This window comes from Acipenser ruthenus, chromosome 30 (genome assembly GCF_902713425.1).
Source record: "Acipenser ruthenus chromosome 30, fAciRut3.2 maternal haplotype, whole genome shotgun sequence".
NCBI classification, from domain to species: Eukaryota; Metazoa; Chordata; class Actinopteri; order Acipenseriformes; family Acipenseridae; genus Acipenser; species Acipenser ruthenus.
Window position 1 is genome coordinate 14,202,978 of NC_081218.1, and position 72,089 is coordinate 14,275,066.

At 43.1% G+C, this 72,089-nt stretch overlaps 3 protein-coding genes across 5 annotated transcripts in view; 1 reads left to right on the forward strand and 2 right to left on the reverse strand.

Moving 5' to 3' along the window:
* Positions 1 to 23,524: 23,524 nt before the first annotated feature.
* Positions 23,525 to 44,953, reverse strand: LOC117427760 (potassium voltage-gated channel subfamily C member 1). 2 transcript variants are annotated; one of them, XR_009309510.1, is made up of 4 exons: positions 43,295 to 44,953; positions 29,098 to 30,007; positions 24,952 to 27,414; positions 23,525 to 24,746 (listed from the first exon to the last, which is right to left on the reverse strand). XR_009309510.1 is itself a non-coding variant. In XM_034046028.3 (3 exons), the coding sequence occupies exons 1-3, from the start codon at positions 43,898 to 43,900 to the stop codon at positions 27,179 to 27,181; spliced, it is 1,752 nt and encodes a 583-aa protein (XP_033901919.2). In that variant the 5' UTR covers positions 43,901 to 44,953; the 3' UTR covers positions 23,525 to 27,178. The 2 variants fall into 2 exon arrangements, 1 of the variants encoding a protein (XP_033901919.2); XM_034046028.3 differs by having other exon boundaries at positions 23,525 to 27,414.
* Positions 44,954 to 46,696: 1,743 nt separating this feature from the next.
* LOC117427751 (RNA-binding protein 15) lies at positions 46,697 to 51,028 on the forward strand. Its single transcript, XM_034046015.3, has one exon. It carries the CDS (start codon positions 46,949 to 46,951, stop codon positions 49,490 to 49,492), a length of 2,544 nt encoding a protein of 847 aa, XP_033901906.2. The 5' UTR covers positions 46,697 to 46,948; the 3' UTR covers positions 49,493 to 51,028.
* Positions 51,029 to 59,182: 8,154 nt separating this feature from the next.
* The window catches only part of LOC117431029 (monocarboxylate transporter 5), a 21,752-nt gene continuing 8,845 nt past the window's right edge, over positions 59,183 to 72,089 (reverse strand). For both annotated transcript variants that reach the window (XM_059004787.1, XM_034051609.3), the window contains 8 exons: positions 71,905 to 72,010; positions 70,578 to 70,710; positions 70,208 to 70,351; positions 69,713 to 69,874; positions 68,077 to 68,703; positions 65,813 to 66,024; positions 63,497 to 63,590; positions 59,183 to 61,660 (listed from right to left, as the gene is read on the reverse strand). In XM_059004787.1, coding sequence (XP_058860770.1) covers positions 61,449 to 61,660; positions 63,497 to 63,590; positions 65,813 to 66,024; positions 68,077 to 68,703; positions 69,713 to 69,874; positions 70,208 to 70,351; positions 70,578 to 70,710; positions 71,905 to 72,010 — 1,690 coding nt within the window. In that variant the 3' untranslated portion in view covers positions 59,183 to 61,448. The remainder of the gene's footprint in view (positions 61,661 to 63,496; positions 63,591 to 65,812; positions 66,025 to 68,076; positions 68,704 to 69,712; positions 69,875 to 70,207; positions 70,352 to 70,577; positions 70,711 to 71,904; positions 72,011 to 72,089) is intronic.

Genomic DNA, 72,089 nt, shown 5'->3' on the forward strand with positions numbered 1-72,089 from the left:
GCCTGGCGACTCGCAGGGTGAAGGAAAACTAACCGCAAATAGCGAATGCCAGCGACGTTCTGTTTAACGCCAGGATGAGCGGGCGATAGAGCTGAGAGAATGGCATTAACATTGAATTCTCCATTGAAGATACGAGGAAATGACGATTGCATGTTAAAAGAGAGTCCCATATGAGAGAGGTCTACACTGACAGACTGTTGTTTTAGTTTTACAGATCCGCACCGAGCTCAGAGAAGCTCGGATCACACTCCAACCCAGATAGTCCCCTTGTCTGGAACCCGAGAGGCAATCAATCTTATCTCTACGTGTTCTGTCTGCAGCGTCATTACCGGCCATGTTGAGCTATTTTTGTTCATACTTCTGAAGTAGCCTGTTTTCGGAAACCACTCATAAACGTAACAGCAAAGCATTATTTCTTCTTTCTTCTCGTTTTAAAAAAACAAACTTTGGCTGGAGTGGCTCATTCCCACAGATGCTGTGTTTACAAAAGAGGCCTAAGGGGTCTGGCAGAAACATTCTGTCCAGGAAGATGTTGGATTTCTTCCCTCTGCCCAGACAAACAAGGGAGGGGGTCTGGAACCTGAGTCCTTTTTCCTTTATCGGGAGCCAAGGTCCGGAGCCAGCAACTCCATTTCCACAGCTTTGTTTCCCCCTTCAATTTCTTCACACTAAATTTGTTAAGCGTGTTTCCTGGAGCTGTGGAGCATTGTTCTGACAACACCCCAATGCATTCACAATGTGTGCAGGGTTATCTGTAAGTGTGTGTGTGTGTGTGTGTGTGTGTGTGTTAAAAGTAAACTAGTTACATGGTTTCTATTAAAAAACATATGAGGGACCAATTCATTTTGCAATCCACTCTTTACCTTTTCTGGTAAGGGAAAGTGCTATTGCCAGAACCTCCTAAATCCCTGGAACACATTTGAAAATCTTAGTCACTGAAATAGGGCCTGTTTTACATTCAGATTTTGGTTTTCACAACCACAGCACGCAAAGGGCTCTATTGCCAACTGTTCAAATTACTTCGGAAAACTCCAGTCTACGTATGGCCTGTGGATTTTTTTGCCTTTAAGCACTGTGACCTTCAGAGACACTGGGCCATAAAACTAAGGGAACAGGGACATGCAAGAAGCAATGTTTCCCCGCACTTGACGGGTGGTCTCTGGGAATACCGAGCAGACATTCCCTTGACAATGTTTCAAGTCTACTGTGAGTGAGCCACATGGCAATAATCCACACTGTCCATCAAAGAACCAAATGCTCCCCTAGCAAGCACACTGCAATACTTAAAAACAATGCTGCATATTGGACACAGCATGCAGTAAAATTCAGTACTGTAGCATTTCAGGTTTTGCGTTTTTGCAGTGCTGAATTCTAGCTGTAACGTTTTCTATCAGTAATTTCATACTGAAGTTAAAAGCACCCCTGTGACCTCCATGAGCGCTCAGTGTCTCACCTCCATGTAGCACCTTGACTGTAATTTGCATGATCTTGCAACTCCAGGGCTGTGTAAAGTGTGTTCTGTCCTTGCAGAAGCCAATTAAAACCTGCACTTCAGCATCACACTCAAGATCCAGATATCATGAGGCTCAGACACTTTTATTTCATTAGTTTAAAGCAACTCACGTCCACCGCCGTGCGAACAGCAATTTATATTCAGGATGAAATACTGAGTTGGGTGAACTCCAGGACCAGGGGCTGTATTTATATACCATCTACAGCATTACAGATTCATTAAAAGTTGCCCTGCACAGTAACTCCATTGTTAATAATAATGCTGTATTTGATTCAGTGAGGGTGAAAATCTCATTGTATAGTGCTTCAAAAAAGGCTCTTTAGCAGTAAAATGGTATTTGACCTATTGTGCATTCTCAACAATACATTATTTAGGTATATGCATTCAAAAATCCCTACTCTAATGTATTATCCTGTCAGAGCCAATAGCAGATCACAGAGCAATGCAAACTAATCAATGGGACTGTGGGCTTCAAACACTGTTCACCACACCTGTTCTGCAAGCTGGTGGAGCCCATACAGGACAGTACAGAATCCACACTGTCACATGATTTCTTTTGAATCAGAAGGCACAGGCACAGAGACATCAACCAACAGGCTAGATTCTCAAAGCTATTTACCATAAAACATGAGCACAATTTTTGTCACAAATAATAACACCATTCATATTCAGGTAACACTTGCACACAATGCTGTCATGCATAGTTACAATGTACTTAACGTGCCACTCTGTATATGTCAGTACACCATTTTAGCAGCACTGGGTTAGGGTTAGAGTATTGTTCTTTTCTATGTTTTGATTAATGGTAAGTATTGCTCTTCTGCATTTGCCAACTCTGGGAATGAAAAGGAGTGTTTTGTTTTACAGTGAAGAATGCTTTCTGTCTTTACCCTCACCTGAACCTCGTGTTTGTCAGCCAGACAACCCCAGAAAGGATGAAGATGTTTTCAGTCCTAGTAAAGCAAATTTAAAGAGCCCCCCAGAAGAGGCAGTCAGTTAACTTCTCAGTAAAGTAAAGCTGTGTGCGTGCTGGCGGGATTGGGTTATCATTACCGGGGTGTGTCACTCAAGCACTCGGAACACAGCGTCCTATTGCAGTCCTCAGAGGTCATTACAGTGGCAGAAAAGGAGTCCCTCAGAACAAAGACAAACGTTTGGAAAAACTGGATTGATTTTTTTTTGTCCTTTCCCCGATTTTCTACAAGAGATAACATCTCCGTGTTCCCCTTTGAGAAAATCAATAGCCATGCATTTTGTATGATTCTGTTTCAGTCACTACTTGAAGCCACGTGACCCGTCTGTCTGTCTGAGATGTAGCTTTGAGAACCGCAACAGCTTCTGGTTATCCAAGCTTTACCAGAACCTTTCATTGCTTTGCTTCTTCTCTGTTAATGAGAACCGTCCTTCTGCCACACAATATGACATCCATTAGACAGCACTTAAAGTGTGCCTTCTCACTGTGACAAACTATTAACTAAGCACCCAAACCAACTTGAGTGTAAGTGCACACTTAAGTGTGCTTTCAACATCAGCAACCATTAACTTGGCACACTGAGCGCTAACGCTTGAGTGTCTGTGTCCCTGAACCTGTCCGTTAGGCACTTTTGAAGCTGTGCATGTTGTTTGTTTGCAACAAATAACATGATAAGTGGGTAAGTCAATTATTTCATTTTGCATTCCTTATTTAGTCTGCCTTTAGGGATAGGGTGCAAATTTACAGCCCAGCTGTCTCACCTGACAGCCTGAATGCCTGGGAGTGAAGTCACTCTGCAAGTAGAGATTTAGAGGAGCAGGCCTATCAGGTGGAGATGAAACAATCGAGCCTGCTTGATTTACAGGACCCAGGCAGATCTCAGGTTGTTTTAACCGCTTCTCTGGGTTTTTTTTTTTTTTTTTTTTTTTTTTTTAGATATTCAATCCAGTTTAGCTGGCATACTGTCCAGGCTTAATGCCAATGGACAGGGTTTCGCTGGATTTTAATGCTTATCATTTTATTTTCTTAGCTAGGTTCAAATAAGGGCATGGGAAAAAATATATATAAAAAACAGAACGGTTTAAAACGTCGAGATCCTGAGTTAATTTATCTTGCGATCTCTTGTTTTCTTTTTTCATTGACGTGTACATACACCAAAGTTATTGTTATTCCCATTGAGTGCCTTTGTATGAAAACACACACGCCATTTGGCATGCATGTTCTATCCTGTTTTGAGTTTATTTACAAACACAAGTATAAATAAACCACCGGCCCTTCCGTTTGGAGAAAGAGCGTGCGATTTGCGTTTTTGTTTGCAATTTTCCATTTTTGCTCACAGAGCTGCGTCATTCGTTTTCCCCTTGCATACAGCATGGACCTTCCTTTACCGCGTGCGTGCTTCCGTAAACACGGCTAATCAGTTTGTCCTTCCTGCTTCCAACCCTGAGACAGTTTCACACAGCCAGAGCACATGCTCGGTAATGGTATTACCACCCTCTCGCTCTAAGAAGACAATGTGGGTCTGACTTGCACATCTGCTCCCGATGTTTATCAGAACTCAGCCAGAAGCGACGGAGCTTCCCCGTTTCCCACCGCTGCCTGATTACTCCCCACCAATCTCTGTCAGGAAACGGGTTTGATAACCTGCAATTAAGCAGCTGAGGAGTCGTATGCTTTCATAATAATGTCCCTTAATACTGTGTGCACCGCTGTAGTTCCGCTGCTTTGCCGTTTACTCCAGTGATAAGCAAATCCTGGCTTTATCAGGAATTAATGACGAGGCATATTCCAATTTACCCTGCAAAGCGAACTTCTTTTTCTTTACCTCTACATCGCTGGATCCTTTGTGGGTGTGTCCTGGTTAAAACCTTCAAAAACCTGAATCATGCACGCCATCCTGAGCCACTGATGAAACCGGCTAATGCAATATACAATAAAACGCACCGTGACATTAAAGTCTGCCCAGCGTAACGAGATGGTTTTTCCAATATCAGGTCTCGGCTCCCTGTTTCTCCGTTTATTACTCCATTTACGCGCTCAGATGTCAGCACAGAGGCGATTAAAGGGGGTCTGATGAGGTTATTGCTGAAGGCTGAACTTTTGCTATTTTAAGTTTCTATTGCTTTCTCTTTTAAAAGCCCCGCTGCACACAATAAAATATATTGCTTATGTATGCTATAAGTATATTGCTTATTATTACAACAGTGAAATACAAAAATGTACGGTCCCTTTACTGTTACAGGAAAATATGTATATGTATACTATTTTTTCATAAATGGGAATTTTCGCTACATATTACACTGGGTACATTTAATGGAAATCGTGAAATCTGTGAGAACCGTGAAAGAATGACAGCCTTAGATCTACCTAGAGACAAGAACTGAACCAAAGGTGGTCTAGTTGCAGGCTTGACAACCGCACAGGGCTGATGTTGTTTGAGAATGACTGCGATGGTTTATGGAAAAAGGTGCCTGGCGACTCGCAGGGTGAAGGAAAACTAACCGCAAATAACAAATGCCAGCGACGTTCTGTTTAACGCCAGGATGAGCAGGCGATAGAGCTGAGAGAATGGCATTAACATTGAATCCTCCATTGAAGATACGAGGAAATGACGATTGCATGTTAAAAGAGAGTCCCATATGAGAGAGGTCTACACTGACAGACTGTTGTTTTAGTTTTACAGATCCGCACCGAGCTCAGAGAAGCTCGGATCACACTCCAACCCAGATAGTCCCCTTGTCTGGAACCCGAGAGGCAATCAATCTTATCTCTACGTGTTCTGTCTGCAGCGTCATTACCGGCCATGTTGAGCTATTTTTGTTCATACTTCTGAAGTAGCCTGTTTTCGGAAACCACTCATAAACGAAACAGCAAAGCATTATTTCTTCTTTCTTCTAGTTTTAAAAAAACAAACTTTGGCTGGAGTGGCTCATTCCCACAGATGCTGTGTTTACAAAAGAGGCCTAAGGGGTCTGGCAGAAACATTCTGTCCAGGAAGATGTTGGATTTCTTCCCTCTGCCCAGACAAACAAGGGAGGGGGTCTGGAACCTGAGTCCTTTTTCCTTTATCGGGAGCCAAGGTCCGGAGCCAGCAACTCCATTTCCACAGCTTTGTTTCCCCCTTCAATTTCTTCACACTAAATTTGTTAAGCGTGTTTCCTGGAGCTGTGGAGCATTGTTCTGACAACACCCCAATGCATTCACAATGTGTGCAGGGTTATCTGTAAGTGTGTGTGTGTGTGTTTGTGTGTGTGTTAAAAGTAAACTAGTTACATGGTTTCTATTAAAAAACATATGAGGGACCAATTCATTTTGCAATCCACTCTTTACCTTTTCTGGTAAGGGAAAGTGTTATTGCCAGAACCTCCTAAATCCCTGGAACACATTTGAAAATCTTAGTCACTGAAATAGGGCCTGTTTTACATTCAGATTTTGGTTTTCACAACCACAGCACGCAAAGAGCTCTATTGCCAACTGTTCAAATTACTTCGGAAAACTCCAGTCTACGTATGGCCTGTGGATTTTTTTGCCTTTAAGCTCTCTGACCTTCAGAGACACTGGGCCATAAAACTAAGGGAACAGGGACATGCAAGAAGCAATGTTTCCCCGCACTTGACGGGTGGTCTCTGGGAATACCGAGCAGACGTTCCCTTGACAATGTTTCAAGTCTATTGTGAGTGAGCCACATGGCAATAATCCACACTGTTCATCAAAGAACCAAATGCTCCCCTAGCAAGCACACTGCAATACTTAAAAACAATGCTGCACATTGGACACAGCATGCAGTAAAATTCAGTACTGTAGCATTTCAGGTTTTGCATTTTTGCAGTGCTGAATTCTAGCTGTAACGTTTTCTATCAGTAATTTCATACTGAAGTTAAAAGCACCCCTGTGACCTCCATGAGCGCTCAGTGTCTCACCTACATGTAGCACCGTGACTGTAATTTGCATGATCTTGCAACTCCAGGGCTGCTTAAAGTGTGTTCTGTCCTTGCAGAAGCCAATTAAAACCTGCACTTCAGCATCGCACTCGAGATCCAGATATCATGAGGCTCAGACACTTTTATTTCATTAGTTTAAAGCAACTCACGTCCACCGCCGTGCGAACAGCAATTTATATTCAGGATGAAATACTGAGTTGGGTGAACTCCAGGACCAGGGGCTGTATTTATATACCATCTACAGCATTACAGTTTCATTAAAAGTTGCCCTGCACAGTAACTCCATTGTTAACAATAATGCTGTATTTGATTCAGTGAGGGTGAAAATCTCATTGTATAGTGCTTCAAAAAAGGCTCTTTAGCAGAAAAATGGTATTTGACCTATTGTGCATTCTCAACAATACATTATTTAGGTATATGCATTCAAAAATCCCTACTCTAATGTATTATCCTGTCAGAGCCAATAGCAGATCACAGAGCAATGCAAACTAATCAATGGGACTGTGGGCTTCAAACACTGTTCACCACACCTGTTCTGCAAGCTGGTGGAGCCCATACAGGACAGTACAGAATCCACACTGTCACATGATTTCTTTTGAATCAGAAGGCACAGGCACAGAGACATCAACCAACAGGCTAGATTCTCAAAGCTATTTACCATAAAACATGAGGACAATTTTTGTCACAAATAATAACACCATTCATATTCAGGTAACACTTGCACACAATGCTGTCATGCATAGTTACAATGTACTTAACGTGCCACTCTGTATATGTCAGTACACCATTTTAGCAGCACTGGGTTAGGGTTAGAGTATTGTTCTTTTCTATGTTTTGATTAATGGTAAGTATTGCTCTTCTGCATTTGCCAACTCTGGGAATGAAAAGGAGTGTTTTTTTTTACAGTGAAGAATGCTTTCTGTCTTTACCCTCACCTGAACTTCGTGTTTGTCAGCCAGACAACCCCAGAAAGGATGAAGATGTTTTCAGTCCTAGTAAAGCAAATTTAAAGGGCCCCCCAGAAGAGGCAGTCAGTTAACTTCTCAGTAAAGTAAAGCTGTGTGCGTGCTGGCGGGATTGGGTTATCATTACCAGGGTGTGTCACTCAAGCACTCGGAACAGAGCGTCCTATTGCAGTCCTCAGAGGTCATTACAGTGGCAGAAAAGGAATCCCTCAGAACAAAGACAAACGTTTGGAAAAACTGGATTGATTTTTTTTTTGTCCTTTCCCCGATTTTCTACAAGAGATAACATCTCCGCGTTCCCCTTTGAGAAAATCAATAGCCATGCATTTTGTATGATTCTGTTTCAGTCACTACTTGAAGCCACGTGACCCGTCTGTCTCTCTGAGATGTAGCTTTGAGAACCGCAACAGCTTCTGGTTATCCAAGCTTTACCAGAACCTTTCATTGCTTTGCTTCTTCTCTGTTAATGAGAACCGTCCTTCTGCCACACAATATGACATCCATTAGACAGCACTTAAAGTGTGCCTTCTCACTGTGACAAACTATTAACTAAGCACCCAAACCAACTGCAGTGTAAGTGCACACTTAAGTGTGCTTTCAACATCAGCAACCATTAACTTGGCACACTGAGCGCTAACGCTTGAGTGTCTGTGTCCCTGAACCTGTCCGTTAGGCACTTTTGAAGCTGTGCATGTTGTTTGTTTGCTCTGCCTCAAAGCAACCAGACCGAGCAATTTGTTCAATTTTCACGCTAGCCGATTCCCTGGCTGGTGGTGGATTCAGGCTATGGTTAGCTGTCTCCATTAAAAAGCTATTTGCATTTTGATCAGGTTCCCTAATATGCATAGCATCAGGAGGCAGGCCTGTGTAAACATGGCATGTGTAAGGGCCTTCGGGATGTCGGGAGGTGTTTGCTGGAGTCTCTGTCCGGTAGGAGTATTTACACTATACTGCATTCATTTGCCAGCGTTATAAACACAGACTTTGCATCAAGTTTTGCATTGGCTTTTGTTCGCTTTCCTTTTTCGGTGATGCTTCATGTGAATTGGACTCTGTGGAGCATTCATAACACCTTCCTACATAACACAGCGTAGCTGTGCTGAATCCTTCATAATCGCTTTGAAAAGCAACAGTGTATGTCTGCGTCACATTGCCCTTACCACTAGAACTGTAATTCAGTCAGGAAACCCATGCGATAGATTATTTATTAACAGACTAGACGGCACCACTACAATACATATTTTACACTGCATTCTTTGGCATCTCCTTTCGAGGTACCCCTGCTCATGAATTAGCTTGCAGATAAGTGGAGAGGCTGATCATAGGGGAGCCATGAACAGGGGAGCAGGATAGCTGTCCTCCCCCAGTTAGACGAAGCCGAAAAAAGCAGACAGAGGCTGGGGAGGAGGAGGAGAACTCTGGGGTGAGGGAAGATATCAATCCTTTCCTTGCCGACCATTGGAAATATTGTTTATCAAGGGACGAATGAGAAACTATTTGATTTCGTCTGGTATTGGAAGCGCCTAAACCCAGAACCATCGATTCACTCACTTACTGAGATCTAAAGGGGTTCACATTTGGATAAACGGTTCTCTAGTGATTGGTAAAATGTAAAGGTGCATGGCTTCAGTATATGTACTGTGCAGAACACCCCACCCCAAGAGAGGAATACACATCCAACCTGGACTGTCACATTGTAACTCCCTTAATAAAAAATATATTTGATTTCTTAATACAGATAAGATCATAAAAAATACATGAAGTGGAACTAATCTTAATCACTTGCGCTAGTGGAGCATAAAAAACGAAATGGCCCATTTGTGCCAGAAATGTCGGGTAATTGGAGGAAATGGTCCGATCGATTTGAAGATCCAAGCATTCACATTCTTTGTTGGTTTAATTGCTCTTGTTCATTTTCTCACCCAGATATTGTAAGTAATGGAAAGCAGGGACTCCAGGGATATTATTAAAAGGCTTCTTCATGCATTGAAAGAATATCACTAAGCACTCTATGAAAAGACTGGAAAGTCAGAGGGAGAGTCAGGCAGACATACAAACAGGCATACAAACAGGTACCCCAGCGTCGGGGCCTGTGTTGTTATTAAATCTGCACTCCTGTGTGGTGTGTCAACACCCTCTTCTCTGTGTCTGATTCAGTATTATTCAGTGCTGACCCACGTATGTAACATCGCCCTGTTACAGTGGCGTAATTCTCCTTCTTCTGGCACTACTTATTGGCGCTGAAACACAGCTTCATCAGACAAGGAGTGCAGATAAGCTAGTGACTGAGATGGCGTCCTGTCCAGTCCTGTTCTGCTGAACGGTGCTTAGGCTGGTAATTGAAAGGGACGGGACTCTGACAGCCTGACAGAATCTGAAAGGAAAGTGTTTCTGGGAGTGAAAAGCAGGATACTGGATCCGTCGTCTCCTGTCAATCAGCTCCCTGGAACAGAGAGCGTCACTTGAGCACAAAATAATACAAGTAGAACCAAAAGGAACCCTGCCTTAGTTTGGAGGTTGATTCATTTTGCTGAACCTTTGCATGCTAATGCAGTTATAAAAATCACAGGGTGTTCTGTAATACTATAAGCAAGATTTCTAATCTAAGATATAAATGACTTTGGTGCGTCTCGGTTTATAACAGATCCCCCTTGAAACAAACCTTACATTTCTTTCAGGAGTCTTGGCACCTCAATGCAGCAATAGCTACCTGTGTTCACAATGCAGCCGCTGTCACCTTTGCCTCGTCTGGATTGCCCCCAGTGCTGGTGCCAGCAGATGCCCAGGCATTGCCAGGTGTTTCTGCAGCAGGTGTCCTGGCTGGCATTGCTGAAGGCAGCTGGCACGATCTAGCTTGAAAATCCTGCCTTGGCATCTGGGACCAGGCCAGCCAATCCCGGGCTTGGGAACGAGCGATGAGAAGTATTCTCAGGACCCCACTGAAATGCAATTTGGTGTCTCTGCTGGTGTGATTATGTTTCATTTATTTTATTTGTGAGCGCTGCAGCAAATTCTGATTTGAATTTACCTTTATCAGAGAGACACATAAACAGCAATATATGGCAGGAATCAAAGATAAACATCCACCTTAAAGGTGGTTTTAGCAATGTAAAATACCAAGGATGTTTCTGTGGGCGACTGTTTTTTTTTCTCAAGGATGACACTGAAATGTTAATTTAGCTGAGAGGCACATCATGGTTTTTAACGAGCTCAATTCCAGACCCCTGGAGCTGTGGAATTTCTGATTAAGCGCGGGCAATAACCCTGGAGTTGTTTAGCCAGTATCAACAAGTTGCTCTTGTTGTTTTGTATCATTCCAGGAAAAAAAAAACACAAGTTAAAAAGTGTTCTTTCCCCCTGATTAGAAACAATGTATCGTAATGGTAAGCAGGCCACTGTTAATTAGAACATATCTCATCAGTCCCACTGAGTTCAAGCCTGCTTCTTGGAATGTTGGAATGGAATGAAATGTTACCAGCCCTGGAGAGCTGGGGGGTGGGAGGGGGTCATACAGCACAGGAATATCACCCCAAATTTCTTGTTGTTTCTTACAAATAATGCACGAGACAGCAAATGGCGAAAGGAATGCATAAATATATAAAATAGGGAGGGGGGAAACAATGGAAGAATGACAAAAGCATGGAATGGTAAAAGCTTGATAATAATGATACCGTGTCAAGGCGGTGAAGTCCTGATGTGTTTTCACTTAAATTGCCCGACCTTGAGAATGCTCCATTGTCATCACTTCAACACCTGAGCCCCATCCACATCCACTAATGAGCAACACACTTCATGTGTAGTTTTTTTTTAAACTCAAAAGAGGAAGAAAAATCAAAGACAGGGCAATTAAATGTCAATGAAGAACAGATTACAGCTAATGGTTGCAGAGCCCATCTGGAATAAAAATGGGCTTCATAATTTATGCATTAACTGCTTAGCGTTCGTTCGGCAGGAAAAACAACACTGTTTCAACTTTGCAGACCCGTCTGTCTAGTAAACGGAGCAGCCACAACCCACCAGGACAGGGGTTCAGTAAAGATCTTTTTAAAAAGGTAAGGACACATTTGTATCAGTAAAAGGGTTAGGGTTAGAGTTCAGGCTTTAGCATGCGAAAAATGACACATTAAGTATGTAACTATGCATAATAACATTGTAATTGTGTGTAAATACACAGGTATTAAGTAACTACTATGTAAATACACAGGTATTAGAGACACTTTGTGGAAAAGGTTACCCAACTTTCTATTCACCCGTCTGCGTTTTCTTAATTTAAGGAGGGGTAACCAAAGCTTTCAAATCCATTCTTCCTTAGTCCTTATTAGCATTAGCAACCTTATAATGATAGGTAGGAAGAAAATGCATAGGAACTGTAACGTTTCCAAGTTAGAATAGACATTGTATATATGTGATCTGTGCCCTGCAAAGGGTTCATGTCTGATCTGTTTTTCATTTACTTTCTGTTTATTTTCTTGGCGAGTGTTTGACGGGCAATGTGATTCGAAGTGCAGTGAGCAAAGAAAGATTTGCTAGCAGCTGTGCAGTAGGAGTTGTTCCATTAGGATATTCATATAGCTGCCTCCATCTGTATTCTGAGGACTGAGTCATCTGACAGTAATACAAATACATACCGTATAAAACTGTGTATAAGTCGCACCGGTGTATAAGTTGCTCCCCCCTTTTTAGGACCCCCTAAAAATACCTTATACAAAGGTACACTTCAACACAGTAATTAGGGCTTCACCTGGCCTTACTGCCTGGTCAGTGGCCGTGTCAGGAGCAACTTGCATTGCTCTGATTGCATCTTTTACATTCTAATTCCTGTGTTCCAAGTTCTGAATTCTCTATTCCATATTGCATGTAATTAAGAGGTGTGACATTTAGTCTTAGTAAAATATTGAACTGGCTTGCTCAGCTTGTGAAATGGCAAAGATGGCACATGTCTTGCTTTAGAATTATATTTCAGTGGCACATGTGCCATATTGAGTAACCCATACGACATTTAATTTGAATATGTCTTAGTTATAACACAGCCAAATGCATCACGTCAAGTCAATTTCTGCTGTGCTTAAGATATTTTGTCAGCCTTTATTTTAATGACACAGCACCCAGTATCTGTCAAGGATAATATCCTTAGGCAGGCAGTAAAGATTCCTTTAATGATGCTGAGTTCAAACAGAGCTTCTGCACCACAATGTGCATTCACAAATAATCCTTTGTCTGAACGAAGCTGGAGACCAAACCTTGCAGAGCAGCATGCTCATGGTATGGGAATGCTATGGGAATGAGGTACACATGCAAAACACAGGAAGGTGTACTGTAAAAGGGCACAAAGAAACATCAGCTGCAAAACAAGACTGCTAGGACACCTGTGCAGGCAAGCCGTTTACCATTAACCCTCATTACTGCAGAACTAGAAAGACTAGAACCAGCTGCTGTATTTGATTTGATCTGCTTTGTTTCTGCCTTGTAAAGTCTCTCGCTGCTCGCCTACTGAAATAATGAGTCATCTTGTTTATACACGTGTGTCACCTCATGTTTTGCACTGGTAAATTGTATTCCTTTTCATCTTATAGAAAAAAGAATTGCAGTGAATAAGGCCCCCATGAAAGGGGTAGCTGATTATCATTTTCCCCAACTGCAGTGGCTGAATCACCCCCATGCACATATTTCTTCATCCCAAGATCTCCTGTTGCCTTTGCTCAGCTACCAGCGATAACTAAGGAAACATTAAAAGGAAAGCCGTCTGAAAAAGTCCATTTATTTAGCGCACAAGATGAAACAACTTCAGCCTAGTTATTTATCCGGGCCGGGGTGTGAAAAAACTGTGCTAATGATGATTTGGAGACAAATGCATCCTGTTATTTGAATAACAAGCAAGATCAGCAGGGTCTAATCACAGTCTGTTCAATGGTGGGGTGGAGGGGGGGGGTCATTATACAATACATACTTGGGTTTTCTGTTTTATATTCACCTTTCTTTCACCTTTCTTCCATGTCTTATTGGACCAAGGCAAGTTTCCATGGAAACCAGACTAGCCGGAGTGTTTTATTATTGCTCTCGATGCTGAAGAAAAGACAACAAAGGTGGAGGCCTTAATTAAGGTTCTAGATTTCCTTTCACGTCACCAGAATACGGCAGGATGGGACCCGAGAAATGGCTGTGTGTGTGTGTGTGTGTGTGAATGTGTACGAGTTTGTGTGTGTGTGTGTGTGTGTGTGTGTGTGAATGTGTACGAGCGTGTGTGTGTGTGTGTGTGTGTGTGTGAATGTGTACAAGCTTGTGTGTGTGTGTGTGTGTGTGTGAATGTGTACGAGTGTGTGTGTGTGTGTGTGTGTGAATGTGTACAAGCTTGTGTGTGTGTGTGTGTGTGTGTGTGTGTGTGTGAATGTGTACGAGCTTGTGTGTGTGTGTGTGTGTGTGTGTGTGAATGTGTACGAGTGTGTGTGTGTGGTGTGTGTAGGGTCCAGTCAGAGAGCACGCTCTCTCTCAAGGTTTATGGTACTTAGTGGACAGCAATCAATCGTGAACATACCACATATTAGCACAGTTATTGGCAGTATCTAATTGGGAGTGTCTCCTATGACTAGCATATGAAAAGGAGTAATGTAAATCATTGGAAACTACATGGGCGAAACTCCGCAAGGCTTTCTGAAATGATCTGAAATATTCTGACTCTGACACTTTGTAAACACTGCAGTCCATTTTGAAACTCCTCCCCTGGCCCTGCTGCTAGTCTATGAGACAAGGAATAACTGTCCTTGTAACTGCAGAGGATAACCTTTTGAACTGCTGCCAAACCAACACAATTCTCCCTGACTACTGCTTCCATTGCCCTCAGTGGGAATGCCATTTCCTAAAGCAGCCCTGAGAATCACACACACACACACACACACACACACACACACACACACACACACACACACACACTCACACACACACACACTCACACACTCACACACGCACTCACACACACACACACACACACACACTCACACACACACACACACACACACACACACACACACACACACTGACACACACACACTGGCTCTCACACACACACACACACACACACACACACACACACACACACACACACTGGCTCTCACACACACACACACACACACACACACACACACACACACACACTCACACACACACACACACTGGCTCTCACACACACACACACACACACTCACACACACACACACACACACACACACTGGCTCTCACACACACACACACACACACACACTCACACACTGGCTCTCTCACACACACACACACTCACACACACACACACACACACACACACACACTGGCTCTCTCTCACACACACACACACACACACACACTGGCTCTCACACACACACACACACACTGGCTCTCTCTCTCACACACACACACACACACACACACTCACACACTCGCACACACACACACACACACACACACACACACACACACACTGGCTCTCACACTCACACACACACACACACACACACACACACACACACTGGCTCTCACACACACACACACACACACACACACACACACACACACACTGGCTCTCACACACACACACACTGGCTCTCTCTCTCACACACACACACACACACTGGCTCTCACACACACACACACACACTGGCTCTCTCTCTCTCTCACACACACACACACACACACACACACACACACACACACACACACACACACACACACACAGGCTCTCTCTCTCTCACACACACACACACACACACACACTGGCTCTCTCTCTCTCTCACACACACACACACACTGGCTCTCTCTCTCTCACACACACACACACACACACACACACACAATGGCTTAGAGCTTTGTATGAGTTTGTGAAGCATGTCTGAATACACACTGAATCCTTTCCCAGTTGTCCCAGGGCCAACACCCATTATAAAGACGCCCCACAGTATACCGTGGCTTCAATAGGCTTTCAGATTTCCAAAGGCCTTGCTTTCAAAGTACAATGGCTCTGTAACCCTGGAAACCCTGGATGCACTCGCATCACCTCAAACTCAACCTCTCTAAATCTGACCTCCTTTTCTTTCCCTCCTCCTCCCCCTCCTCTGATCTCTCTATCTCTGTTCCTCTGGAATCTACCACACTCTCTCCCTCTTCCTCCGCTAAGAACCTTGGAGTCACCCTGGACCCCTGCCTTTCTTATTCCCAGCACATCTCCACTCTGGCACGCACTTGCCGATTCTTCCTGAGCAACATCCGAAGAATCCGACCCTTCCTCACCAACTACGCTACCCAGCTCCTGGTCCAGGCCCTGGTACTCTCCCGCCTAGACTACTGCAACTCCCTCCTGGCTGGCCTCCCTGCGTCCGCCACCCGTCCGCTCCAGCTCATCCAGAACTCTGCTGCCCGCCTGGTGTTCTCTCTGCCTCGCTTCGCCCACGCTACTCCACTACTCCGCTCGCTCCACTGGCTCCCGATCACCGCTCGCATCCAGTTCAAGACTCTTGTGCTAGCCTACAGATGCCTTGACCAGACTGCACCCAGCTACCTCCAGACCCTCATCTCTCCCTACACCCCCACTCGACCTCTCCGCTCCGCCTGCGCTAGAAGACTGGCTCTACCTCCGCTACGCTCCCCTGCCTCCCGAGCCCGCTCCTTCTCCACCCTTGCTCCGCAGTGGTGGAATGACCTCCCTACAGATGTCAGGACTGCCCAATCCCTGACCACCTTCCGACGCCTTCTTAAGACTCACCTCTTCAAACAGCACCTGTAGAACTTCTCTGTTGTATCCTGGGACACTATCACCCTTCATTTAAATATGCTTTATTTTGCTCTTATCTGCCCCCTATTTTACTACATTTAATCCTGTACTTCAGAATATTGTAATCTGCCAAGTGTTTAACCTGTAGTATTTTGCACTTAATCATATCCTGATGTAACTATCACTATCTAATCATATCCTGATGTAACTCTCACTATTACCTGCTGTATTATTGAATTGTGGTTTGTCACACTTGAAAAAAATTATTGTATTTCCTGCTCTTATTGTATAACTTGTATTGTAACACTTGAATGTATTTGTATTTGCTTGCGATTGTAAGTCGCCCTGGATAAGGGCGTCTGCTAAGAAATAAATAATAATAATAATAATAATAACACACTCTTCTGAAGATACATGGCAGCGACATGCAGTTCAAGTGGGCAGTACATTGGGCAAGGGCAATCTGCGGGTGCATTTCAGGGCTGTTAAGTATTTCGCTTTTCATTCTCCACTCAAGGTCGCTATGGAAGCAATGTCATGCCCCCTCCCCCTCTGGTTTAATTGTGATTGAGTGCTGTGTTTCTGAGGAGACTATTGATCCTGCCTCTGCTGTGGAGACTGGCAGGAGCAGCTTCTGAAGTGACGGTTCTGGTCTAGTTCTCTCACAGGACGTGTTTTAAAGGCGGGGGTCAAGAATATTGCAGTGGAACATTTTCTGCCATCAAAATATGACAGGGCTGTTGCCTTTGTTCTTCCTGAAATGTACCAAACAAACAACCCCTTAGTGAGGCACGTTTATGCCCATTACTGCAGTTCAGTACGATGCAAATTAATCATCATTACTGACCACCAGCAGTGGTGCTAATTATCCCTTCAACGCCATTACAGTAAAATGGGAACCACACTTAAAAAGGAAAGGAATTCCAGCCATTCTTGTATGTATTGCTACTATTGTTACAAACTGCAATCTATTGAATTGATCCAACGATGGCAGATTTAAATAGCGGAATAAAACCATCCCCACTGCGCTGCTAGATGCTTGGTAAACAAGTTTAATTATCTCAGCAGCGGTATTTAGATTTACAGTTAAGAGTAGGAGTCTAATATTAGCTCACAGCTGAGTAGATTACAGCAACACAAACCTCAGCTATGGTAAGCGACCACACTACTGTACATGTTCTTAAAATATATCACAAGTCAAAAGCAGCGCCTTCAATTCACCAAGGGAATCAGTGCCGTCCAAACTGCAACAACAACGACAGCATTCACTTGGACATAGCAGGTGTGAAAATGTTCATAAATGATTAGTGGACTGGAGAGGGTGCCAGCCAGCAACAGGATTAGCCTGCCGCTGTGCCAGCCTGACTTGAAAAGCTGCAAATCGGTTTGAAGGAAAGAGCCAGTCGCTCACACAAAGGCTACCAGAGGCGTGGCAGACAAATGAGCGAGAGAGCGCGTTCTGTCGGGTGTGAATAATGACCCAAAATGAGAAGCTGAAACACAGAAAGATTGCATTGGAGCCTGAGAGCGACCGGCACAGCTTCTATAGAGGAGCGAGAAGCAGCCAGGACTGGTAAGAACCCTTACCACAGGCTTGGACTACAAGCAAGGCAGATTATTAGGCAGTCACCCTGGTATGGTAGCACACCGGCACAGATATAGAGGATACACCAGGAACATTCATGTGTAGTTATTCCATGGATGAGGCTAGCCGGCTGGGTTGTCTACGGCTATCCTCATGAGGGCTATATACACGGGACTCCTTGAACGTTCATGGAGTATTGTGTTTATCTATCAAGTACAGTGTATGCAATGTATTTTGAAACATAAACAGCTGCATTCAGAGGATTACTTACCTTAGAACAAGTGTCATCTGGTAACACCTGAGGAACTATGATGCGTTCCTCCTGCGGGCATTGGCATAGACACCAACACCAACTAATTAGACCACAACATCAGGCCCCCATTTTACAAACAGGCCCTTTCCAAGGCTATTTTAGCACAGAGCTAAAAAAAAAAGAGGGAGTTAATAAAATCTATCTGTGTTTAATTCAATACAGTTTATTGAATAAATATCACATGGTGTTCTGGAAAGTGAGCAGCAGCAAACACTTTATCAAATCCAATGATTCAGTACATCATATTATGCTCAGATTACATATATATTTTTTTCCTGTGGTGAAATAACTGAAATATTAGCTGCTGTGCTTTCTTGTCACCTGTTTGGATGCGGTATGACAAGACATTCTGTCACCATGGAGCCACGTCTCCATGGCAACTCCTCCTGAGTTTTTTTCTCCTTTCATTTTTATTTCAGAGAAGCTGAATGGAAAAATTGTTGGACAGGAGAGAATCATGCTTGAATACAGATTCATTCTTTGATAGAGTGCTAATAGATTTTCAAAGAACACACAAACACACAGTGTCACTGCGGATACCAGTTTAAACACCTTGCAAACACAGGGGAAGAAAACAAACACAAGAAACAAATCAGTCAGGCCATTGTTTCAGGAAGCAGATTTAATCTTGGAGTCTCTCTCCATACACCTTTCCCCCTTTGAAGCAACAAGTGCCTGGAGATCACAGTTAATTGAGTCGCTCCCTGGGGTCTCTGAATCCTGGCTCCCCTCAGACCCGAGATGTTTAACTCCAGGCATCTAGTTTGTGTTCCTCTATCAGCCTGTCTGTTGCACTGCTCTGCCTATGATATGGGTTTCGTGTATCTAGCTTACCTGTCAGTTTATTGCTCCTGTACCTTTTCTGCTATTCTAGCGCCTCTGGTGGTCTCTGAATGTAATCACAGAGCGAGTCAATTAGCTCTTATTTGACTGTGTTTTTGCATTCCTGCCAAAACTTATCCCAAGCACGATTAATGTAAGAGCCATTACTGTCAATGTGCTCCGGCTGATGAAAAGGGATTTCCTATTGTCAGTTTGAAGCCTCGCTAGAGCTTGTGGATAACATCCTGATTAAGCTGTCGTTAGCTGGGGAAACAGGGATAAATCCATAACAAGCTGAAGCTCTGAAAGCCTCCCAGAGTACCTTCTCCACCTGGGAAAAGCTGTGTCCATGTATGAGGTGGAGCAATATGTTTTCAGATCTGCCTGCTTAAGGATTAAAACAGTGTCAGAATAATACAAGGGATGGCCCATCTGTTGTCCAGTCTATCATATTCAGACCCTTTGCTTACTATATACGGTACCCTGGTATCCACTAACATATAACCCTATAGATACATTATTAATCATCTGGGTAGCTCTTTGTTCCCCCAATAGATAAACAAGACCAGGACAACTTTGCGTCTGCTTTTAAAAGGCTTTTCTTGTCCTGCTGAACTTTGTTTCCACATTAAAAGTGATCTGCAGATAGAGGTGTGAGGGTTAGCTGTATTAGGAAGTGAGTAAGAGAATCAGACAAGGCTATGTGTGCCTGACACTTACCTGCCAAGAGCCAGGACCCTTGATCCTGCAAATTTCACAATAAACTGAAGACTTGCTGCAACTTCTGGTTGTCTGCTTCTTATGAGCCTGCATGCACCCTTCATGGATGCTTCACTTCATGGAGGGTAGCTTTATAATGTAAACCCCCTGCCCCCCACCCCCCCAAAAAAAAAACAGCAAGAATTGAGTTATTCAATCACAAATTCTCTTCACATATCAAGAGAATCTGTGCCTTTATTAGCTACTGTTTATCCAGGGAGAGGTTTTTTTTATATATTTGAATAATGAATATAGTGGGACATTAATGAGTAATAAACAGCTGCCCGCTCCCTTTGATCCTCTGGAAGCCTCTCAAAGCCTCCCACTGCTCTGCAATTACCAGTTAAATTGGTGCGAGTCCTCCGGCTGTGCTGGGAATTCATGATGTCGAGTCGATGGACGCCCTTGCTTAGTTGATCTTGCGGTGAGGAGGGGTTCAAGGGGACCTCGTGGCACGTGGCAAGTGGCACGCGTTTTTTCTTTTAACGCAAGCTAGCAATACTACCTGATGCAACGCGGTGCACGCTGACGTTAACATGTGCACAGTGCAAGTGATGTTCCTCAATCTAGAGGATTAGCATAACATGCCCACCCCCTTCCGGCAAGGACCCCCGCGGCAGGGTTAACTGAATCTACGAGCGGGTCTCATTTTTCAGGGCTGATGCCATGCCTAGCCAGTTTGACGTCTTCCTTCCTTTGGTACAGGAGAGCACGGCGACTAATTGGTAATCCTCAGCACACCTACTGTTAAGGATTTTTGAAGGTCAGCTTGGATCTGACTAGCGTGTTGGAAGCAGCACAGAATCAATGAAAGGGCACCAGGAAGCATAGCTTCACAACGCTCCATCAGAAATCTGAAGGCAAAACTACAAGAAACTAAAACAAACACACGCGACCCCGCACAGCGCAAGCGAGCGCCTTAACCGCTGTGCAAAAGTGACGGGCACGTCCGCGCACAAGGTTACAGTGCTTTTAACCTGATTGCATTTCACGGGACAGAGTCCGTAATGGCGGTTTTCAATTTGAGCCGTCTCTGTGAGGGACAGATCATTTGCACAAATATCATTTGCAGTTATTTCTTTATCCAACCCTTGTTTGTGGATAATGACAATGTTATTAAAATGAACGTTACCAAAACGATTAGCATAACATGCCTAACGCATGTAAAATGACACACCGCTGGGTTAAATAAAAAGAGGAACATTAAAAAGTTTTCACCAGTGTGTTTTCCTTGTGCAATGACACAATGCATTCATTATTCCTTCATTCACTGTGTAAAAATACCCAACAAACTAGTCCTGTTTTGGAGTCTGAGGTTGTCTGTTTTTTTTTTATTTAAGTGCGTTGCCATGGTGATATTGAACACAGTTTCCATGGAGAAATGTTCCTCAAGCTGAATCTCACAGCAGATTGGATTTAACACTTCTCATCCCAGGCCAATGAGATACCGGAGAGCTTGGGATAAACTGTAGGGGAAAATAAAAAAGACTTCAGACTGATTTGCTGCCCCCTTTTTCTCTTTATAAAGATACAGTGTGGCCTAGAAAACAGGGAATGGAAGAAACTGTCGAAATTGTTTAAACACGTCTAAAAAGGTTCATTCTGCTTAAACTAATTACATTTAAAAACTATAGGCTCAAAGAGTCATCACTCTTGAGATTTCCCCCAAACATTCTTAGATCGAAACACTCTGCTGTCTTGCCAGTCCTGACTGAAACCAGCTTGCCCTGCACAATTACACCCAGTGATAATGGATCAGCTCCTTTCTCTCCAGTTTAACCAGCTTCCCAGCATGACTGCAGAGCCTCTTACGAGACTAACGAAAGCTACTGACCTGCGTTTTGATTCCCTGATCATTGCATTCCTTGCTCTGATTTATTATTGATCGCGTTTCAGATGTGTATTTATTCTCCTCTTAGCGGAGGGTTGAGGATGGTACTTTGTGGTCCTTCAGATGGAGAAGGTTGTGATGTCACAAAGCTTCTCAATAAGAAGACCTCTTGCCACTGTTGCGGGACCCTGACCCACAGTAAGAGGCATTCTAGTGCTCTGAATAGCTGCCCCTCTTGTGTTAAGGTTGATGAGTAGTCCTGGAAACATAAGTGCTATAAAAGGCTTTGTATTATCATTTCTGACTCATTTGAAAGGACCGAATAGGAAAATTGAATAGAAAAATGTTGCATTGTTTTGCATTCAAAATCTATTTGAAGTTCTCTATCTGTACATCTATACATCACCAAAATGGACTACTAAAAATTGCCCTGCCGAGACTGAAAAACATATATGCATTATAAACATATATGCTTTATAAATGTCTGTCTATCTATCTATCTATCTATCTGTCTATCTATCCATCTATCTATCTATCATTACAATCGTATGGGTAACTCCACTTTTAATTGGAAATAAGTTGATCAAATCCAAGTTAAGGGTGCCTTGTCTCCAAGGACACCAGATGCACCCTGTTGAAGTCTCTCCCAGCTTTAGTGTGTGCAGCTCCCACAATCGCTCGCTTCAAATCAACTCTCAAGACCCACTTGCTTTTATGCTCTAAGCCTGATATCTGTTATCAGCTGTTGTCTAAATTGCTATTTCAGGTTTTTCACTCCATCTTATCTGTGTGATTCTGTATGACACACGCATCCACAATGTTTAGAATTCACATCCTAGCCCCGTATTTAATGTAGTATGCCTCTATTTAATGTAGTATGCCTGTATTTAATGTATTTGCATTGTGTTTTTTCACTGTTTGTATTTAATGTACTCTGCCCTGTGTTTCACTGTATATAATGTCTGATGTATTGTTCCTCACTATCTTGTAAGCGCTTTGTGACGGTGGTCCACTATGAAAGGCGCTATATAAAATACAGATTGATTGATTATGAAATTACATTTTCAGCCATTAGGCTCAGCAACGGGCTGTCGTTTGCTATGGGCCCATCGTGACGTTTGTTTATCTAAACTTTACTCTGCTGTGCCGCTGCAGCTTCTTCGGCTTCGGAATCCCACTGAAATTGAAAAACATAATACACTTCTCCCATAATACACTTCTTCCTTACGGGTAGCCCAGTGTTTCTTATCGCGTATGTGTTTTTGTCTCCGAAGAGAAGAGTTGAGTCGTTTGGCTCTCTCGCTGTCTCTCCAAATCCCTCGTCTCAAAGGTACCTGTCAAAAGAGCCTGTGAGCAGTTAATCTCCCATGGCAACGAGCCTGGCTAGGATTATCCTGCTCTCCTTACCTGTGTGATGATGCGTGCTGTCGAGGGGATGCGGTAATGAGCTCTACAGAAGCCTGTGCTTTCAACTCTCTGTGGGGCGACAGGATGAGCAATTGCGTAAAAAACAAACAGGTAACCGCCAGTGCAGCCTTCCGTCGGCTGGACGTGTTGTGCTGTTGTAGAAACGAGGGACCCACACACATAAAAACGCCATGTTTGTTACTGAAGTCTGGACCAGCATTCTTAGCATACGTTATTAGAAGGGTAATAACTGATTTCTGCGACGTACATTTGAATCCTCACACTCTCTGTTAAGCTTTGCCAGGATTCATCAGGAAAGTGCAGGAAGCGCTGCCTTCACGCTGCACAAGGCCTGTACTGTTAACATCAGGGCACAAGCGGGCGGAATAAGATAAGAAAAAGGAAGTCAGATACAAGGGAAAAGGGCAAATTAAAATTAATAAAACAGAAGATTGAAAACGCACACACCCTGGATCTCTCCTTTAATTACATTTGAACAAATTAATATTACAAAACAAACGTGCCGTTAGAAAGCCATAAAACGCCATTTGAAGTGCATGACGGTCGCTGTTTGGATTAGTTGCAATTAGTTGCAATTCATCAAAACGTGCTTTTGCTGGGAACGACGCTGAATAATTAAGAACCACCCATCAGATGCAATGACAATGTAAATATCTTTATTGGTTTTCCAGCAGAAAGACATGCCGACAGAACACACGGTATTAACTGTATTGCCGTAGACACACGTGAGATGTGACAGAGTCAGTACAATTCATCCAGAGCAGAGGCTACACATTTCAATAGGAGGACCGCTTCTACTGTAGCATCGCTATAGAATGCCTTCTCTTTGAAGACATTTCACAGCATGCTTGCAAAAAAACACACCAGTAAAAACTACTATGTAGTAAATGGAGGAGAGTTAATTGCGACAGGTCAGATGTGCATTGAGTGCATGATGATTTTTGATGTTGCTATATATTATATAGGAGACCGTCTCTCTTCCTATGTTTAACAGGAATCATTTTGAGCGGCTGTCCATCTGGATATTCCTGCTACATTGTGTTACTGTGACACAAACGAGGTAAAAACCAGCTGTGCGTGATCTAGACTTGGCTTTTAGAAAGCGAAATATCTGAAAAGGAACTGAACATAGAAAGGGAGCTTCTGTCTCGAGTCGGTGTCAGAACACCGTTCTGTACAATTAAGACTGACAAGGATCTGAGAGTCGGAGCCAAGCTGATTTGGAAAAACTGTACGGCAAATGAATTGCAGCTGGGCGGTTTTTAAATTTTTTTTAAAATTATTATTATTTTTACTGTTATGTTTTCATTCAAGCAAAGTCCCACATCTAAATGAAACGATCTCTTTCCTGCCAGAGAACTTGATAGAGAGGATCCAGCATCTGAGTCTAGTTTCACACTCACAAAATACACTGTAATATTTAGACACGTATTCCCTTGTAGTCTAGGAAATGTCTATCACATGTGCTTGTTGGATGATAGGCTGTCTTTCACTGACATAACATCTTCACAACATATTTGAAAAATAAAAATCAAGGATCACCGACTGGTCCATATTACATCGATGAGACAGTAACAAACACCAGATGTATAGTACAGTACAGTCTGTGTAGCAGTTGGGTGTAGTTTTTCTTAAGCCTATTGCTGAGTTACTTACAGTCATGAGAGAAGTTAACATAGTTACTTTATAATACACATAGTTAGAGGTTAGCTAAATATTAATTACACAGAAGACGTATGCTATTTTTCTTGGGCTCGTGATACATATTATACAGCATCGATCATGCAACTCGTGTATTATGGGTGAAGAGTGTATATTTGTACAGTACGAGTCCCTCTCATGCAAGCAAGCCAGCGTCGACCTCTGTGTATATTTAGAAGTGAGGGTGTCTTTGCAGTTTATCTGCATTTATAGGGTCGACAGGACAGTCCTTCAGAGTGAGAATTTGAATTCCCTCGGTTTGGAGAAAGGACCCCCTTCACGCCCTGCCCCTCCCCTCCTGCACTTCATTTCTGTGCCTGTAGGGGGGAGCCCCCAGTACCGCTCCCTCTCATGCAAGCGTCGACCTCTGTGTATATTTAGAAGTGAGGGTGTCTTTGCAGTTTATCTGCATTTAAAAAACAGAATCGTTAAGAAAAATAAAAATATGTTATGTTACAGCCCTTGCTATTATACATATGAGAAGAATACAAATAAACATTGATATATGCTGTATGTATATATTTATAAATCGTACAAATCAATTCTTAGCTGATCCATGTTCTTTCTCTGTACACATATCACTTGGAAATCTGTATTTTAAACATGGATAGTGTCGCTCAGGTCTTAGGGGACTCTCTTTGTACTCTGTGCAATATCTTTTGGAATGTTTTTTGAAAAGCACACAAAAGAAGTGCCCGGTCTTTAACCCTTTTGATCGGGATGCATGTGCAGAGGAAGCAGGTTCAAACATGTTGTGGCTATGTCGAGGATACTTCCTGAATGTTTACAGGGTTCTGTAGTTGGTCCACGAATGAGGGTGGCTGCATCCACGACGAGCCCGCCCCCTTGGGTGAAATAACCAGGGCTTCACTTTACATGCTTTTTATATAACGTCTTCCTTTTTTATATAAAAGAAAGTCTGATTCAGCCTTCGTTCCCCTTCAATGCAACGCAGTCAAAACTAGAGAATAAAGTCGAATATATGCTGTTTTGTTAGGGCTGGGTTTCGCATTAGGAATAGGCTATCTTAATGAAAACGGATGTACCCGGTACTGCGTACTCTCATGCATGCTACACAGTGAAAGTACGCATGCGCTGTATATAAACGTATAGTAATCAGGACAGTTTTTTTCAATGACCCTACAGGCTACGAAACACTTATATTAGAAATGTTAATCCAGGCGATAACCATCTTCTGATTTAAATGACCACTTAGATCTACAAGTACAGACCATAAATCCCATAGCTGCTAATGCTATCATCGCACAGACTTTTCCGTATCCCATAGCTGCTAATGCTATCATCGCACAGGGTTTTCCGTATCCCATAGCTGCTAATGCTATCATCGCACAGACTTTTCCGTATCCCATAGCTGCTAATGCTATCATCACACAGGGTTTTCCGTATCCCATAGCTGCTAATGTCTCTCCCGTGGTGGACCTGCAGACTGGAGATACCAGCACTCTTATCAGCAGCTTGTTTGTCTTTCTATTATCTTGCTAATGAATTTTGTCCGAATCCTGTACCCAAGTAATAGCAGCTTCCAAGAATCGACCATATACAGCTCTGCTCTCATGTTGTAAAGCACAGATAAGACTGGCCTATTAAAGGTGTCTGGAGGAATGTTTGTTTAGCTACAAAAAAATAAAAATAATTGTATCCAAATACAGGACCTGACTGTGGAAGGGAGCTTTACTGAATTCTTAATGCATGCATATGAGAGTAGAACGAGACACACACACACACACGTGCACACGCACGCGCACACGCATGTAGTTCTATTGCTTTTATGTGTCAAAGCAATCCTCTAGGACTCATTTTATTCATGCTTACTTTGCAGCCAAAATTACTCTGCATTATTGTTAAGCACTGAGGATTTAGCACAGGTCAGTTTCTTCTATTATACGTTATTTTATTTATTTTTTGGTGCCAATTCATAAAGCCGATGTTTTTTCTACTGCAATAAAAATGTCTTCTAATGTCTAATATTGAAGAGGGACTGGGATGACATGTTTTAATTCCCTTTCTAAATGGAATTTGCACTCATTTTAAAAGGTGCCAGGGTTTTCATAAACAGCTTGGCACAGCTGATCACAAGTGAGAAGTTTCTTTCATTCGTAATACTGGTTTGGATTTCTACCAGTAACCCTTCACAGCGAAGGCCTTGACAACTTGTTATGAGATCGTTCGCCCAGAATCATGTCTAATAAATCGTTATGAAACACTGAACACATGTTTTGGGTTTTCTTTTACCATATATGTCTGTGCTTGGACTTCTGGGAATGTTATCTGCAAATGTAGCAACACTTCCAGATGTATTCATTTGCATTCTTTTAGCATGATGCGTTACACTGCCCCCTCCCATTATAAAGCATCAGTCAGGAGCCAAAGTTAAGAGATTACTTCTATACGAGTTCCTCCATATAAAGGTTATTGAGAGCCACAACCACAGCACAAGTGTTTAAAAATGGGGGGAGCACTGCACAGCATGTGTTAAAGCACTCCCTGATGTTGTGTAGTGAACATAGCTGGGCTCTAAACCACACATTACGGGGCTCCCCGCTAATGGGAAATGCCAGCAGACCTTGTGGCTCACAGGAAGTTTTCCTTTCCGTTCCTCTCCCGGTTTCCTGTATCTGTTCGGACGCTGGTGTCAGTGGCGCAGGAGAAATCTCCTGCTGTCAGCAGGAAACAGGTGGCTTCTTTCTTGCTCTTCCCCCTGGAGCCGGAGCGCGTTGGCCACTTGTCGTCAGGCGACAGGGGCTTGGTCAGCCCTCCAGACTCTTCGTCTGACAGCACCACGCTGGCGTCGCCATTCTGTTTTGAATCTGAGAAACAAAATACAAGGTGCAGTTTTGGTGGGGGTGGTGGTGTTGGTGGTACAGGACAGTGCGGTTCATTAGAAGGGCTTTACAGGGGATTAAGGGTCAGGCTTCCTCTTAATGGGCACTTTTTGGTAATAAATGTAACAAGGTTAGTTAGATATATTATTCAATTTCAAAAATGCCGTTTTAAAAAATGGCAAACCCATTTTGCTGATACAAACTGGAGTCCATATAAGTAATCCCCACATTCTACACATCTTCACTGATGTACAATCAGACCAGACATGACACAACCTTGGTCCACTAGGAATATGGCTGGCCAGCGGGTCTGATCTAAGTCCACCAAACAGCAACAACATCCAAAACTACTTTGATCACGCCTGTGCCATAACAGCAGTCATACTCTGAATGTGCGGAGGTGCGGTTTCTTTCCTGCCCTGTCAGTCTTACTGAAAGCAGGCACCTCTTTTGTGCCAGTTTTTCCGAGAGGTGCCAATGTTTATGATAGAGTCCTAGCCAGCTGGCACCAGCAGCAACATGTCTATGATCTGTAAATCTCACTGCATTCCTTACATTCGTATAACAAATCATTGTCTCCCACGGGCTGCATGCACAGCATGTGTGAATCCCCTATTTAACATGTTGTTTATATGCAATAAACGAAAGGGCCCCATTCAGACTGTTGTAAGGATTTTTTTTTGGTTTGGTTTTGTTTTTAATTCAAATCAAGCCTGCAGTTCGCAAAACCCTTTTTCAACAGCTTTAGGGAGGTTTTTAATAGTTAATCTCGTTTATGAGTTCATCTCAAAGCACTACCTTATCAAAACAAAACATTGCTTAAAAACCAAACAGCACTTCAAACTTTTGTGCAAAGAATCAGAAGTTTCTAAGCCTGGCACAAAAGAAGTGGCGCTTTTATTCACTTTATTAAACCCTTGCTTTGCAACGACTGAGGCTCCGTTTGTCTCTCCACCAGTTATCTGCATCATTTGAGGAAACTAAAGTAGAAAGGCTTTGAAGTGCTTTCTTATCCCCAAAGCCAGCGGGCAGTCATTGCCCTTCAGAAAACCGAGGGCACCGAACTGGAAAAACAACGAAATAACTTTAAGGTTTTAAAAATCCATTTCCCAGCCCTTTTTTTATTTTCAATACCATCTTCTGTGACATTTTCACATTTCCTTCATTTCAAAAAGTCTCAACACTACAAAGCAGCCCTGTGCTTTTGTATTTCAACTGAAATGTAATGTTCGGTTTTGTTCAGTGAAGTAGTGTATGTAAATATGCTAAAATGTCTCTTTACTGTATTAGTTCCATTACCTACTAAACACAAGCTACCAGGCTTTGAAAACCAGCGTGCTATGTATAGACTTTGTACAGTTATGGCCAAAAGTTTTGCATCCCTATAGAATTAACACATTTTGCTTCATAAAGTCAAATGAAACCTGCTGAATAATGTTACATTAACATATTGAATTACGTAATGCTTTGTAGTTTTCCATATACTTAATGAAAAAATGGACAAAAACTGAATGATGTGACATTTCGAAATCTAATATGAGATACTGTACTACTATTATGACTTCCGTTTTTAATTTGTAGACTTTTGTTTTTAATTATGTCTCAGACCAAAATTCTAGGTGATGCAAAACTTTTGGCCATCGCTGTCATGCGTGATTTCCTCCCTACCTGACCGGTTCCTCCCAATGGCTTCCTCAGTCGCCAGTGGGCAGGTGTCGCTCTGGGTGCTGTTCCGGGGGGAGCTGATCTCCGACTTCTCCAGCTGGATGTTGGCGTTGGGGTTGTGTTTCTTCTTCTTGGGCAGCTTCTGCTTGGCCATGGCCAGCGAGTAGTACATCCCAAAATTATTGACGATGACGGGCACGGGCATGGCGATGGTCAGCACTCCTGAGAGGGCACACAGAGCCCCGACCAGCATGCCAGACCAGGTCTGGGGGTACATGTCCCCATAGCCCAGGGTGGTCATGGTCACCACCGCCCACCAGAAACTGATGGGGATGTTCTTGAAGTGAGTGTGCTCACTGGCTGTGGGGTCGTTGGCGTTGGCACCCAATCTCTCGGCGTAATAGATCATGGTGGCGAATATCAGGACACCCAGAGCCAGGAAGATGATAAGGAGACAGAACTCGTTGATGCTGGCCCTCAAAGTGTGGCCAAGCACTCGCAGCCCCACAAAGTGCCGTGTCAGCTTGAAGATCCTGAGGATGCGTACGAACCGCACCACCCGCAGGAAGCCCAGCACGTCCTTGGCCGCTTTCGACGACAGTCCACTGAGTCCCAGCTCCAGGTAGAAAGGCAGGATGGCCACAAAGTCGATGAGGTTCAGCAGGTTCTTGATGAAGACCAGCTTGCCCGGGCAGCAGGCGATGCGGATGAAGAACTCGAAGGTGAACCAGACCACGCAGATGCCCTCCACCACGGTCAGCATGGGCTCCGTCTCCACTTCCAGGTATGTGAGCGTGTACGTGCTGTTCAGGTACTCCGTCCGGTTCACGATACGGTTGAAGGCCTCGTGTGTCTCCAGGCAGAACGTGGTGATGGAAACCACGATGAAGAACAAGGAGACGAAAGCAATGACCTGGAAGAGGCAGAGAGGGATAGAGGAGATCCTAGTAAGCATCTGCTTTTATGAATGGCCGCTCAGTTAATACTGATTGGTAGACAACTCTGCTCTTAATGATAACAGACTATGATCATGTGTGGCTGATCCATGATAAACGTAGCCAGATTTTAACCTGTACACAGGCCAAATCACACACTTCTCTAAACAACATGGGCAGATCCATTTCATGCATTGGCAATCCATAGTTATTGACCAGCAATTAGTTATTATGAACAGGTCAAAGAACAAGAAGGATCATGGGTAGCTATGAACAAATTTATTTTTTCTGAAAACACGGAGGACTTTCTTTCCTTCCTTTTCTAGCAGTCCCAACAATGTCAGTATGTGAAAAGCTACCAAGGGACAGTGACAGCAGCAGAGTAATCAAAACTAGCAGAACAGCAGACACTGTTTTTAAAAAGCAGAACATTTGAGTGGAGATCCTTCGGGAGGTAACGATGCACAAATCAAAGCCCTCGCGTTGACAGCAAGACAAATGTGTTTATTTTACAGACAGGGTGTGATTATAATATAAGTTCTGTGCTGTGTTTTTTTTTTTTCTTTTGATAGGGATGGCCAAATGTTGTAATTCGAGAAATGATCAAAAAGAGCAGTAATGGAGGTAAAGCTAAGAGGGAAGTGGCTGTCACCGTTTTAAATTATTCAGATGCACAGCTAGGTGATTAGGCACTAATTGACAGTGTGTTCTCTGTTCTTTTGTAATTAAAAGTTGGTTTATATTGCAATCTGTGCAGCATAAACGGATGAGTTATCAATACTTAATGTTAATGGAAAGGGAATACTACATGCTAGCTTGAAGAGCAAGCGCAGCTGTTTCTCTGTATCAGTATTCCCATCATGCACACCACAAATGACCAATGTGAGGAAACTCAGGGCTTAAGAACCACAATACCTAAAGAAGTGAACAGCTATCAGGAGAACTACATGCATACTTGCATCCAAGTAGGAGAGCATCTGCTAACCTGCCTACTATTATCCCCATGCTCCAGTAAGCATCGCTATTCCACCCTCCCCCTCATGCCATTTGCACTGATCCAATAGTATATCTGTCTTCTATTCTGTATCTATTTGTATCGCTCCTTTGGTTGTCTCTGTGATGATGGCTGGTCCGCATCATCTCACTGACAGAGCTCAGAACCCCCTGTAACCACGGCGATCAGCTGCACCAATGTAACAGGACAAACCCTGCCTGTTGCTTTACCGCTGAAGAACGAGACATATTGATATTCTACTGACCTTATATTTCGAGAAAGAGAGCAGGGCTCATGTGGCACTACTAGAGACACGCTGCCAGTAACTTGACACGGCTTTGTGTTAATGTGCTCTGTTCCTTAAGCTTCGCAGACAGAGCCCAGTATTGTCATTATTTCTGTCGCTCTTTGCTGGAGGGAGCAGAGGGAACCCACAGTGAAGCAATAAGGGAATGCGTCTTTCATTCCAAATGAATTCATCACTGTTTGTTAGTGCCGTCTGAAATTAAAACCGGATGATTATATACTTAGAGGCTCAGCACCAATCATCCAGCATGGTTTCTCTTATACCAGGGATATGGAATTTCAGATCCTGTGGCTAAAATCACTCCCCTACATTTAAAGAGTAATTGTAGGATTCTAATTCAGGTTTGTTTTTTTACCAGTGACCCTGTTGCTAAGTGCTTTAGAATTGCTGTAGAAAGCGTTGCATGTCTGTATAAACCACCACTGTCCCAATCAAAGAAGACAATAGTTATGCAAATCTTTCTATAGCTGGGCTATTTTAAATACTCTTGTTTTAGCACTGGAGCTGGTGTTTAGACTCTAAGCTGCCCCTCTGGCTGAATCCACACTGGAGATCAGGCTTGTCTTTTGGGCAGTGAGAGGAGAGAGGGGCCCTGTGGAGAGGCAGGTCAAATGAGTTTGACGATCTCCAACATGCTAACCTTTAGGTCAGGGCGGGATTCCTGGTGCGCAACAGGAGCCCTAGCAACGCCGCATCGCCACCCTCCACTGGACCAGAACACAAGTGACCCACATTTCAAGGGTCAGACCCGCAAATGGACATTAAAACCCGGGGACCCGCGACAGTCATTGTACAACCAGCAAAATAAATCTCATAGGTAAGATCCGATTTAAGGTGAATCTTGGCTGGTTCCCGGCCTCATTGCACAGCACATGACTAGAGTCTGAATAAGCAGAACAATGGAGACTGTTTGGATGATTGTAAAAAAAAACCTGAAGTTTCTCATTATCAACAGTGTTGTTGTTATCCTTTTTTTATTGATTCAAAATGTAATTTTAATAATTTAGGTCAGATTAATGATTGTCCAACATGTTCTCGAGCAAGGGGAATATAGATATAGTATTGATTGGGTATAATATTGATTGTGTTAAATATTGACTGGTCTTAAAGTCTTTAAGCAAAGAGGAATCAATTCAGATCATTTGGATGTGTGGTGCTGATGCTCAAGGGAGTGTGTCTGATTTAACACAGCTTAGTCAGCATAGTCGCCAACGATGCTTGACTAATGGGGCTAAATTATTGAATATAACAGAGTACAGCCTTTCGGTTTGAGTCAAGAGGTTATGATTTAAGGGTTGAGTTTAGCTTCATTATTTGCTTCTAGGATATTCTTAAAGAAAGCTTGACATCTTGTTGCCTTCAATTTCCCCTGAATCTAAACACAGCCGTCCGAGACTGATTGCTGGAACGAGAGCTAATTCAAGTCAGAAAGCAGACATTCCCCAGGCTGCTGAAATGAGAAAGGCTGCTCAGGGCTGCACACAGACTGATCTGCTACATGACTGGAATGAATCTCTCTGTGGATATTCATCTTCATCTCTGTCATCATCATTACCATCTGCATCATCCTCCAGCCAGCTAGTACGGAACATGGCCAACCAACACACAATAGGTTCTGAGCCACAAGAAGTACAGCAGGTCTGTTTTGCCACGCAGCTCGGAAATTGTTTTAGTGATTTGTGCCAATGTTTTGTTTTTTTTTTAGTTGGAGCAGTGTGGAGCAGTGGCATGTTCTGAAGGTAGCTAAGCTGGCAAATAGGAGAAATCGATCTACTCTGAATCCATTATCCCATATGGAATAACAATATGACATTGATAATTGTATAGTCCTTTGTTTTATACAGTGAAACCTACATGAATCAAAAGTTGTAAAATCAATTTGTCTGGATATTAATTATGACTGTCAAATTGTTAATATGACATTCCCAAATCACGAAATGATCCGAAAAAACTTCAATAGTGCCCGACTTTCCAAAACCAACGGAGCATTCAAACCCTCCTGCAAAACCGGCTTAAAAAGGGAACGCTCAGCGATGCAACTGTACAGGAGGGCAGTCCTGCGCCAGGCTTGCATGCAGTACTGCATTGGCATCCTGGCGAGCTAGGAGGCAATTTGGTATCAGACCCTGAGGAGAAACACTTGAAACTGCTTGAGATCTCACTCCAGTCTGCAGCCCCTGACCACTTCACACCCATCAATAAACGTCCATCACTTGAAAGATTCAGGAGCAGTGTGTGTGTGTGTGTGTGTGTGTGTGTGTGTGTGTGTGTGTGTGTGTGTGTGTGTGTGTGTGTGTGTGTGTGTCAGTATCGGCTTGTGTCATCCTGCTAATACCGGGTATTCATTTGCAATGCTACAACTACAGCTATTAGGGAAAGCTCCCCAAATGGAGTTTTAAAAAGGCAATCTATGGAGTCTTTTTCCAAGAGAAAATACACATTGATATTCTGACAGGCTGCTTTATCAGTATGGATGAATTTTCCACTAACGGTAGGCAAATGAAGCTGTACCCAATCGGAGCATTGCTGTGTGAGTGTGTATATCTGAATGTGTGAGTGTGTGTCTCTATTTAACTCTTTTTTTTTTCGTTTATCTATGTCTGTTTGTGTGTCTCTTTGCTGATTTGTGTCTTCTGGGTTTCAGACCACTGCATAGCCCCAGAGCTGTCACCAATCTGCAAGAGCATGCAAATGCATAGTGACAAAGTGCTCTGACTTTTCAAACTTAAAAACTCAGGAGACAGTACCTGAGGGATTTGAAAACAATTGTCACATACAAGATCTACAAATAATGGCTTTTAGCATAGTGGCAACACTATGGTACTCAAGATGGTATGGCTGCAGAGACCATGCACAGTGCTCCGGGGAAACCACGCAATAAACATTAATAACATTAGCAAAAAATATAAGCTTTGGGTTCATCTATCCTGGCTGCAGTATTTATTAGGACACCGGCTGGCAATATCTTCTCAGTGCATCTCCGATTACACATTAAAGGGAAGTGGTTTTATCCATACTGTTCTGCACAGTTATCAGCTGCAGGATATAAACCAAAAAACATGTCACATGTAAACGGCCGGAGATTCTTGATAATAAATGGACACTTTAACAAGCTTAGCGGGCTGTTATATTATCTGTCGTGAGCATAACAAATGCTAAAGGCCTTCAAAGCGCTTGTTCAGTCAGACTTGGAAGAGTTTACTCTAGGAGTGTTGAACTGGGACCCTGTTCAGCATCTCTCTCCCTGAGCGCGGTGGTTTGACAGGGGCATGTAGTTCCAATAGCAACCCCCACATTGCTTTCTTGTGTTATTTTTTTTTGATCTGCGGCGCTTGGTAATTTTAGGGACAAAATGGGGAAGGCCAGCCCTGGGCACTGCCTTTCTATCTCAGTTATCCAGACCAAAACAACCAAACCTCGCTGCCATTCGGTCCTGGGCCTCTCTCAAGCAGAGATGAGCAGCGCTGCCAAATTGCTTTGCTCTGTTTTATAAAGGGCTCTCTAGGATGATCCCTCTTGAAGGAGGATTGACTCTGTGTAAACCAGAGACAGCTGTAGTTACTGTCCACCGTGGGCTAAGGACTGTGTAGACTGTATATAAGCAACCAATTATAAAAACAATCAACTCATTCTTAATTCTTTATTATTTTATTATCAAAGCCAACAAGTCACTGTCAGAATTCTTTGCCTGTAAACTTATGCAGCAGGTAATGTTATATATAACACACTGTGGTGCAGTGACAACTCTGCAGTATGATACCAAGGGGTATTAACTTTGAATGAAATAACCACAGAGTGGAATTACGTAGGGTAATTGTAGCACTTGAATGAGAACAGCTACCTTCTGGAAAAACGTTTGTGTTGTATTGTGGGCAGTGTTGCGTTGGTGAAAAACCCCGGAGCGGATTTCACAGCCACACCCTCTGAGCTTCCCTCGGTTTAATGCTATTGAACAGAGAGCGCTGGGTCTTCACAGCAGAGTGCACTCCACTCTAATGCAAGCTCCTGACCTTGCACTGCACAGCCGCTCCTCTCTTAAAGGCAAGACGGCTGCTGTGGGCACAACATACTGGCCTAGGAGCTGCCATTAATAATTCATTGCATCCAAACAGTAGACAACACGTCTGCCGAGCGCACCTCCTGCTGAAAGATGTTTTCCTCAAAGGAAATTGTACAGCAGCTGGGTTTAATGAAAGTGTGCACCTGTCATCTGGCTAATTATACAGGCAGAAGCAGGTTCTGGAAAATATTACACAGTGCAAAATATAAGCAATTGTATAACAGTATGGGGGTCTGTATTTCTGCTCTGCACACACACACGCAGACACACACACACACACGCAGACACACACACACACACGCAGACACACACACACACAGACACACACACACACACGCAGACACACACACACGCAGACACACACACACACAGACACACACACGCAGACACACACACACACACGCAGACACACACACACACGCAGACACACACACACACGCAGACACACAGACACACACAGACACACACACACACAGACACACACACACACGCAGACACACACACACACACGCAGACACACACACACACAGGCAGACACATCTTTCTTAACTGCCCTGGGATCTCAGATAGAGAGGAGTGTTTGCTGTCCTAATTTGGATTTGCCTAAGGTATTCACTGTGGACATGAATTCTGCTGCTGACACACAAGCAATCTTGAGGGGTATCAGTTGAAATGTTTAGACACACACACACACACACGGACGGCACAAGGCTTGCATGGCTCATTCATTACAGACTTGCTGGTTCACAGTGCGGGTTTTGTCAGAACAAAAAGGAGAGCCATCCATCAAAACAAACAACTAATTCTTCATTATGTTTTTACAACCGAACCGACAAGCTGTTGCTAAGGTCACTTTACAGCACATTACGGTGCAGAGACAACTCTCCAACACGACGGCAAAGGGTATTAACACTGAATTAAATACACACACAGTGGATTGATGCTGCATGTTTTAACTGCAGCACAGCAGCAGATCACAGAACTCCTAATAATAATGCAGTCCTGGGGATATTATGAGAACTGTGTGATTAAAGTGCTCTTAATTTGCATTTATAATTTCATTATCATCCTCAAGTTTATAAAACAATTACAACTTGAGTAACAACTGCCTTTGTACTAATAGGGAATAACAGAAATAACACAGCAGAAAATGCAAATCTACATACAACTTAAGACATGCAACCCCAAACACTATATAACAATTTTTGAATTCCTATCGTTGTTTCATTATATCACCCTGCCTCTGGAGATCCTAACCTAGCCCAGTCTTATTCACAGTTATTACTGTGTAACAGAGAGAGTTCCAGGTCAATAGATTTCGTACAGAGTAAAGCCTGCTCTATCACAATTACTGTCTAATTCTGATGTTCAGGTGATTTGATTCCTGACACTCCATTCCCTACAGCTACTTCTCATATGAAAAAAAAAATGCAGTCAGATTGCTTTGAATCTTCAGGTCTCTTTATAGCCTACTGCTTTGATTTGATGGAGTTGTTTTTTTTTTTTTTTTTTGTTTGCTCAGTAACATCAGCATTAGCATTAGAAAGCCTGCAAGCCCAGATCCTGCTATCTGATAAATTGTTGACACTGAAAGCAGCTCAGTTGCTATAGTGTGATCAGCCCCTTAGAATACAAAACAGGCAGATGGTTCTCTAAAAACAGGACGTGCGCGAGGCCTGACCTTTACCGTGGTGCTCCTCCAAGGTTCTTCTGAAATCAGGAGAGAATTTTCATTTAGAATTCTCTTCTTAGTGTTCCATTCAACTGATGGAAACAGCAGCAGACCTAATTACTGTTCACATCATTAATGTAATCACACGTGTACATTGAAGCATTTTTTTTTTTGTGGAATTAAATTTGCGAGAACCAATAAAAACGTACCTTTAAAAAAAAATAGTCTCCTTTTTAAAAAATGAGTTCTTATTGCATTTAAAGAGAATGCAGGACACGGGTGCTTAACGTATTTTAAAATACTTGTTTATTTCAGAAGGTGGTAACCTTACAAGCCCACAGTTAAACAGAAACACAGGATCTGTATGCATTTCCTGTTTTGATCACAGAGCTGTACAGCCCTTCCATTGATATTTATGCTGCGGAAAAGATCGCGCTGTGTGGTTCTCTCAGAGTGAAGAGAAGGGCGAGGAGGGTTACACTGGCCAAGAGAAAGCTGAAGCAAAGACACCGTCCTTCTGCTGTAGCTGAACTGCAGCCTAAACTATGGAAGGATGCAGTAAACATAAATATCAGCGGGACAGGGTTTTAGGACACAGTTCAAGCTGCGATTATCCCATTTAGGCACAACGCATTGGTTCATGTTGTTTCATACAGATCCACTGTGGTAGTTCATGGTGGTCTGCCAGTCTTTCAAGAGTTTACGCAGTACAGTAGGCCTATTCGCCATGGTCAGCCAATCAATGCTACGTTAAAAGTCTGAATCTGGTCAATCTTAAGTATTACCAGTAACTGTCAGCATTTACCAAGTAAGCTGGAAAATGTCTGGAATTATGAAGAAATATATATATGGCTTTTCTGACATTTACAGAAGGTAAAGGCACTTGGTTATTCTTGAGATTTACCAGTAAATATCCAAAAGCGTGATCTTGTTAATTTTGGGCATTTACCATTTTGCTTGGTAAATGTTGACATTTTCCAGTAAATCTTAAGCTTTGCCAATGTTCGGAGGTTTACCGTAACACGTACAGTAATGTGAGTTAACGTGTCGGCCTGTGAATGACGTCTTCTCATTGTGCTTTGCTGTCATGTATTGTGTCACACGGTAAAAAGGTTCCCTCTTTGACTTGCTTTTGTTTTTAATGTACGTTTAACCATGTCACCCTTACAGTTTGTAAGGACTCCATGCAAAACTAGACCAAATAACTAAGCCCACTTAATGGCGCACCACCAGCCTGTTGGTGTGGGCGGTTGGGTGCTTAAAGTCTAAAGGCTCAACTACCCTGGACCTGTGGTGCCTTTATCTAACGGTGCCACACACTGCAAAACAAACAGACTCACAAAGTGGATGTTCTTCCCATCCCTAGCTTCTGGGAGTTGGGGGGAGGGAGTTGTTTTCCAGTGCGTTGCTGATTCGATTGGCTCTGCATTGGGGTAGATTCTTTTCGCTTGCTGTCAGAAAGCCTCTATAAAAGCAGAGCTCTGAATAGCTCTGGGACACGGGCTAACCCACCGCTCGTACTGAGCCTGAACTCGCCTCCCACTGGGCTCCCTACAGAGGAGGCACGGCTGCTTCCGAAGGTGGCTGCTGCTTGCTTGATAAATATCAGACGAAGCTCGGGAGGAATGCCTGGGTGTGATGTGTGCACACGAGTGTGTGTGCTTCTCTGGGCTTCAAAACAAAGCATATTCACAGCAGCGTGTTGGAGTCAGTGGAGTGTGCCAGCCCTTTGCACCTGCTCCCATACTGCTGATCCCTCGCAGTGCCATGGTGCCCTATTGGAACCAGTTGTACCATCAGGACCACTGTGGAATATTTGCTTCACTGACGTTGCTGGTAATTCTGCTATTTCTATGCTCCAGTAATGTTTGCAAAGCTAGTATTTATATATAGCTTTGATGTGCCAAAAAAAATACTTAGGGTCTGATTTTCTACTGTGGGCGAAATACCAATGTAATTTACTATGGTGAGGGCAATTTGCCAGTGATTTTCCTATAGACTATAGGTGGTAACAGAGTAAGAGTTTGAAAGAATTCCCTGATAAAGTGGATGAGATTTTGCAGGCAGCTGCAGTAGCCCAAGCCCTCCCACCCTCAAAAGAACAAGACCAGGGACCAGCTGATGCCAGCTGCCCGCAGTGCCACGTCTGTCAGCCATGCCCACCGGTGACAGACGACCTCCGACTGCCTGCCTGTCCGCTCACCTCCGCTGCACTGAAACACTCTCCGTCAATTACCGATTCATTCCAGTGGGAAGCCAGTCGTCTTCCATTTGCTCTGAAATTTCAATCCCAGAACATCAAGGTAAGGGTAAGCAACAGTAGGGTAAGCAACAGTAAACCACCCATGCATACCTCGCTTAATTGTTGATTTTTGTGGAGATATTTGTATAAAAACTCATTTATATTCTTTAAGACATGACCACTGATGTTGTGCAGCAATCTCGTCTTACGTTTTTTTGTTTTGCTAAAAAACATTTTGATTCAAACAAATCAAAGGAAAAACACAAACAGTTAAGCGAGGTATGCATGGTTGGTTTACAATGGCTAAGAACTATTTTATGACTCTGTCCAGACATTATATACAGCATCCCAAGCCTGCAGGCATTCTGGTCGTTCACCTTTAGGAATCTCCCCATGCTTTTTCATGCTGTTCTCTGGCAGGTTCACCCCCGGGTTGCTGCAGCTTGCAGCACGCACAATCATCACACCTCTCGTGATAGCAGAGAAGGGAGGCTGGGTACAGCGATGCAGAACTGACAGAATCAGCGTGAAGGTCGGTTTGTTTGCTCGGAAAGAAAACCCTCAATGAAAAAGGTCACTGATTACGAGAGCCGGCTGTAGCCCAGGGATGAATAGGACTGTTATACTGCAGATCTTATACACTGCACAACAGAGAATATTAACACTAGACACATAGGTTTGCATACACAAGTTTAGATCATGTGTTTAGATGTGATTAAGATTTACAGACATGCAATTTTGACTTGCGCACATTTAGCTAATAGGCTTGTTAGCAAGACATGGCTAAACGTGAAAGAGTCACAAATACAAGCATGCATGCAGGACACTAGGGCACAGATGCAAGTGAAGATAAACCTGCTTTGAGACAAAATAGAGCCACATGCCTAGGAGATAAATGCGCTGTGTGAATACAGGCGATACATTTAGTTTTTATATTAAAGCCACGGCAGCATCTTTTGTTTCAGCATTATTTAATATTACGAAATATCCAACTGTAAGCATCGGGAACAAACCATTACAGCCATTTCACAAAACTGCAACCAACGTTGCTCGATTGACTTTAATCACAATTGCGCTGCGATGATAGAAACAAATTAAGAATCCTTTAGATGTTTCTCAGCGTGCTCGTTATCTCTGTGAAGCTATTCAGAATTTTATTTTTTCCTAGTAACTGGTTGATGGATTTTGGTCAAGTCGACTCTGAAAGGATCCCAATGATTCAGATTCAACAACATGGCTGGGTAACCACACCACTCCCTGTGTCGGTGTCTCCCGCCCTCTGCCAAAATCCATCTTTAAATATTTTCCAACGGTGTCCTGGTTTCTGTGCTGTGCTTCGAGTATTGGCTAGTGTTAACTTCAACTCCTTTTAGGATCTGAAAAGCTCTCCCAATTCTTCTTTGTTCTCGGCTAAATAGATTCAGTTTCCTTAACCTATCTTTCTTTAAACCCAGGGACTCTCCAGGAACATGGTATTAAAGAACAGAGTATTCTACCTGCAGTCCTGCCAGTGCACTGCAGAACCTATACAGCATCTGTATGGGATTAATATACTACCTATATACATATACATAATCAAAGCACTGTCCTTTATGGGCAATGGAAAGAAATGTAGATTTCTGTATTAGACCTAAGCCCAGTTCAGGTTAATCAGGCTCACTGTAAAACCTTTAACTGCTCTACAATGTGACTCACATCCCCATCTCTTCAGTACTCATCCAGATGTTTGTTTTCTTCTATTAATTGAATGATATGAGATTGAATTGTTAATGTCAGCTGTTCTCAAAGCGCTGCCATGCCTCGTTTTAAATAACGGTGTTGTATTTTAAGACATAGACATGGTTTGAGTGGAGACCAATTCAATCCCATCTCCATTCACTGTCTCCTCTGCCCTTTAATCCCCTTCATTGTTAACTTTCTCAGTGAGTCATTGATACCCCTGTACACGCTCGCATACACACAGACACACACTCACACAGATACACCGTCTCTCCCTCACTGTGTAGTGCATACACACAGACACACACTCACGCAGATACACTGTCTCTCCCTCACTGTGTAGTGCAGACACACAGACACACACTCACGCAGATACACTGTCTCTCCCTCACTGTGTAGTGCATACACACAGACACACACACACACACAGATACACTGTCTCTCCCTCACTGTGTAGTGCATACACACAGACACACACACACACAGATACACTGTCTCTCCCTCACTGTGTAGTGCATACACACAGACACACACACACACAGATACACTGTCTCTCCCTCACTGTGTAGTGCAGACACACAGACACACACTCACGCAGATACACTGTCTCTCCCTCACTGTGTAGTGTATACACACAGACACACACACACACACAGATACACTGTCTCTCCCTCACTGTGTAGTGCATACACACAGACACACACACACACAGATACACTGTCTCTCCCTCACTGTGTAGTGCATACACACAGACACACACTCACACAGATACACTGTCTCTCCCTCACTGTGTAGTCAGTGCTCCAATGGGCAGCTAAAAGCCCCTGCTTGCAGCAACAATAACAGAGAGCCTAGTTTTCCAAACCGAGTTTAAGAAACGGCAATGCTTCCCAATCGTCCCATCTACAGCAAATCCTCCAAAGGCGTGTGAGATTGCTAGCAGTTGAAGGGCCAACTCCTCACCTGGATTTATCCCTTCTGAAAGGATCTGTCGTTTGCATTAATGGAATGATTCCCCAGTGACTGAATGGCTTGTGCAATGACACTGAAGACACCTAATCTGCACATCTTTAACATATTACCACATGTATACTGAGCTGTGCCTGTACTGAGGCATTATGGAAATAATGCCATTTCACTAGCACTTGCATTCTCATTATAAGACAGATACAGAGAGAGAGAGAGTGTAGGGTGAAATACAAACAGTTTGAACCTGAAATAGAGCTGCTGTGTTATTTAATGTGCCCGAGACTAAAACAGGTGGGCAAACATTCATACTCAGAAATCAATTGAGCTGCTATAAGATCCTGTTTCTGATCAACTGCTAAATTATCATCACAATACAAGGTAATCCCTATTAAATTATTATAGGTAAATAAAATAAAAAGCACTCCATAGCTGCTCTATTCTTTGAAACGGTGCTTTGTGCTGTAAGTAAACAGATGGCAATGGGACCTCATACCTGCATCACAAAACAACAACCACATGTGAAAGATCTCAGCAAACACCGTACGGGTGTGTCTCTTTAATTAACGCCTATTTTTTGAAAGGAGAAAAAAAAACCTGTTTATATTGTAAAATAAATAAATAAATAAATAAATAAATAAATAAATAAATAAATAGAACCAAACAATTCAGTAATATAATGTAAAGTTGCTAAAGCACGCTGCGCACGCGCACTGCCCTAACATTGAATTTTTTTTTTTCTCTTTCCAAAAAATAGGAGCGAATAAAAGTCTGGATTTTAAAAAATACTTTCGGTGTACTGGTGTTACCTAAAAGGTCAGTTTAAATGCGATTTTATCCCCCGCACCTATCCACAATCGGCTGTATTTTGTCATGTTTAAGTATCTAAGTCAATAGCTTAAAAAAAAGTTTGAAAAAAGTCCGTGCACAGTAATCAGTGTAGACATACAGTTGGGCGCCTTCACCATAATATACAGACCCATACCGCGATTGCAGATTTGAACCTAATGAGAGCTACAGAGGGGGTCCAGCCAAATAGATAACAACATTAAATAGTATTTACAAATAATGTTTTCAAAAAGCATCAGCATGCCAGGAAATTCATGAGAATTCAATGTAACGACCGGCCCGCTGATGTTTCATCTGCTGAAAAGCGAATGAGAGTAAAGCTAAGCCTATGCGCGTCCAATTTCAATAAACACCTGTAGATTCGCCTCACCTGCTTGTTCATAACAAACTGTCTGGGGTAGCGGTACAGGACAGAGAAAGTTGTTTTACTCGTGTTTAATCAAATATTCAGCTTACCCTGGCTGCCATAGACGAGTAAGGGTCTTCGAAAAGGGCCCATATTTTAGGCTGCAAGACCTCCCAACAGCCTCGTGATCGATCTGGGCAGCCATCAATAGCCAGGCGCCATGGCACGTCCTTGCTATCATCCCCATCGTCCAGGTCTGTTGGCTCGAAGTTATCCAACGCTTCTTCAGCGTCCCTGTGCTGGCGGTACGTCATCCAGCAGCAGGGCTCCACGTCGGTCTCGTCTATCCCCCAAAAGGCCAGTTCTTCCTCGAACAGCGGTCCACAGACGTCGGCCGGGCAGTGGAGTTTGCCAGTCCGGTAGTAGTTTAAAACATAGGCAAAGATCCCTGGGTGCCGGTCGAAGAATAACTCTTTGTCGCTAGTGTCGAAATCCAAGTTGCCCTGGGGGTCCGGGTCGGCCAGCTTTGCCAGCCTGGTGCCTGGCAGCGTCCGAAGCGTGCTCTTGTAGGTTTCGTGCCGGGTACCGCCGACGTTGATGATAATCTTTTCTGAATCTTCTCCCCGTCCCATTTCTTCTTTCAGACATGTTTTGGATGGAGGCTTGTTGCCAGGCTTGCGCCCTCGGTAAGATGAGACACACACCGAGCTGATCATAGATTTCGATGGATCGGTCGCCCTGTCCCGGTGTTGTGCTCTTCAGTTTGCTCCCACCTGCTGTATGAAGTGTCCCTTCCTTTAACTCAAAGAGACGCTCGGGGGGTATTACATCAGGAGTCAGGGGGGCTACTGGCGACTGCAATAAATGTGACTAATCAAAACAAGTCCTGTTCGATATCAAAACAGAAAAGTCTTTCTATTGCAGTGATGAACAAGGAGTGAAATGATACTCACTGTACAGGAGAAATGTAATAAAATGAGTAGTAGTGATGAAATAATAAAAATACGATTTTAATAGCTTTAATATGATAAAAGATTTGGCAAAATGGCAGAATAGTTGATAATCACAAGGTCTTGCTGTTTACCTCGAATTTCTCAACTGCGCTGAAGAATCGATAGTTACCGTCAACACCTACAGCATGCAGATTTCCTTTCCTTAATTAATAATAAACCCCCTTTTTGCATCTGTAGTACAGTATTTATATGAGATTGTACACGCCTTGAGATTCAAACGTAACTCCAGATCTGTACTCTTCTGTACAGGAGATTTTCATCCTTGTTGCTTTCTAATTTCCAGTCGGTTCGTTATCTCCACCTTTCTCCGCTTGTGTTGTTGATATCCACCAATGTTGATCGAAGAGGCTATATTTGAATGCAAAACGGATATACTTTTAAAGCCAGTTATCATTGCAATAGCAATCCAATTGAAACTGCGTTATCTGGGTGACTTCGTTCTTGTGGCATTTCGTTGCCTCACCCCTGCATAGATCTCGCCAAAGCACAAAAAGGCGTAAAATTACTTTCAGAAAAAATGACCTGTTGCTTCTCCTCAAATCTGCCTTCCCGTATGTACCCAGGCGAGACGATCCAGACGGAGGCTTCGGAAGACAGCTGCTATGATCTCTTTTATTCTCGATTCTCTTTTCGGTGTTTTAAAGCAGCCCCAAATCTCTCGCTGACTTATTTTTTATTCAGTCACAGTTGAAACTCGACCCTCCCCTTGATATGTTCCGCCTGATTTCCAGTCTCTCTCTCTCTCTCTCTCTCTCTCTCTCTCTCTCTCTCTCTCTCTCTCTCTCTCTCTCTCTCTCTCTCTCTCTCTCTCTCTCTCTCTCTCTCTCTCTCTCTCTCTCTCTCTCTCTCTCTCTCTCCCTTGCTTCTCCTGGCAACAGCAACCTGATGAATGGGCGTGTTGCTTCTGCCCCCTCGGGAGAGGACAGCACCTCTGTCCAGTGGTGGTTGACTCCCTTCGGAAGATACTCTGGTTGAAAACTATATTCAGGCTTCTATAGGGAAAGATTATATGTATTATTTTGCCCTCGGGTTAACCATTCACATCTTAGTTTCCTTGAGGTTCAATTTCCCTTAAAAGTAAAGCTTTTAGCCTTCAACTGCGTTCTAAATGGAATGTAACGTCATAAATTACGAGACCGTTAGTGCTTTAGTTTTATTTGGATGATCGCCTTTACCTTGTTTTAATTTCCCGTTCCTCTCCAGTTTCTCTGAGATACGAATGTACCAGCTTTACATCTTTTTTTTTTTTTTTTTTTTTTTAACGTATTCTCATTTTGTTGATCGTTAATGAACATTTCTGTACTGTGGTTGTTTTCAAGTGATTGAAAAAGAGACATTTTGTGTTTGAATTGAAAGTGATGGTCTCGAGGAGTCGAATGGGTCAAAGTTCAAGTATATTTTCTCTAGAGGAATGATCACTTTTTGACGTCACTACTGTGGTATTATGCCGTTTTTTCCCAGAATGGCTCAGATATAGCCTTCATCCATATATATATATATATATATATATATATATATATATATATATATATATATATATATATATATATATATATATATATATATTGTACTGCACTGTATATATATATATCAATGAACATTACAATTTTATATAGACGTCAACAAACTGTGGTCCGCTATCTCCCTCTGACGGTCACATCGTTAAATGTTTTCGCTGTCTCTTAATATCCACTTCCCTGATCACACCGACACGACCAACCTTTGAACCACTAATGCAGATTATGTGAGAGCGCAGTTATGACATCCCAAAGAAGTAGAAATGGGATTTTTCTTGCGAGAGAATGCTGTTTTTTTATTTTCAAAGTGTATAACAAGACCAATTCTTCCTGATAAACTGCTGAAATAATAAATTAAACCCGTTTAGAGAGAATTGCCTCTTATAAAAAAAATTAAAAAAAAACTCCACCCACCTCGCTCCAGCATGATCGACAGTGCGATCTGCCCAATCAGATTCTTTAGTAGCTCCCCCCCCCCCAACTCGCTAGTCCGGAAGAGGCTGAGGTACCTGCCTCCTTTCATCAAACTACAAATTATTATTATTATTATTATTATTATTATTATTATTATTATTATTATTATTATTATTATTTATTTCTTAGCAGACGCCCTTATCCAGGGCGACTTACAATTGTTACAAGATAACACATTATTTTTACATACAATTACCCATTTATACAGTTGGGTTTTTACTGGCGCAATCTAGGTAAAGTACCTTGCTGAAGGGTACAGCAGCAGTGTCCCCCACCGGTGATTGAACCCACAACCCTCTGGTCAAGAATCCACAAATCACTAGAATGCATCATTTTTATGTATAAAAAAACAACAAACAGCTAGTAATGAAATGTGTTAAAACATGCGCGCTAATTAGCAAGACTCACTAACAGTTAAGGTTAAAAAGCACACCGCGTTTTGCCCTGCAGTTTTGGTTGGGTCGAGTTTGTCATGAACAACCTTATGAAACTGCATCAGACCTCGCTTGATAGGATAGGATAAGCCGGGAAGAGTGACGTGTTTCTAAACCAATGGTGCGCTCTCACTGTTCGTTGTGTGACCAGTAAGAAGCTGGGGCGGGCATTCTTTGATGTTGTTCCAAAATGGCGTATGCAGTTTCTTCGCTGGAGGAATATTGAGTGAAAAACACCGTGATTTTGCTTAAAAAAAAAGGAACCGAATTTAAATTTGCGTGTTTTTGTGTGTGTGGGTGTAAGTCTCCGAAATAAGTCTCAGAAAATGAAAGGCAAAGAGCGGTCGCCGGCGAAAAAACGCTCAAGGGCCTTGGATGATATCCGAGACAGGGGAGGAAGCCACCCGACCAGCAAGAAAATGGCCCTTTCTGTGTCCGGCGGTAACAACGGCAACAGCTCGGCAAAAAGCGAAGGGAGTTCGACCAGGAGGAGCCTGCTTGGCGATAAAAGGGGAGAAAGTCGGGATTTCGAGAGGCACACCGCGGGCAGCACTAGCAGCAACCACAGCTATGCCACGCTCGCAAGTTCCAGCAGCAAGAACCACAATAACAATTTAAACCCGGAGCCCGCTAGGATTAACACTCGCGGGGAGCCTCGACCGCCGCCGCCTCCGCCTCTCAACAACGAAAGTGAGTACAAGACTCTTAAAATAAGCGAGCTGGGCTCCCAGCTGAGCGACGAAGAGATAGAAGACGGCCTTTTTCACGAGTTTAAGAAATTTGGGGACGTGAGTGTTAAAATTAGCCGGATTAGCGACGAGAGGGTGGCATTTGTGAATTTCAGGAGGCCCGAGGATGCCAGGGCGGCTAAGCACGCAAGGGGGAGACTAGTGCTGTACGATCGCCCTCTGAAAATTGAGGCCGTGCATATGAACAGGAGGAGAAGCCGCTCCCCTATTGAAAAGGACGCTTATGCGGTGCTAGCAGGGCGGCACCCACACGTTCAGAGACCTTTGTCCCCCACTGGACTGGGATACAGAGACTACAGGCTGCAGCAGCTTGCCTTGGGGCGTCTCCCTCCTCCCCCACCGCCCCCCCTGCCTAGAGATTTGCAGAGGGTAAGGGAATATGCCTTTTTCGACGCCCGGGCGCGCCCAGCTTACAATCGGACTGCTTTCCGGGAAGAGGAAGTCCTTTCCCCCGAAGATGATGAAAGAGCTAACAGGACTTTGTTTCTTGGGAACCTGGATATCACTGCCACGCAGAACGACCTGAGGAGGGCCTTTGACAGGTTCGGGGTGGTCACTGAAGTGGACATTAAGAGACCCACCCCAGGCCAGAGCAGCACCTATGGTTTTCTCAAGTATGAGAACCTGGACATGGCTCACCGTGCCATGATCGCAATGTCTGGCAAGGTGATCTGCCGGAAACCCATCAAGATCGGCTACGGCAAAGCCACCCCCAGCACTCGCCTCTGGGTGGGGGGCTTAGGGCCCTGGGTTCCCTTGGCAGCTCTTGCCAGGGAGTTTGACCGTTTTGGCACCATAAGAACTATTGACTACAGAAAGGGGGACACCTGGGCCTACATTCAGTATGAAAGTCTGGATGCTGCCCAGGCAGCTTGCAGCCACATGAGAGGCTTCGCTTTGGGGGGCCCGGATCGCAGGCTCAGAGTGGATTTTGCAGACACGGAGCAGAGATACCAGCAGCAGTACCTGCAGCCCCTGCCTTTGCCTCACTATGACTTGGTGGCAGAAAGTTTTGTTCACCGTGCAGTGCCAGAGCCGTTAAGGGCCAGGGAAAGGACTCCCCCACCTTTGCACTTCAGAGAGAGGGAGCTGTACCCAGCTCCCGAATGGGCAGCTCCCCCAGTCAGAGACCGAGTGAGAGCAGGCTACGATCCGCTAGAACACCTGGACAGGGAACGCAGGCCGCGAGAGAGCTGGTCCCTGGACCGGGAAAGAGAGCTACAGAACCGGGAACAAACCCGAAAGCGCCGGCTGTTGGAGGAAAGCCGAATCCTGGAACGCTCCCCAGACAGCACCGAGCGTGCCAGGAGGCGCCACTGCCTTTCCTTGGAGCGCAGTCCAGGGGAGAGCAGCAGAGATGGCGGCCGTTTCAGTGACTCCGAGCGGCCCCTCAGAGACAGGCGCTCCAGCTTAGAAAAGGGCCAAGGTGACAAACGAGGAGGAGAGCGGCTAAAAAACGCCGGCCTCTCCGACGCTGGCATCGGGGGTGGTGGAGAGAGGGAGCGCAAACGCAAGTTGGGCGACGCCTGCAAGAGCCCGGTCAAGAAAGATGAGAGATTAGAAATCAGCTCCTCCAAGCCCTCCCTGCAGCAGAAGCAGGAAGGCAGCCAGAAACTCACCCTGGCCTGGCAAGGCATGCTCCTCCTGAAAAACAGCAACTTCCCTTCCAACATGCACCTCCTGGATGGAGACCTCAACGTGGCCACCAGCCTGCTGATCGACGGCTCCACGGGAGGCAAGGTGGCTCAGCTGAAGATCACCCAGCGCCTGCGTCTGGACCAGCCCAAGCTCGACGAGGTCACACGCCGCATCAAGGCTGCGGGACCCAGCGGCTACTCCGTCCTCCTCGCAGTGCCGGGGGACGATGGCACTTCCGAGTCGGATCAAGCTTCATCCACCCAGAGGCCCCTGAAGAACCTGGTGTCTTACTTGAAACAAAAGCAGGCTGCCGGAGTCATCAGCCTGCCCATCGGAGGCAGCAAAGACAAGGACAACGCTGGAGTCCTCCACGCTTTCCCTCCCTGCGATTTCTCTCAACAGTTCTTGGATTCCTCCGCAAAAGAGCTTGCCAAAACAGAAGAGGACTACCTAGTGATGATCATAGTGCGTGGGGCGTCCTAAAATTTTGTAAGGTTCTAAATCAACAGCACTGCATGCATGCGCCTGGTTTTGTATTATGGGATACATCAATGTATTAAGTTTGGGCTTTGACAACACATTTTGCCAAACAAAATTATTTTAGCAAAAAAAAATAAATAACAGAATCCACAAATGCAGTTCTTTGGGTCCAAAAAACGTAACTTTATCAAAAGGTTTGCAAGCCTGTCTTGCATTATCAGAGCTGTTCCTTTTAGTTTAATATTTTAATATTTTTTTTTTTAAACAGATTTACTTGTTTGTGTTCTGTATACTGTTCCAATCCATATACAGGTGTACAGGCTCGCTAATATGAGAGGGGGGAAGGTTCCAAGAAGGCAAGCTTGCTAAGAAAAAAAAATACATTGATTTACTGGATTCAAATTTTATAGGGGTGTAAAAAATAAATGGCACTGCTGTGTAATTCAGTAGGCCTATATGAGCCCACAGTATGTGCTGTACAGTGAGCTTGGTTGCATTTAATTCAAATGATTAAATACATAAACCAATTTGTATGACATGCTGAGCAGCCAGCAGCAGGGCACATGAAAAGCTCTTGGTCTTGTTTTTCCATTGCCTGTAATTGGAGTAACCAGATCGGATACCTCTCGGTTTCTTTACAATTGGCTATTGATAAAACAAGCAGCTGTTTCAGTTGCCTGAATTACAGCTGTGGGTGTCCAGGGTCACATTTTCACAGTGTGTTACGGAGAATCCACACTTACTGTGTAAGAAGACCGATAGCAATTCCCTCAAGGCTGCTCAGCTGTACTCCACTGTAGTGTGCATCCCTGTGATTTCTTTGAACAGATGTGGGTAAACTGCGGCTGCCTTTCTGTGTCTTTTCCCCTCTGTGCTGTTTAGTGTTTGCCTGTCGCTGATCAGATTCAAGGTTTGCATTGCAAAAGCTCGAATTGCCTTCTACTGCTGAAGGGCAGAATATGTTTTGGGTTCTGTTAAATGTAAAATAATTATTTGAAGGCACGAATGTGGCTCTTTGGGATTGATAGATACTTCAAGTAAATGCAAACCTTGGGATCTGATGAATATCTTCTGATGGACATGTTCGTTATTATCAATGTGCTAACATGGTGCTTTTGTTTTTTATTTTAAGGTACCGTCTTGTGTTTTTATATTAATAACAAATTCCGTATCCCATAATGCAAAATCCAACAGTAACCATGTTGACTTCAAAAAAAAAAAAAAAAAAAAAAAAAATTCTCCAAAGCTGAATGTTTATGCTTGCATTAATCATAAATAATAGTAGGGGTTTAGTGTTGATTAAACTCTTGCCTTATACTTGGTAGGAGTTTAGTACTATAATTTCCTTTTTTAGAAACACAAGTACAGTCCAGTTATTGGTTTATATAACAAAGGTGGAAATTCTAAATGCAGAAATGTTGTTTTGTGTTATTAGTGTGTAGATGACAGTAGAGTACAGATATTTGGTTACTGTATAAAAGCACTTTTACTGTTGTGCAAAAAAAAAAAAAAAAAAGTTAATGTGAGGTTGTTTAGCCATGGAGCAATGGCCAGGCTGTCGGCTTCTGCAGTGAAATGAAATCCCCAAACGTCAGTATGATTTGATGTGGTGTTTTCAGGACAGGTCTGAGACACTAGCTGCACAGAACCTGGCTAGCTATATAATCCTACTGATTCCTTTCTAAATGCTAAAGTAAATGCACAGATTGAAACAAAGTAATCTATTTAGCCTAATCGCTGTTTTGAAACAAAGTATGGCTTATTAGAAGTGTAATTCACGTCAGATTTGTCATAGCATTTCTATAACATGAAAATAATGGATGGTCCGTTAGTATAGCGGGGGTGATGACATTGGGGCTTGGTTTGAATCATTCAGACTCCCCTATGGATTGGAAGTGTGCCTCCACAGCTGACAGCCTTGTTTTGCTCTGTATCCCATTCTTACAAACTGTATTTACTTGGCACCAATAATACACCAGGGGGTGGGAGGCTGGTCAACAGTTCAGCTGGGTTTGATGAAATGTTTACTATGGTTGGTGATTATTTTGTGTGTTACAAAAGTGAGAGATGCATTTTTGCGAGGGAGAAAATGTTGCCTTTGTAACTGTACAGTAGCCTGTATTGGAAAAACAATACAATTTGCTATTCTTTAGTTTTTCTTCCTCCAATACAAATGTTTAAATGTAGAAACAAAAATGCCAAAGAATAAAAAGCACAGCAGATTTATAAATGTACAATCTGCTCTCTCACTAATGCACGATATAAACACAGCCCTGAATTTAAATGTTGACTTGTGGCCCAGAGTGTGTTTGTCTGGCCAGTTCAAATCCTGAATAGCACAGAGGAACTGATCCTGTTTCTTATAATACCCCCTTACGCACTGCTCCTCCTTGGCAGACTTGTTTAATCAGTCGCCATTGCGAAGAGGCAAGCTGTTTAACTACCCACTCATAGATCAAGGTGCATGTGATGTTTGACCAGAGGACGCAATTGTAGAAACCTGTGAAAAGAATGGAGTTGTGTTTCTCAATTCCTAAGAAACACTAAGCCAAGCAGAATGCGTGCTCCAGGCAATGTTTATTTACTTAACGTATGATGTAAAACATGTGGGTGCTTCTGCTTAAAAAAAAAAAAAAAAAAAAGTTTGTTACTTTTAATTATTTTATTGTCAGTTTTACACTTAATATTCTGACTCTGGTTCATCCCAACTGCTAAAAGAAAAGACAACATACCTTAATAGGGTTAGGCTGTAACCTGGCAGATTGAGACCTGAAGTGTATTTAAAGTATACGCATTGGTGTGATGACATTATGGCCATTAAAGCCAGTCTAAATGTAATGAATGACATTGGGAAGTAAGGATTAGTTAGCTAAATGATTACTTTTTCTGCTTGTTGCAAAAGGGTCTTTCTCATTTTAGAGTTAACCGTTTAATAAATACAGAATGCTGGTGGGGCATATTGGATAGCTGTTTGGAATGACCCCACGTTAACATCCAAGACTCAAATAATGACCCAAGCTAGTATTGTAGAAATGTATTCTCAGAATGGGAGTGAAAGTAAAGAGGTTTTTTTTTTTTTTTTTGAGTCTGGTACAATGTAGTTAATAAGATGTGTGGTTTCACACTTGCAATCCAATAAGGAGACTGTCCCTGAGTTTAAATACATTGTGATCCCAATGATAATATCTATATATATGTGCATGGATGTTGAAACAAAGATTAAGAAATGTTGTATAGATGACAGTAATAATTCTTATTTTATCTCAATGACTTCAATTGCATTTACCCCCCATAAGTGGCAACAACAGCCAGTAATTCCACAGGAGTGCTTATATCCTGCACTAACTTCAGGAAGGCTGTCTTAAAAAACACTTAAGTTAACATGACACAGCTCTGACAGCAGCAGTTTGCAGGCACAGTAAGTCCTAAACAACCATCAACTATTTGAATTCTCAAAGGGAGAAAAAAAAACAAATCAACAACTTTGAACTGGTCATTGAGATAAAAATAAAAATGAAATAAGTGTCACTAAGGTAAAGGGATTAATTGCATTAAGTTACAGCTGCCTTGGGAGAAAAGAGGTACCAGTGAAGGTGAAATGAACAAAGGTTAATCCACTTCTTACTAGGGGAAACAGAAATCTTTGGAAACGAATCGTTGTAGTTGAAGGATACAGAGTTACATGTGTACTGTATCGATGTGGGGAGAGGCGGTCCTGTTCTGTGGCTGGGCCGTGGTTATGATATAGACACAGTAGAACACGACTGTTTATTTCTCAGTTTAGGAGCCCTGCAGATGTCTGCTGATGGACACTGTGTTTTGCACAGATTTCTGGTGACTCTAGCAGTACCTGCTTAAAGTCTGTTAACAGGAGGAGTATTGTTGGTGCCAGTGCTCATTATTTTTCAAATGTAATGCTAATCCTTTTGATTTATCTTGTAAAACTTTTTAGTTTTGAGTAGGTTTGATTAACTGTAATGTAACGTCACATTTTGTACAAAAACAAAACCACCACAAAAAAAATCTGTGTGTTCGTCAAATGCATTCATCATCAGCTTCAAGTAACGCTGGACTGGAGAGGAAAGCCAGGGTGTTGAATGGACTTTCTGTGGCCTGGAGAATGGCTCTTGTAAAATATACATAAGCCTTTTTCATGTGGAGTGGGAAAAGAAAAGGCTTTCTGTTGCAGTATTTGTACATTTTCACTAAAATAGCAGCTTAAAAGTTGTATAACTGCTTTTGTGATGCCAGTTTCCGTGTTTTAAGTGGGGAAAGTTGATTCGTGACCTTCTTTGCTTTGTGCTGTGTACGCCTGATTTCTGGAAAAAATATATATAAGGAAACCTTTTTTTCTCACACAGCTAAGAATGAGCTGTTAACACATACACAAGTGCACAAGCACTTGCTTGATTTTGTTTCAGTATCAATAAATTGTGTTTCTTTTGAGGAAAAATCTGTTTCTGCCTGGAAGTGAGTTGAAGACAACATTCATGACTCCTTTTGTTTTGTTGCAAGGGGAGTCGTTGCTGCACAAAAACACAAGTGTTTCCGTAGGAGAGAAACCTTTACCTATGGCCCAGGGGGGAGAGAGAGAACAAGAGTGAGAGGAAGGGAAAAAGCACTTTTTAAAGAATGTTTTCAAATACTGACCATCTTGTGTTGCCCCATTTGAAGATTTCCTGATTATGTCTCATTTGATTCCATCCCCCCCCCACGTTCTGTTCCAGTTGAGGAGAGTTGTATTTGCTGCTCGCACCTTGTTCCTTTAGATGGAAGTGTCCTGTTTTGCTCGCGGTGCAAGAAGCAGGAAAACATCTTAAAAGAGTTTCTTTTTAAAAAAAGAAAAAAAGTTGCAAGCCTGACCTGCTGGTGTTTGTCCAGTGTTTACGAAGAGCCCTGATTTGAGTTTTCTGTGTTTTGTCGACACATGAGATGTGGCCTTTTGTGCCCTTTCTTAATTTGAGACAAGGGAATATCCTGACAAAAGCCCTGCTGTTGGTCTTGCACATTTTAAAACACAAATAACCTGTGGTACTAAAAAAAAAAAAAGTTGCCACAACGTTTGCCTGTGCTGCTGTGAAACAACCTTGAGATCCTTGCCATCACTTTTATCTTTCCATTTGGAGGTGATATGTTTGTGTTTTGACCTGATTTCCAGTTTCGAGGATCAGTTTAAATGTTACGCCCTTTTTTTTTTTTGTTTGTTTCTAAAAATGGAAGGAAGAGGAGGTCCTGATTTGATAGCATTTTATTTTAAGCACCTTTGCTTTTTTTTTTTTTGGTTTTCAGTGCCTTTATTTTGACCAGTTGGCAATCCTGTTCCCTGCACAATGATGTTTCAAGTTTGGAAAGTGCATGCACCCTGTTGGGTTTTTTCTTTTGTTTTTTTTTTACCTGGCAACCAAAAAGCACATTCTCAGTTCATGTAACATCACCAGCTCCTTGCTAGCAATGTTGTCATTTTTAGGAAGTTGGGGAAAAAATAAATCCCACCGCCTTACTGCTTAGTCACTGTTCTACAGGGATCCCTGGTATCTGTGTTTGCTGTTCCCTGTGAAACGTGTGAGCTCAGCTCAACTTCCTGGGCTGAGGTTTGTACCAGCGACACAAAAAGCACAAGAGGAAGCCTAAGCAGCATTGCACCATCCATGTCTTCAAAAATATGCTTGCTTTACCATCCTAGCTAGAAGTTAACCAGTTTGTCACCTAAAGCAGTCACCTGGAGACGTCTTGCGTGCTGCTGTTGAGATCCTGAAGTTCTTTCCTAACAACGGATGATGAAATGGCCTTTGTTTCTGCTGGTATTTAACAAGAAGATGGCTTTGAAGCAGCTTTTGTTTGTATCCAGGAGGAGCATGTGGGCGGTTTAATGCCTGCAAGGTAGTATGTGGGCTGGTGGAGTTTATGTGGTGTTAAGCAAGCAACCAAAGGTAAGGTAAACAAAAAAAGAAAACTAATAATCAAGGGGCCTGGGAATTAAGATGTCTTGATTTTTTGCAAAACTGCAAAAAGATCTTCAAATTTTAGTTAAGCAGAAAAGGTTTGAATTGACACTTTTTTTTAAATTTATTTTTTTAATTGCTAGCTTTTTTAATTAAAAGCTTCTATTTCCAGTATGTGGGCTGTACACGCACTGAAACCAGCAATATCTGCCATGCCTCAAATCACAAAAAACGCATCTGTAAAAACTCAGGTAAGATGGGAACATGACTTTCATAATGCCAGCCTGTACACTATTACATAAGATTAGTGAAATTAATTTCCGTGTATTTTATGAGCTTCAGAATGGTTATCACTGCTTAACTTGCATTCGTAATGTGTTCTGAACTTTATAACTTCTTAAGAAGCACAACAGTTTAGCTCCTCCGTGGCTGAATGTGCTTCTCCATTGATTGTCGTTATCATGCAGCGTGTGTGTGTTTTGCTCATCGGATAACAATCCATTAAACAGCACGTCCAGGCAGGTCTGTATCTAGCAGATTAGCTGGGAGCCAAACAAACCTATCATAACGTGTGTAAACTAACCTATGAAAAGAACAGGAGCGACATGCAAATAACTGATGCCTTTTAAAACTGGGCGTGTAATCCTGTGTCTCAATTTAAAGATCCACTTGGTATAGGTATGAAATAAGAGATTTCTGTATTCCTGTTATTGTTTAGACTCGCTTTGTGTATCATTTTCAGTCATCCACATCCTGGCGACTTTTAAACCCTCAATTGATCTCTCAAATTATTATTATTATTATTTATTTCTTAGCAGACGCCCTTATCCAGGGCGATTTACAATGGTTACAACATATCACATTATACATTATTTCACATTTTTTACAGATATCACATTATTTTTACATACAATTACCCATTTATACAGTTGGGTTATTACTGGAGCAATCTAGGTAAAGTACCTTGCTCAAGGGTACAACAGCAGTGTCCCCCACTGGGGATTGAACCCACAACCCTCCGGTCAAGAGTCCAGAGCCCTAACCACTACTCCACACTGCTGTATCTAGAATAGATGTCTAATCTCTAGATACGTTAAAGTGTAACCGTTCACCTGGACTCAAGGCAGGTTGTTGCAGGGGGGACAGACTAATGGCTGCACTCTGGTGTACCAGATGTATTCAGAGATTAAACTGAACGCTCTTTTGATCCCACAAAGGTGCTTTAATTAAAACATGGTTAACAAATTAAATCTAAGCAAAGTACACATTTATTCAAGATAACTGATATTTCATACCCAGTTTCTCATCAAGGGTTTGATATCACTTTTTTATTTTTTTATTAATCTCAACACAAGCCATCATAATCCATGAAAAGAAGATAGTTTACAGACAATAGTTTAGTACAGCACAGCAGCTGCGTGCTTGAAGAATAGTCCCTCCTATTTATTTGATTATTTTGTAAAGCTAGTGTTTAACGGTAAGTTAAGAAACGCTGTGATGTTTTAAATGCCTTCAAGTAGAATTCCGTCCTGGGTAGTTCCATATGTTCTGCCTTGTTACTAAACTAATTGCAACACAATTCAGCGCTGTATTCATATAACATCAGGGTGCCAGTAAATGCGTAGGAGTATGACCCTGAAAGTCTCAACGGGATAGGGCAATCAATCATGGAGGCGGTTTTTTTTTTTTTTTTTTTTTTTGATCCTGCACCCATTTTTAACGCAACTTAAAAATGTCCAGTTCCACACAACCATTTGAAAGGTTTCCATGGAAGGGAAACAATTTGGGGAAATTCACTTCTAAAAGGCTTTTCTTCAGTGTCCAGAAAAAAAAAAGCATTTCCACAAGAATTTCCCCGCGCACGGAAACTCTCTGTCTGATTATGAGACGTATCCTATTGTAAGTGCACAGTCCCTTTACACTGCAAGGGCAAATCGTTTGCTGCTGTTTTTGTTTTTTTTTAAGCACTGCTTTTAAACCAACAAACTTGCCGTGGTGTTGGAGAGACACTGCTGGATAGAACCACAGAGATGCAAATTGCTGGTAGTTACCCAAGGAAGGCTGTGTTTGGAAAATGAGTCAGGAAACCAGGATTGTCAATAGTTTGCTGCTTTAAAAGCATGCCATAGGAGGGTCGTGAAGGTCCGGTGTTAATTAATTAACCCTGAACTAAAGGGCCAGCCCTCTCTCTGTTCAGTCCAGGGCTGGTGCAGAGACTCCCCAAAGTATAGGCAGCTTATTTTGCCGCATGGTGTGGTAGTTTTGTGATGGTTGCAGCCCTGTTTATTGTATGTGCTTTTACTTACAGTATTATAAACTGGGCTCTTTTAATGCTGAGTATGAAACGAGCTCCTGGGGATTTGGCTGGCAGGAGGTGAAACCAGCTCTTGTGTTCATTTTGCTTTAGAGTTAAAGAAAGCTGCCTCAGCTTATTTAAATAGGCAGTGGTTTCTGCTAAAAGGGGCTCCATTAGTAGCAAGCAATTTAGTGCATTATCTGTTTTCCTTAAATATACCACACAACAGTGAGCGAGTGGAGAAGATGATAAAGCCTAAGGCATCCAGCCAAACACAGGCAGTGTTTGATGATTTTTACAAAGAGGTTTCCCTTCAGGGCTCTCGCTGGATATTTGTTGAGTAATGATCCGCCGCTGGGAGCCCATGTAGATAGCTGGTAGGGATATGCAGGTGAGTATCATGGAATGCAGTTGTGTTTTGTTTGGTAATTGTAAACGGGACCAGAGCAGCTTAAAGTAAGCAAACCAACAAAGCTGCCCTCCAGCAAGGCTGTTTTCATGTTTCACGGTATTTGCACCAGTGGCTGCAAGTCATTCATCTTTCAAAGGCTTGCAGAGCAAAGGTTAGTAATGTACAAACCAAGTTTCATCAAAGTTGGGTAAGTGGTTCCTTACTTACATACATACATACATACATACATACATACATACATACATACATACATACATACATACATACATACATACATACATACATACATACATACATACATACATACATACATACATACATACATACATACATACATACATACATACATACATACATACATACGTTTTAACAGTTTGCTGCCCCAGACTGCAGTGTTATGCCAGCTCCCTTGTGCTTGAGTGCATCACAGCAGTGCGTTGACTTTTGGATGTCGCACACTATAGCATCTGTTTGTGTTTTTTTTCAGGGTCTTAACTGCTCTGGGCTGGTCTTCCAAATACCCCGACTGGATCATTGAGAGAGGTAGGTGAGTACAAGCTCTCTGTGTTAAATAAATCCCTTTGTTTTCTGAACCTGAGGTGCGATGAGCACAGTCTGATGTCACTTTCCATTGTATTTGTAGATGGCGATTATCCATTTTTATCTTATTCTTTGTATGAAAGTGTTAGAAATAGTGACGTTTTAGTTACGAAGGAAGTTGAATTTATTTGATTGACTGTTAATATTTAATAAAGTGCTTTGTACAAAAAAAAGTGTCTGTTCTATCATTTAAAATGTTGAATAAAGGCTCCAGTTTTTTCAACCAGGATCTGCATCAAACACTCGATTAAATTAATGTCCATGGCCTGGTAGAAATATAAACGACTGAATCTGAATTAGATGGTAAGCCAGCAGAAAACACAGCTGCACCTTTCTTCAGGTATATTACTAAAATGAATGAACAACGACTCTGGCATAGTTAACAAAAATGTATTGCCTTCAGCCGTCTCCTAAAAAGGACAAAGGACCCACCAGCAAGAGGGGACGAAACAATCTCTTTTTACATTTATTTTTTCCTTGGCATTCCCTTAATTTCCAGTGCTGTAAATGCCAGGTTAGACCAAAATCACCCGGGACCATTTCAGACAGGAAATCCACGCTTTTCTAAACACAGTACATGACAAAAATAACCAAAAAAACCCCAACCAACCCTGTATTAAAAAACCATCTCCAGTATAGTGACCGTGTTGAACAAGTCATGTGTTTTCTTCCCCAAGACCCCTGAATAAAAAATAATACAAAACACCCCTTGTAGACAAATGTCAATTTCAGGTCACCTAAGTGGCAGTTCAAATCAGGGCTGACTTTATATAATGTACATTTTTAGCCATTATTAACATTTCAAAAAAAAAAAAAAAGTTAAGTTGTCCACACTATAACGGGTTAATATTCATACACATATTACCCATTTCAGTAATCTCATACACATTAGAGAACAGTTTGTTTTTTTGCAATATTATATAATGTACAAATTACATTTTTATATATATAAAAAAAAAAAAATACTGGCCAGAAGATTGTGATGGAGTATGGCTGTCTCTTAAGTTCTTACAGCTCACCAGTAGAGGGCAGATCACACTAAAGGATGATGAGGTCTATAAAAGTTAACTATTACTAGGCAACTCGCTGTCCGTCACAGGCTGCAAACATGCAGGTGGAGGTACTTAATGTGTTTGTTTTTGTTTGTTTGTTTTTTACATAAACTCACATAACATGAAAGTAGCTAGCAACTACATTCCAAACAGCAAGCAGCAATTCACAGCTTCAGCTGTAGGATACACTAGAGGGCTTGTCCTCCCTGGGTTCCCCATCTACCTCGCAGCTCCAGCAAATGTTCTGTGCACAATCGTTACAAATCATATCCTTGAAAAATTCCTAACACCCTCATCTAGAGTTATTTTAATGCAAAATGGATATCGGGTGCAAATACTAGTGTGCGCTGTGAAAGGGGGTCCTATCGTCCAGCTTCCATGGGGCTGTGTGGTGTGAGACCACAGTGCACTCAAATACATTAAGGAATATCCCGTAATCATTCGGAGCAGTGTATATACTGTAGTTAGTAGCAGACCTCCAGATAACAGAGTATAACAAAATATATAACCATGAAATGCATCTTACAAAGAATCATTGGTAAGAATTACACAGTTGTTGGTCTCTTACACACACACACACACACACATATATATATAGTTTACTGTTAAATCTTGAGGTTCTGTATTTTCAAGGCAACATAATCTAGTGTTTTTCAACTGTACTGTACTCATGTACAGCAGCAAATGTAGTGCAAAAATATGACTGATCTTGTTTCATTGTTGTAGTGTTTCACATGCAAAAAACTGAATTAGAAGTAGTATATGTGAATGTGTATGCTATTACCACATCATCACTGGTGCCCTTCTGTTTGACTGAAGATCGTTTGGTTCTTGGATTTTGAATAGGTTATATCAATTTGCATTTGCAAAGTAAAAATAGGGCATTCAAATCATGAAAGCAGTGTTTAGACCCAAGTTCATGAAGCAAGTCTAGTTAGAGATTCTTGTTTCTGTTGCAATTTAATTCTTGCCCATTCTATAAACAAGTTTAATTTCCCTTCCTGTACTTAGCTTCAGTTCCGTATGTTCGCTGTGCTGCTTATACATCAAAATATACCTCTCGTGCCAAGAAGAAACTATATAAAAACAGCAAGGAACATCAGCCAATCATGGGACACTCTTAATCTGTCAGTCACATGTTAAAATGACCAGTACATCACAGTGGTATGTTGCTGGTGAATCTTGTGTTAGTGCTGTACAGACATAGATCATGCTGATGCTAAAAATGCTTCATAAGATTACCTCCCGACTTTCACTAAGGCACTTTCTAACCCTATACTGGAGCAATGTCACTGCCTCAGTGTCTAGCACTGAAACGCTAACGAGTTTCAGCTCAACTCATTCAGAGCAAACTAGAAGCAAGTTGCCCTCGAACCCGAAACAGACACGTTAGCGTTCACAAGTTTAAGAAGTTGTGCAATAAAAGGGTGCATTTGGCTCAAACTTGGATTATAACAAACAATGACGGATTAAAACCAAACAGAATTGATTTTTGCTGTGAAGGATTATAATTTCTTGAAGAACATAGTGATGGCTCTCAAATGCAGCGTGGGTGAAGGAAAGACCTTGGTTTAAGCCAGTTCCCACTGGGTCTATTTTTGGCAGGGTCACTCTCTCCCTTGGTTCTCCAAAGAGTTCAGTCTGACCTCTCGGTTTGCTAGGGCCGTGCCAGTCCATTGTGCGCAGCCTCCGAGATGAAAGTGCCGTTAGTCTTGCAGTCTGTTTCCCTGGCCAGAGCCTCTGCTTCTCTCTTGGCTTTCCACCTCCGTGCCAATGGCTCAAAAAAGAGAGAGATCGAGGAGAGAAGGTAGCAGGCACCCGCCAGGTAGAAGGAGCAGTCATAGGTTTGTGTGTAATCATACAGCCAGCCTGAAACAGAACACAAACCACAGGCTTTAGAAAAGCACCAGACTGCTACATCCTGTTCTTTTCCTTCTTTCTTTGCATGACTCAAACTGCAATACCAACTGTATCCATCTGCAATATACTGCTATGGATACCAAAAGATTTGCATCACCTAGAATTATAGGATTGAGACAGAAAAAAAAACTATATGAACATAATTTTGATATTTTTTTTAACATCGTGTAATCAAAGAAACAACTAAATTATATCACACAAGTTTACCGGAAGCCATAATAGTAGTACAGCATTTCATGTTAGAATGGGAAATGTCACATTTTTTAGTTTTTCATGAAGTATATCCAGAACTACAAAGCGGTATGTAATTCAATATGTTAACGTAACATTATTCAGCAGGTTTCATTCGACTTTACCTTGCAACATGAGTGAATTACAGTAATGTCCAAGCATGCACACATAAATAGATTCGTCAGACCATATGGTATTCTGAGCACATGATGACTTGGCAGGGGAAAATGTTGAGGAAATGTGCTCCTGTAGACATGCTATCTTTAAGATGGCAAGAAAAAACCTGCTGTCTAAATTAAGACACATTCTGAAATGTTTCATGGATTCCCGGATAAGGTGCTGGGGTGGAACTCAAATCTGCACACGGATCGGTTTTGCAAACAAATAAGGTCCCCTGGACACAGGGTGTTAAAATACAAGCAGCAGAACAACTGAAATCCTAACAGCTTCCTGTATTCCAATAAGGGCTGTTTAAGAACATACACCGTACCTCTGTCTGACGTTTGCAGTTGTGTAACTATGTATTATCTACTACAGCTATAGTCAAAGGCTTTGCATCCCCCTGTAGAATTAACTAATTTTGCTTCATAAAGTCGAATGAAACCTGCTGGATAATGTTATGTTAACATATTGAATTACACACATTTCCATATCTTTACTTTTGGCCATAGCTGTAGAAGGGGCCGGGTGCCTACAGACAGCTTAATGCTAGAGGCAGAGCTATTATTGACATAGACCCCGACTGAGGCTGTTTTTCTGATGTGATTTATTAGCTCTGAGCCTGCAGCACGGTAACAGATTCTCATTACAAGCAGAGTGGCTTTGCTTACAACCTCCTCTCATGTGAAGACAGCATCAAAACGCATCGGTAGTTATTTCCAGGAACCGGCCAGCATGTTGGCTTGGATTTTATCCACTTTTGGCATGTACGCAGACACATGGGGAGTATGAAATTCCTGCAGGTCAAATATAGGTTGTGGACATGGCCATTTTATATTACGTTACATATTTCGGCAGTCTTTTGCAATTAAAGATGTTTAATACAGCTAGGGGCAAATGTTTTGCATCACCTAGAATTTTAGGGTTGAGACATCATTAAAAAAAAACAAAAAAAAAAAAAAACTATATGAACAAAATTTTGATCTTTTATTTAACTTCATATAATCAAAGAAATTAAAAAAATGATACAGCAAAAGTCTACCGGATAGTAATAATAGTACAGTACTTTCTGATTTCGAAATGTCACTTTTTTTTGGCAGTTTTTCATTAAGTATATGGTATGGTTTCATTAAGTAAATTCAGTATTATTATTCAGCAGGTTTCATTCGACTTTATGAAGCAAAATTATACAATTCTATGGGGTAAAACTTTTGCCCATAGCTGTATTTCTAGTGGTATATTTTCTTGAAGTACTTTTAATTTAGCCCTGAGTGTTCATTAGATATGGATGAATTTCATGCTGTACACATACAGACTGAAGAGCAAAGTATTTTAGGGAATGAAATGGAAACCTAACTCTGTACCATGACAGAGGGGTCACTGAGTTCCACTCACCTGCAGTGGGAGGTCCTGCGAGACAGCCGAGCCCCACAAAGAACATGGAGAACCCCATCGAGCTGGCAATCCGATGCACCCCAACCAGGTCCACCTGCACAGAGCACAAACACGCACCCTGCTGGTTAGAACACCACACTGCAGCAGCACCCTGCGCACACACATTTTTCTAGCACACAAAGCTGTCGGGAGCCCGGAGATATTTTTGTTGCATTTTTCTATGGGTAATGCTATCTAAGCACGCTATAAAAGAAAAAAAAAACCACACAAACGATGTGTGCGGTTTATAGATCCCAGATGCTGCGGCACATGTTTCCTGTTTAAATCTTCAAGCAGGCAGCCCCTCTCGAAGGTAGGAAGAAAACTAGCTGGCGGATAGCAGTAGCATACAGTCGGACAGCTTGGAGCAGCCTTTACCCTAGACTGAATTCCCTTCCTGCTGCACTGGGTTCAAAAGGGAATGGCTTTTAAGAGCGCACCGCTAGGTATAGTGACAAGTTCATGTACGACAAAGGGGGCTCTCAGGAACTAGCAGTTCATAAAGCCAGTCCCTGGTGTGTCTAAACAGGTTTTTTATTTGAGTTTTAATCTGAACCCCAAATATTCAATTCTGCATTGGTTTCCGCAGAAATTAACTAGACCGTCAGTGAAACTGCACATGCAAATAGTTGTTTTAAAAAATATGTATCAGTATTTTTTTTTTTATATAAGGCACGTGCAGACGTATTATTAACATAATCATTCCGGTAATTCTTACCCAATATGTATTACTGTCACTTTGTAGGTTTTCTATTTATAACTAGATAAAGCTGCGCATATTAAGTTAAAGGTGTCTGATTTTTAAGGGTGTTTTTTTTTCATTGCTGTCTGTTCTTTTCCTATGACTGTCATGTTTTCAACGTCAAGTGCTTTCTGTCTTTAACCTCTTAAAGCTGACCAGAAGTGTAACATGGAAGTATCTGCAATGATCAATCAAATAAAAAAAATAAAAAAAATCCATTTCACCTTCACCACAAAGTGCACCTGCTTCCTATAGGAAAATGTGAGCCTTCGTACTCAATCCAATTGACTGGAAATGAATCGTCAGCTCAAAGCAGTTTACACCATGTGGAGTGTGTTAGGGTCAGGGTCACTATATCCTATTGCAGCACAACGACTCACAAATGGGCTTTCTTGCTTGTTTTATGCCATTGTTTCTTTCTTACATTGATCTTTTGTTCTTCAAAACAGGACCCAGTGTGTTTTGTTAGCTGTTGCTGAATTATCCAGAGGCTCTGATCGATGCTTTATCTGCGCTCTACAGCCCTTTGAAGTGAACAGCGCTCTGGAAAGCCTGCTTTTGTGAGCTCAAACAACCTGTCCTGCAGAGAACATGTTCCTATATAAACAAATCCAGATATTAAATGACCTCTTTCAACCACCGGGGGGTGATGACTTTGCTTGTGGCCCCACAGCCCAATTCTGAACTCAGGCACTTGGTGAAAGTTGCTTGAGAGTCTCGAGGATCTGCTGAGCAGGTGCGTAACACAAGCCAGATGTCAAGTGGATGGAACCCGAGTTTCCAGGGTTGGAAAGCAACGCCCTGTCTGCTGAGCTCAAGCAGCGAGCCTCCGTCAGTGGAATGATCAGACAAGTCCTTATACAACTCCACTGGAGGAGCATAGGGCTAAAGAGTCAGAGGTTATAGTGGACACAGAGACGGCTTCAGTGACACATGAAACATCTCAAGACCTCACCACGTCTGGACTGCATGTTCAGACAGCTGAGCTTCTGACAGCGAGCCTCTCTGTTTGTTCCCTTCATAGAGTCTTGTTACAGGACAGAGCTACCCCGACACACACCCAAAGACACATATATTCACAATTACAGATATAGATAGCTAGAGAGCCATACATAGATACACTGATATGCGAATGGAATTTTTTTTTTTTTGTAGAAAGATAGGCAAGGAGAGAACCGGTTCACCCTTACAGCCTTTTGACACGACGTTGTTACTGTCTGATGGGAACTGCTTATGAACTGCTTATGAACAAGCTGTATTTCAAGCTACTTCGTTTTAAAACAAATAAATAAACAGAACAATCAAATGCTTGATATTGCAGATTCGTGAAGAAGCGCGATCCGGGGAAGAAAAACTAGAGTAGACGAACAATTTCACTTTGTTCCAGGCCTGTTCCAAACCAAATCACACCTCCATCCAGTCCCTAAAGTCATGATTTCATTTGACCTGTTAAACCTGGAGTCCAGGTTGAATATCACGAATAAACGGCAGTCAAACCGCAGGTCACAGTGGTTTAATAGCCGGTCAGTGCTCACCAGAACTGGAAGCAGCAGGGCCATGTAGCCCCCGCAGAAGATGGCGTAGAAGACCGCGTAGATCATGAGCTGGCTGTAGCTGGTTGCCAGCGGCGACAGCAGGTTGACCAGGCCACAGAGGATGAGGTAGGCCTTGTGGTAATGGTACTTGTGGACAAGGTTCCGATCGGTCATCCATCCGGACACAAGCTGGGAGACCGTCTCGGTGATACCTGGAAGGGAGAATTCCATGGTCAACCCTGCTGAACCTCTCCCAGCAACTCAGGGTGGGCTGAAGACCAGCAGGAGCGGAACATCTAGCGCAGGGCTTGAAAACCTGCCCTACCTACCAGCTCTGCTCAAGACAGACCAGAGCAGCATCAGAGGCAATTTGGATAACAGAGGTTTGAGCCCTGCCCTACTGTATGGATGCTGCGCCTTTAAAATAAGAGGAAGCAGTACGGGCCAGAAACACTTGACAGGACGGGATGAATTTCAAGACCACACTGCTGGAGCCCTCTGAGCTCTCCTTCTGAAACGTGTACAGCAGCGCTCCGCACAATACTGATGGCCTAAGATGAGGGACCAAATGGAGGTTCTTAATACCAGGGTCTAATTGAATGACTTACGCAGCGGTGGAACTAAACACGGGCGTCCTTTAAATACTCTCCTGGAGATGGAGGGTTTATTTGACTCCCCACATCACTAAAATAAAGGGTTATGAGGTATTAGGGATCCACTGATATTAAAATAGACTGTGCTGGTTAATTATTTTAAAAAATAAATCATAATTAGTCCCTCAAAACCCTAATGTGATGTTGATGTACAACTTGAATAGGTTTGCTATTTACTCCGATATAGAGATCCAGAGAGGAATGGGTTTGCTGTTTAGTCTCCATGCTGAATCGGTGCCCTCTGCTTTCATTAGCCTTTAATTAAAACGGTCCGAGTAAATGTTACAAACTCGACTGTGCCGTTGCAATGCCAGCGAGGCAGTCAAACCACCCAGTACTGTCTATAAAGCCATGCAGTTCAAACACTGAAGACAATGCAAGTTCAAAGAGTGGTGGAAAAGAGTGTTAGGAGGGGCAGTGTTTGAACTGCATGGCTTTATAGACAGTACTGGGTGCTTTGACTGCTGTATATGCCTTGCCTAGTTCAGCTTTAAGACTGGACGTTGCTAAGTAGGCAATTTAAAAATAAAAAAAAGCCGGGTCATCTATTATGTAAAGTTGTACAGCGCTTAGAAAACTCATTCTCAGTCTACTGGCAATGCTCCTTCTCTCCATATTCCCAGTCAGTTTATTAACCTCAGGAAAATTCCGGACTCCCTGTCCCCATGGCAGCAGAGGCGCTCCGAAGCGGTTGCCTAGCAACCCTGGAAGGGAGCCAGCAGTGGCCAGAGCTACGGTCTGTTTACAAACCTCTCTGCCTGGCAGCGAGGGCTGAAAGGAGCCCTTTGAGTCAGAGAGCGAGCTGGCGGGCCTCGGTGCTCTCTGAAGAGCTTCACACGCAGATGCAATCCGAGCACGCTCTCTCGCACACAGACAGCTCATTGTGAACACCTCCCAGCACTGGGGTCACCAGCTTCTCAGGATAGCCAGGCTCCCCCTCCTATCCTGTGCTGTATGACAGGACCCCACAGGGCTGGCTCTTTGATGCCAGTTGGACGGCACTCTGCCAGCAGGGCTAGCAATGGACACAGTGCACTGGGTAGCTGGTGCATGGAAGACTAACCACCTCACATGCTTGGGCACAGTTTTGTCTCCTGTCTCCATAGCAGCATTTAGCCTTTTTGTTTTGCATATTTTTGCAGTTGCTTCCATGGCCGAGCTCGTAGACTGGGGGCCACTGCAGCACTGTAAAACCATGGTAAGGCACAATGATGCCTGGTATAAGCATGGCAGAAGCTAGCTGGATTGATCAAAGCCAATATCGACCCACAGAGCTATTTCTAACTAGGAATGCCACTACGCTACAGCGCTGCATGCATGCAGACACTCAGAAATCCATACATTTTATTGACAAGAACAGGCTGTTAGATTTAATTTCAGCCTTAATGCAGCTCATCAACAGATAATTTAAACCAGGGAAACAGACATTGGCGGGAGATTGTGTTGAGTTGAAAGAGGATATCCATGCATAGTGGCTCTCCAAAACCAAAACCAACACACTTTGCGACTTAAAGTCTACTATCACGGCTGAGGTGAGCCTAGCTCTTTTGCACAGTGGTAAAGACTTTTCCATTAGGCGAGTGGTAAGGACCTCCTTTTCACTTCACTCACCCGCCACCGAGATGATGAAGGAGGCATCCATGGGGTCAATATCGAGAGTCTCAGCCCTGGCTGAGAGGTGGAAGTAGGGGATGAAGTAGGCGAGCTGGCTGAAAACCACAGACCAGGTGTAGATGCAGAAGAAGGGATCCTTCAGCAGGGAGAAGTCTAAGATCTTGTTAGTTTGCGTGGGATGCTGTGGGTCTGCTTTACCAACCAGCAACCCGCTGGCATTCGGCCCCAGGAAGACCTGGCTCTCTTCTGAAGGGAGGTCTCTCTTTTCAGCCTTGCAGTTGTTATTGCTGACGTTCTCGTCCTGCCCAAGGCTGCCATTCGGGCTCACCGCTGGGGTTTGGGGGAGTTCGGGGTCCCCAGGCTTTTCAGTCGCAGTGACGTCCCAGGTGGTCCCTGAGGTGGCAGTGTGGACGGCGTTGCCATGCTTTATAACGCCGCCCCTGTTGAGGCAGTTCTGAAAGCGGACCTGGTCTTTGACCAGTCCCTTGTATTCACAGGGAATGTCTTTCTGAATAGACGGGGGAGGTGGGCTCCAGGGTTCACTCCCCTTGAGATTGATTGGCCGCAGCAGCATCGCCGTGGCAACTAGGTTGAGCATGAGAGCACTCAGGATCAGCAACGCTCCTGCAAATAATAACAATAACAAAAAAAAATACAATGATTCGCCAGATCAGTGGAAAAGATCTTAAATATCAATAAAATGCCCTTTGCCAGTCGGATTAAGCCCATGCTGTAATACGTGATGTGCGTTTTAGACTAAAATACTTAACGGGTTTAGTTCCAGCAAAACTGATTATGTATAACCTGAATTTATGACCTAGTTTAAATTTGGCATGGCCTCAATCCGAACAATATATTGGAGAGCAGGGCCTGTGTTACTGAAGCAATATCACCGTATGAAACGGTGCAAAAAGCACATGAGAAAGAATTCAGCCCTGGAAGACGGGATCGGAAACCATACTTTTAATATTCTCCTTGAATTAATCAGGTCGCTGCCAGGGATCTGAAGCAACTTGAGGGCCGATCAATACTGAAATCGCACCAGACAGCAGTCTGATTGATTCCACAGCCAGTTCAACCCAGGATACTGCCTCCCTCCGGGCAGGGCGAGGGCAGGACGAGGGCAGGGCGTGATTGGACTCTCAACCGTGTGTTAACTGGTTTGTTTTTCTATGAACTTAGCTCTGCCTCAGAGACCCCACGGATGCTGTTGAAATGACAGCCCTGCCAGATTCTGTTTGTCTGCTTTACTTGTGGTGGATCCTGAAGATCCTGTAGCACCATTTCAGCAGAAGTCCACCTCAGTTCATGATCCCAAGGGTTAGAACTAGACCCATCCTCTTTTTCTGCTTGTTTTGCAACTCCTACTGTATTATTTCCAACTGCCTTTTAGCTACAGATTGGTTTATCCAATTGAAATAAGACAGTTTGTCTGAAATTCTGTGACATCATGGACCCAGATATATCAAACAATGATGTCACTGCACTATATGGGGGAACGTCATCATCACCCTGCAGTGACATCATTGTGTGGTACAACTGCATTTTCGTGATACTGGCACCTGACTGGTATTGAAGGCTATATCTTGGAAACAACTTGGGCAGTTTGACCGTGGCGCACTTTGCCCCTTACCTTGCCATCCGTACTGCTCCAAAAGCAGCTGGGTAAATGGTGCCAGGGCAAAGGTCAGACCCATTCCAGAGCGGCCGATGGCATAGGCCGTCGCCAGCCTCTTTTTGAAGTACCGCGCTGTCATGACAGAGGAGGCCTGATACAAGAAAGAGAAGCCGATACCTGAGGGAAAAACAGAGAGGGGGTGGCGACATGGCAAGCGTGAATGAGTCATCCTTGCAGCAAATATTTCCAAAGGATTTGTTTAAAGCAATCCTGTCTGTCTCGTTTATTACAACACTACTTCAGTAAATGCAGACTACAGGCTGGTTTCACAGCCTTGGACTGCTTTACCTAAACTAACATCAGTTGGTCCGAGGTTAGTGATAATGGGGTGGTATGAAACCAGCCCAATAAGGGTATCATGTCCAGTACTAGAAAACAGTATGAGGATAGTTTCATATGCCAAGATTGGAAGACTCAGTGTGCTATGCGGACCGCTCGTTTCATACTTACCTACTATAACCCCCATGCTGATGCAGAGGAACACAATGCTGGTGGCCAGGAGGCTCAGGAGGAAACCGGCACTGACCAGGAGAGCCCCCACGATTGAGGCCCAGCGGTACCCCAGCTTCCCACAAGCCACCGAGGCAAGAGGTCCTGAAGAGGCACAAGAACAGAGTCATCAGTGTGGGGACCATAGAGGAAGAGCGAAACTAGAGTAGGCTTGGTCATGGAGCAGGGAATGCTGGGACAGCAGGAGTGTACAACTGAAATGCAAGCGAAGGGACTGACACCAGCACGGGAAACATGAATGAGTCTTTTGCACGTGAAGATGGCACCATGTTTCAGTTCAGTTAAATGGTAGGTGGGGTTGAAGACTCACCAGCAGAGAGGCGCAGGCAGGACATGATGGAGCCGACCCAGCTGATCTGCTCGGAGGAGCCCCCGAACGCATCCTGGAACGCCACGAAGAAGATCCCAAAGGTCTTCAGACTGCCCATCACCAGGACATTAACCTGCAGAGCAGCAAACCACATCGAGTAACATAGAGCAGGAGTGGGGCTCCCACACAACCAGCACACAGACTCAACAACGAGAGAGAGAGAGAGAGAGAGAGAGAGAGAGAGAGCAGGAGTGGGGCTCCCACACAACCAGCACACAGACTCAACAACGAGAGAGAGAGAGAGAGAGAGAGAGAGAGCAGGAGTGGGGCTCCCACACAACCAGCACACAGACTCAACAACGAGAGAGAGAGAGCAGGAGGGGGGCTCCCACACAACCAGCACACAGACTCAACAACGAGAGAGAGAGAGAGAGAGAGAGAGAGAGCAGGAGTGGGGCTCCCACACAACCAGCACACAGACTCAACAACGAGAGAGAGAGAGAGAGAGAGAGAGAGAGAGAGCAGGAGGGGGGCTCCCACACAACCAGCACACAGACTCAACAACGAGAGAGAGAGAGAGAGAGAGAGAGAGAGAGAGAGAGAGAGAGAGAGAGAGAGAGAGAGCAGGAGGGGGGCTCCCACACAACCAGCACACAGACTCAACAACGAGAGAGAGAGAGAGAGAGAGAGCAGGAGGGGGGCTCCCACACAACCAGCACCTTGTCTGTTTGGAACAGGTAAGACCAGGGCACAGCCAGTGGTTCCTATTTAAACGTTTTTTTTTTCTGCCATGTTACCTCTTTTCTGTATTATTGTTTAAACGTAATCTGTTCTGAGCCACTTTTACATTAAACTACGTAGCCTAAATAAACCACAGCCATGTGCACGGTGTATAACAGATAGGTCACTTATATATGTCACAGACATTTATTTCTACAGGAAATTTGAACTGGACCTATTCACAAACCTGTGTTTTTTTTTGTTGGATTAAATAAAGTTTGGTATTCATTAAACTTTTCTAGACTGGGGTGCCTTTCTTTAACAGCAGAACAGCTTCATGAATATCAAACTTTACTTTCGTCATCATTAAAAAATATATATATTTAAAAAACTCATGTTACAGCTTTTTGAATTGGGTTTGCAGTATTTATTAGGCAAGTCCAGTGGATGTGGAGGATAGCCTTTACAACCAGGGCCTCCAGCTATCTGGCCTGGACCGTGGAAACCGATCTGGATACCTGGTGCTGGTGGCTACACTCATCCTAGGGTTAGAGGCTGTACAGCTTGACCCTGTCCTTCCACGACCCCACGTCAGAAGCAGACTTACCAGAAAGCAGTGCACCACGATCATCCAGCCCCAGCCTCCATCCGGGGGGTCCACATAGCGAAGCACCTTCCTCTCACACAAAACCATCTTCTTCTGCTTCCCTTCCCTGCAGCAACCCAAGAAAAGCACCGTGTGAGAACCCAGCGAGCTTCTACCACACAGCACAGGGAGTCACCACCACTGTG

What these genes read in the sequence shown, in the direction of transcription:
- LOC117427760 (XM_034046028.3), bottom strand. Translation starts at nt 43,900, where the DNA reads ATGATCAGCTCGGTGTGTGTCTCATCTTACCGAGGGCGCAAGCCTGGC. An exon ending in ACTCGTCTATGGCAGCCAGG is followed by an intron (nt 30,008 to 43,294) that starts GTAAGCTGAATA and finishes TGCCTCTTCCAG; the next exon opens with GTCATTGCTTTCGTCTCCTT. An exon ending in CATTGGGAGGAACCGGTCAG is followed by an intron (nt 27,415 to 29,097) that starts GTAGGGAGGAAA and finishes TTTGTTTCTCAG; the next exon opens with ATTCAAAACAGAATGGCGAC.
- LOC117427751 (XM_034046015.3), top strand. Translation starts at nt 46,949, where the DNA reads ATGAAAGGCAAAGAGCGGTCGCCGGCGAAAAAACGCTCAAGGGCCTTG.